Source organism: Oncorhynchus tshawytscha, linkage group LG06, assembly GCF_018296145.1.
Source record: "Oncorhynchus tshawytscha isolate Ot180627B linkage group LG06, Otsh_v2.0, whole genome shotgun sequence".
NCBI lineage: Eukaryota > Metazoa > Chordata > Actinopteri > Salmoniformes > Salmonidae > Oncorhynchus > Oncorhynchus tshawytscha.
In genome coordinates this window covers 16757857-16818804 of record NC_056434.1, presented here as the reverse complement: position 1 = coordinate 16818804, position 60948 = coordinate 16757857, and the positions used below count along the sequence as shown (strand labels likewise).

Here is a 60948-nt window from a genome sequence, read left to right as displayed (position 1 = left end):
CACTGTCAATGACACTGACTCTACTCCAGCCACTTTAATAATGGGAATTGATGGGAAATGATGTAAATATATCACTAGCCACTTTAAACAATGCTACCTTATATAATGTTACTTACCCTACATTATTCATCTCATATGCATACGTAGATACTGTACGACTGCATCCTTATGTAATACATGTATCACTAGCCACTTTAACTATGCCACTTGGTTTACATACTCATCTCATATGTATACTGTACTCGATATCATCTACTGTATCTTGCCTATGCTGCTCTGTACCATCACTCATTCATATATCCTTATGTACATATTCTTTATCCCCTTACACTGTGTATAAGACAGTAGTTTTTTTTTTGAATTGTTAGTTAGATTACTTGTTCGTTATTACTGCATTGTCGGAACTAGAAGCACAAGCATTTCGCTACACTCGCATTAACATCTGCTAACCATGTGTATGTGACAAATAAAATTTGATTTGATTTGATTTGACATAGACACTCGCCCGCACACTCATGTAGACACACTTACAAAGACACTTACCCACACACTCTCACTCACGTAGACACACTTACCCACACACTCACACTTACATAGACACTCGCCCACACACTCACGTAGACACATTCACCCACACACTCACACTTACGTAGACACTCTCACCACCACGCAGGCACCCACTCACCACTTATGCTGCTGCTATGCTGTTTACTATTGTTATTATTATTAATGCTGTTACCAGTCACTTTCTCCTAATGGCTGCCTCCATATTTACATCTACCTCAATACTCCAGTATCCCTGCACACTGACCCTGTATATGGCTTCCTCTCATTTTTCTCGTGGTTTTTATATATTTGATTATTACCTATCCTATCCTTTTTTGTATTGAATACTGCACTGTTGGGTAGGGTGTGCAAGTTGTGCATTTCACTACTGTACATGTGACAAAATAAACTTGAACTTGATAGACACTGTGTATGTGGACAGGTTGCTATCAAGCCTGAAAAAAGTGAATTAACAGAATTTTATTACATTTTGTTCACCACACATCTATGTCCATCTGAACACATCCAGACATCCACAATCAAAACCCAGTAAACAATTATTTCAAAATCATTTCTGATCTTGTTGTGGTTCAAGTTTGCAATTTGTTAATACTATGAGTCCCTTTAGTGGCAATGAATATACCAGTAGTTCAAATATATTACGCGTTGTCATAACGTTAATGATTGTGATGCTTTTTGCTTTAACTTCTGTGAACATTGTGGTTAGATTCCATTATGATTCAATGTACCATGTTTATGGTTCACAATAGTAACCCAAATCTGACCAGAATCTGTCCCACAATAGATAGTGTGTGTATATACACACTATCATCTTGATCTGATGTGTGGTTAAATACACAGGTCTACAAGATTAAATATGCTATTTGGATGTTCTTTTAAAACACCTATTCGTTCTGAGACACATGCCATTCTCCGAATTCAGAATTCACGCCTTAAAGAAAAGACAAATATTTTTTTTGAAGGTGAACACCGTCATCAGAAACATTTTATTTTCCATTTCCTAAGTAGGTTGAGATGAAACACTAACAACCATAAACATGAATGAGTCAGCAATATTGTCACCCTGGTAATGTACATGGTTTTAGGCCAGTGTTCTGTGTCTCACCACTTCCTGTCTAGCCTACTGAGTAAAAGTTCTAACAAGGGAAGTTCACACTTCAGTTTCACTTGTTGTCTTACTACCCCTGTATGATTTTTACTTACTCACTTCAGAAGGTTTACTTTTACTCACTATAGAAGGCCTTTAAATATAACATTATAATGATAAAAGTAATTATTATTCAGTACTATTCCAAGGCATTTCTACATTGTAGAAGACAACACAAATCAACACAGTCCTTATTGCTAACAAGGTACATCTATAACATAAAATAATATACAAAAAATACTTTTTCAATCCGCTCACATCAATGCAAACTATTTATATCTACAGTAATAATCTGTCAATGAATTAGCCCGGTCATTTGAACAGGCAAAGTGCTAAACGGCCCAGCCAGGCCACCGTCACAGGCCCTAGCAGTATTAGTAACACTTTACTTAAAGTCTGTAGATATAATTCTTTATAAGTTGTTTTGAACATTTATGAACCTTTTATAATGTGTTATTATAAGGATTATTATAAACCTGGTCGTTCGAGCCCTGAATGCTGATTGTCTGAAAACCACAGGTATGACACAAAATTACTTGTTTACTGTTCTAATTATCTTAGTAACCAGTTTATAATAGCAATAAGGCACCTCAGGGGTTTGTGGTATATGGCCAATGTACCATGGCTAAGGGTGCTGTGTTATGCCTAAGAACAGCTCTTAGCCATGGTATTGGCCATATACCACATCCCCTCGGGCCTTATTGCGTAATTATATAATGTCATGTTTCTCAACTGACTCAAAATGGCTGTTATTTACTCAGGATCAATAGGAAACTACAATACACCATGTTAAGGGGGTCTTGCATGTTTAAGTTATGACAAGTCTTATAATGCACCATAATGCATTTTAATTACAGTCTTTAAGTAAGTGCTACCGCAGTGATGTCTACAGTGGCGTCCCGACATCCTCGGTGGAGTCTGCCTTCATATCAAAGACCAGACCGTTCCTATACATCAGCATGGTGACTTCACAGTCAATCTCTCCTTGGCTTGGATCGGCGGTTTCTAAACTTAACACCTGGCCCTTAAAATCAGTCAGTGGGTCACTGACTCCATCTGGTGTGCTGGAGTCTCCAAGGCTCTTCTCGTTCTCGTCTTCACACACCTCCAGGAGAGTGGCTTCCTCAGGGTTGGGATCTTGGCTGCTCTTGTCATGTAGCTGCAGCTCATGCACCTGTTCCTTAATCTCATACATGTCCTGTTGAGACCAAGTCATTCCAATTCAAGACCAAATCCGGATTTGAGATGCCCCAAGTTCACCAGAACTCTGGCTACACAGGTTCGAAGGGACTCGAACAGTCAGGCAAATGTCTCAATGATAACAGTATCAGTACATGCCTTGGACAAAGGTTCAAGTTAGTTACGCTTTACAAGTATAACGCACCAGTTAGGCATTATTTAAACGTAAGAAAGTTTACCTCATTCACATTCGTTTCTATACCAGCTGTTAAATACATTTTGGGGTGCAATATTGTTTGTTGAATGCATGGAAAGTTTGTGGCGACTGAGTGCAGAAGGCAGTTTCTCCTCAGATTGTGCTTTGTTTGCTCAGCAGGTGCTTTCCTCCCACCAATTCACATAGACATAAGCACCTCTATGGCTGTAGTCACTAACCCTACCTTTTATGGTTACAGTCTGACAGGGCTCGAGTCATTGCACCACTTTTTGCATCAATCGTGGCTATAGCATTACTCTATCATTTTAGATTTTATGTAAAAGAACAGAGCATGTCATGTGATAAGTGTCTACTTTAAATTCTGTTTTGTATCAATAATGTGATGCATATATTCTGACACTAGCACAGTCCAACCTTTTTTATATTTATGGAAAATGTGGAGTTCTGCACAGAAAAGTAAGAACACAATCCTAAATACGTAAATTGTTAATTGGATCTTACCTGAGTACTCGCTCGATAGTTCTTGGACTCTGCGACCATAGGATGTGGTATTGGTGGGAAGATCTTGCTTTTATGTCTGAGAATTAGAATAAAGGTAAAGATGCTGTTTAGTATGATGTGTGAAATCTTGTTGATGTTTTTATAAAATGAACAATATTCTTCCCGGGTAGACCAGGTTTTCTTGCTAGTCCTGAAGATGTGTTGTAAAAATATATATATCAGCTCACCTCTTGATGATAAATAAGCATATTGTTATTAATATTGCAATTAAAACAATTTTGCCAGCTATCTTCCAGCCTTATTGGAGAAGATAAAGAAGATAATTTTATTATTTTATGTTGGTGAGTTGTTAGTGTTAAGCATCTTGAATCTGTATGAACACATAATTCAGGCAGCATCCACATGTCAATCATTTGAATGGTAAAAATCGCGACTGAAATAAAATATAATCATAACATGAATGTATGTACTCTCTATTTCAAAATAGTTTGAATGTTTTGATTGTTCTCTGGTCTAGTATAGTCTGTGCCATTAAATATCATTCCTATCTTCTTGATTCATACCAGTAATGGACTTGTGTTGAGGCTTTGTCAAGATATGGATAGATATATTTCGTCCTGAGCCTGCAGCTGTTGCTCCAGCAAGATAGATATTGTATTCGGACTCAGGTGTCAGGTTTTGAATAAGGTACTCTGTTTTTGATGCTGAAATGTTGTGACACTCTGATAAGAGACAGAAATGTGATATTAATATTTATAAGTCAAAAGTTTGGACACACCTACACATTCAAGGGTTTTTATTTTTTTACTATTTTCTACATTGTAGAATAATAGTGAAGACATCAACTATGAAATAACACATATGGAATCATGTAGTAACCAAAAGTGTTATACAAATCAAAATATATTTTATATTTGAGATTATTCAAAGGAGCCACCCTTTCCTTTGATGACAGCTTTGCACACTCTTGGCATTCTTTCAACCAGCTTCATGAGGTAGCCCGCGCAAATGCATTTCAATTAACAGGTGTGCCTTGTTAAAAGTTAATTTGTGGAATTTCTTTCCTTCTTTATGCGTTTGAGACAATCAGTTGTGTTGTGACAAGGTAGTGTTGATATACAGAAGATAGCCCTATTTAGTAAAAGACCAAATCCATATTATGGCAAGAACAGGTCAAATAAGAAAAGAGAAATGACAGTCCATCATTATCTTAAGACATGGAGGTGAGTCAATTAGGAAAAGTTTGAACGTTTCTTCAAGTGCAGTCGCAAAAACCAACATCCGCTATGATGAAACTGTCTCTCATGAGGACCGTCACAGGAAAGGAAGACCCAGAGTTACCTCTGCTGCAGAGGACAAGTTCATTAGAGTTAACTGCACCTCAGATTGCAGCCTAAATAAATGTTTCACAGAGTTCAAGTAGCAGACACATCTCAACACCAACTGTTCAGAGGAGACTGTGTGAATCAGGCCTTCATGGTTGAATTGTTGCAAATAAACCACTTTTAAAGGACACCAATAAGAAGAAGAAGAGACTTTCTTGGGCCAAGGAACACGAGCCATAGACATTAGACCGGTGGAAATCTGTCCTTTGGTCTGATGAGTCCAAATTTGAGATTTTTGCTTCCAACCGCCGTGTCTTTGTGAGACGCAGAGTAGGTGAACGGACCTCCGCATGTGTGGTTCCCACCGTGAAGCATGGAGGAGGAGGTGTGATGGTGTGGGGGTGCTTTGCTGGTGACACTGTCAGTGATGTATTTATAATTCAAGGCACACTTAACCAGCATGGCTCCCACAGCAGTCTGCATCGATACGCCATCCCATCTGATTTACACTTAGTGGGACTATCATTTATTTTTCAACAGGACAATGACCCAACACACCTACAAGCTGTGTAAGAGCTGTTTGACAAAGAAGGAGAGTGATGGAGTTCTGCATCAGATGACCTGACCTCCACAATCACCAAACCTCAACCCAATTGAGATGGTTTGGGATGAGTTGGACCGCAGAGTGAAGGAAAAGCAGTCAACAAGTGCTCAGCATATGTGGGAACTCCTTCAAGAGCGTTGGAAAAGCATTCCAAGTGAAGCTGGTTGAGAGAATGCCAAGGGTGGCTAATTTGAACAGGGTGGCTAACACAGGGTGGCTAATTTGAATAATCTAAAATACAACATATATTTTTAATTGTTTAACTTTTGTTTACTACATGATTCCATGTGTGTTATTTCATAGTTTTGATGTCTTTCACTATTATTCTACAATGTAGAAAATAGTAAAAAATAAAGAGAACCTTGAATGAGTAGATATGTCCAAACTTTTGACTGGTGCTGTAAATACTATTTTAATTCATTCATTACACAATTACACATGTTCACCACAGAGCATTAACTCATCTAGTTAGGAGGATAACTTTACTTTTTATTTCAATGTGGGCCCCATTATTTTGGCTTCTTGTGTAGCTGACTTCGTAGTGTGTAAGGAAGCCTTGCTGGTCTTGCACAGGAATAGGTTTCCAATGCAGCACTGCAGAGTTGGTTACTACATTAACAGTGAAATTCTCAGGTGCCTTACTAGCTGCTGAAAAAAGATATTCCTGTTAAATACTGTATACAGTATTTTGTAGTAAAGAACTACATCATCTAGCATTGCTGTGACAGTCAGATTTTTTTTAGATGAACTTTGCTTACCACCCTCTTTTTTGTACATGAGATGCATTTCTGTTGTTTGTGGCTTTCCATCAGTTTGTTTGTGAACGAGGTAAAAGTAACGTACATAGTCGTCCATCTCTAAAAATCAAAACCAGACATTATCTTCAGTTCAAGAGAGAGACCAAGATATACAGTATATCACAGTAAGACGAACACAGACATTTCTTATTCTTAAGAAATATATACTTTTCGTGAAGTTCCCCTTACTTTGTCTGATAGATTTGAGTGTTTCCTCCACTGTTCCATTCATCATTTTTGATATATTCACTTTGGCTGGTTGTGTTTCTCCGTCTGTTAGCTTGTACCATTCCAGACAGGAATTTTTAAGGCGAGGGGTATAATTGCGTGGGATGAGTTTGTCATCAGGCCAAGCTAATTGGAAATGAAATAACAAAATGTTGATTTAAGGAATGAACATCATTGTGTAGAAATAAATGAAGCAAAAGCACAAACGAACACACACACAAACGAACACACATACTTACACTTCCTGGGATATGTAAGATGTTTTGCTGGGACAAGGATATGTGTCTGCGATGACTTTCCCACCTTATTAAAGGCAAAAATGTAACCACTGACAGCAGAGTAAGTCACATAAACACTAAACACAGTGGTAGTGATATTGGTGTGGTTCTTTCGCTTTAGTTGGCAAGGCCAAATATGGAGAGAGAGGTTGTAATTCACCTGTCCCACAGAGACTGGATAAGGTGGTGTCTGGAAGACACGGGTACAAATTAAGTTATGCAGCTGTTTAAAACACAATTTGAGCCTAATCGTAATCAGCAGGTTCTAGAATGTTGTTTAATTTTCAACGCTGTGTAACATTCTGTGACTTACACCCCAAGTCAGATTGAGGAGTCGGGTACCATTGTTAAAATCCTCCACTGTCCACTTAACCTCTGTGGGATTTTGGATTTCTGCAACAAAATTACAGTTACAACCAGAAATGGTAAGCCAGGAAAATGTCTCTATCTTGGGGCAGTCAATCAATTCAGAATTCAGACAATGTAGAAGATTAAAATGAAATTCATGAATTGAAGAACCGGACATTATTTCCAATCATCATCTACTATAGTAGGCCTATCTACAGTATATATGTAAGAACAGAATTGACTGATTTCAAATAGTATTGCACTTAAACCTGATGAGTTGGACTGTAGGCGGCTGCAGCGAGTGTTACAGTGAAATATCCATTGCTCACCAGTGGGAACGTCCAAGATTGGAGTCCAGTCGCTCCACAGGGGACGTTTGACATGCTTGGACTTTTGTCTGACCTGCAGTTGGTACATGTATTGGTTCTGGAGATTCTCCAGAGTGACCATGGCTGTACAGACAAACACAGGTTTACAGTCTCACTCTAGTGATAGTTTTGCACTGTTTCGATCACTCAGGCTGAATTTTATTCAGACCCAAACGAACATTACAATGTGTTGTCGCTCTACTGCATTTCGGATATGCCAGAAAGGGCTGCTTATTTCTCAAAAGAGCTTAGTGAAACTGAAAGTAGCCCACCTTGTTTGACCTCTGTTTCAGTTGTGTTCTAGACCAACAGAGAAAATGTAAAATTAATTAAGGCAAAAATACTAATCATCAGAAAATAAGAAAACAATGAATGGAAGCATTGTTGCAAGGAAAAGAAGAGATCTTACCCATATCCCGGAGGTTTTCTCTAATCTTCTGAACTTGACCTCTAATACAACATCTTCCGGCATGTGATTTTTCACTTCTGTGACAAAAGTGTCCTTTAAGAATTGTTTGCATTTTTTTACGGCTACATTTTTATTTGACTCATAGCCTCTTTTCTCTGGTGTTACTTGAAATGTAACACATCTCATCTGATATCTTATAAACTCTTGAATCTTGGAAAATGTTCACTTTGAGCATGGCTTTTATTACCTTCCTTGTTTACCCAGCTGAGGGTAAGATTACTTGAGGATCTTGACATAGACATATTTTGGGGCGCTTCATACTTAACTGCAGGGAAATAACAAAACGTTATACCTTAACAAGGATTACAATATGACTCTTGGGATTAAAATCATACCATGGTTATTCATGTGAAGTCCTTTGTGGATTCTTAATAATAATAGTACTTTTTAATTGGAAGATGCCTTTCAGGACACTCAATGACATCTTACATTAAAAGTAGGCCTACATAGAATCTAGTGCAGTACATCAAATCATAAAATCAAGTGCATCAATCAATAGTGCAATTAAAAGGACCAGATGAAACAGGACAGATCATGTAGGGCTACTGGAAAGACATGGCGGGTAGGAAAGTCAATCAGGCACCCAAGGCTATCTGGCCACCCTACCTGACACCCTTGACCCACTCCAATTTGCTTACCGCCCAAATAGGTCCACAGACGATGCAATCTCAACCACACTGCACACTGCCCTAACCCATCTGGACAAGAGGAATACCTATGTGAGAATGCTGTTCATCGACTACAGCTCGGCATTCAACACCATAGTACCCTCCAAGCTCGTCATCAAGCTCGAGACCCTGGGTCTCGACCCCGCCCTGTGCAACTGGGTACTGGACTTCCTGACGGGCCGCCCCCAGGTGGTGAGGGTAGGCAACAACATCTCCTCCCCGCTGATCCTCAACACTGGGGCCCCACAAGGGTGCGTTCTGAGCCCTCTCCTGTACTCCCTGTTCACCCACGACTGCGTGGCCATGCACGCCTCCAACTCAATCATCAAGTTTGCGGACGACACAACAGTGGTAGGCTTGATCACCAACAACGACGAGACGGCCTACAGGGAGGAGGTGAGGGCCCTCGGAGTGTGGTGTCAGGAAAATAACCTCACACTCAACGTCAACAAAACTAAGGAGATGATTGTGGACTTCAGGAAACAGCAGAGGGAACACCCCCATCCACATCGATGGAACAGTAGTGGAGAGGGTAGCAAGTTTTAAGTTCCTCGGCATACACATCACAGACAAACTGAATTGGTCCACTCACACAGACAGCATCGTGAGGAAGGCGCAGCAGCGCCTCTTCAACCTCAGGAGGCTGAAGAAATTCGGCTTGTCACCAAAAGCACTCACAAACTTCTACAGATGCACAATCGAGAGCATCCTGGCAGGCTGTATCACCGCCTGGTATGGCAACTGCACCGCCCTCAACCGTAAGGCTCTCCAGAGGGTAGTGAGGTCTGCACAACGCATCACCGGGGGCAAACTACCTGCCCTCCAGGACACCTACACCACCCGATGCTACAGGAAGGCCATAAAGATCATCAAGGACATCAACCACCCGAGCCACTGCCTGTTCACCCCGCTGCCATCCAGAAGGCGAGGTCAGTACAGGTGCATCAAAGCTGGGACCGAGAGACTGAAAAACAGCTTCTATCTCAAGGCCATCAGACTGTTAAACAGCCACCACTAACATTGAGTGGCTACTGCCAACACACTGTCAATGACACTGACTCTACTCCAGCCACTTTAATCATGGGAATTGATGGGAAATGATGTAAATATATCACTAGCCACTTTAAACAATGCTACCTTATATAATGTTACTTACCCTACATTGTTCATCTCATATGCATACGTTGATACTGTACTCTATATCATCGACTGCATCCTTATGTAATACATGTATCACTAGCCACTTTAACTATGCCACTTGGTTTACATACTTATCTCATATGTATATACTGTACTCGATATCATCTACTGTATCTTGCCTATGCTGCTCTGTACCATCACTCATTCATATATCCTTATGTACATATTCTTTATCCCCTTACACTGTGTATGACAGTAGTTTTTTTTGGAATTGTTAGTTAGATTACTTGCTCGTTATTACTGCATTGTCGGAACTAGAAGCACAAGCATTTCGCTACACTCGCATTAACATCTGCTAACCATGTGTATGTGACAAATAAAATTTGATTTGATTTGATTTGATTTGAAGATGTGTTTTGAGTTTAATGTTTTGACTGTCTGCATTTTGTATTACTTATCCTGTATTTTACATAGAAAAACAGAATCTTGTGAATAAAAAAAGTTTTTTTTACCACTTTCATTCAGTCGAACAGAGATATTGAGTGACTGGCAGCTCCAGTTGCCCATATAAGCAAGCACCCATAGATCCACGGGCACTTTTTCGAGCACTTTATCGTCATTCACAAAGATATAGCTCTGCTGATTTTTGCCCAATGATTTTTTTTTTTCCGTAGAATTGGAGCGTCTGAAAACATTAAGGATGACAGCAACATTTGGTACACACACACTAAACAGATATCAAATCAATCAAATGTATTAATAAAGCCTTTTTTTACATCAGCCAATTTCACAAAGTGCTATACAGAAACCCAGCCTAAAACCCCAAACAGCAAACAATGCAGATGTAGAAGCACGGTAGGTAGGAAAAACTCCCTAGAATGGCAGGAACCTAGGAAGAAACCAGGCTCTGAGGAGTGGCCAGTCCTCTTCTGGCTGTGCTGGGTGGAGATTATAACAGTACATGGCCAAGATGTTCAAACATTCATAGATGACCAGCAGGGTCAAATAAGAATGTATGCATTTCAGAAACAGAAAAGGATTAATAGTTTATTGATTGGGGATATACTACAGTTTATTGTGCCTTGTGCTTGAGGATTAACTGTCTTCACACTGTCAGCCTTGCTTTATCTACCAGTCCACATAACGTGTACACACACTCACATTTCACAACACTTGTTGTCATAGCATAAGTAACTAAGTCAGAGGTCTCTAACATACAGTGCATTCGGAAAGTATTCAGACCCCTATACTTTTTCCACGTTGTTACGCTACAGCCTTATTCTAAAATGGATTAAATTGTTATATTTCATCAATCTTTGCACAACACCCCATAATGACAAAGCAAAAACAGGTTTTTAGAAATTTATAAATAAAAAACAAAAATATCACTACTTTGTTGGAGCACCTTTGGCAGCGATTACAGCATCAAATCTTCTTGGGTATGATGCTACAAGCTTGGCACAACTGTATTTAGGGAGTTTCTCCCATTCTTCACTGCAGATACTCTCAAGCTTTGTCAGGTTGGATGGAGAGTGTCGCTTCACAGCTATGTTCAGGTATCTCCAGAGATGTTCAAGTCCTGGCTCTGGCTGGGCCACTCAAGGACATTCAGAGACTTGTCCCAAAGCCACTCCTACGTTGTCTTAGCTGTATGCTTAGGGTTGTTGTCCTGTTGGAAGGTGAACCTTCACCCCAGTCTGAGGTCATGAGCAGGTTTTCATCAAGGATCTCTCCGTTAATCTTTTCCTCAATCCTAACTAGTCTCCCAGACCCTGCCGCTGAAAAAAATCCCCACAGCATGATGCTGCCACCAACATGCTTCACCATGGGGATGGTGCTATGTTTCCTCCAGACTTGACACTTTGCATTCAGGTCAAAGAGTTCATTCTTGGTTTCATCAGACCAGAGAATCTTGTTTCTCATGGTCTGAGAGTCCATTAGGTGCCTTTTGGCAAACTCCAAGTAAGCAGTCATGTGCCTTTTACTGAGAAGTGGCTTCAGCCTGGCCACTCTACCATAAAGGCCTGATTAGTAGAGTGCTGCAGAGTTGTTCTTCTGGAAGGTTCCCATCTCCACAGAGGAACTCTGGAGCTCTGTCCGATTGACCATTGGGTTCTTGGTCAACTCCCTGACTAAGACTCTTCTCCCCAAATGTTCAGTTTTGCCGGGCGGCCAGCTCTAGGAAGAGTCTTGGTGGTTCCAAACTTCTTCCATTTAAGAATGATGGAGGCCACAAAATCCTGTATGGAGAATTCCTTCGACCTCATGGCTTGGCTTTTGCTCTGATATGCACTATCAACTGTGGGACCTTTATATAGACAGGTGTGTGCCTTCCCAAATCATGTCTAATCAATTGAATTTACCATAGGTGGACTCCAAGTTGTAGAAACATCTCAAGGATGATCAATGAAAACTGGATGCACCTGAGCTCAATTTCGAGTCTCATAGCAAAGGGTCTGAATACTTATGTAAATAAGGTTTCTGTTTTAAATTTTTTATAAATTTGCTAACATTTTTTAAATATTTTTTTAAAATTCACTTTGTCATCATAGGGTATTGTGTGTAGATTGGTGAGGACAAACATGATTTAATACATTTTCGAATAAGGCTGTAACGTAACAAAATGTGGAAAAAGTCAAGGGGTCTGAATATTTCTGAATGCACTGTAATAGCAAACTGGATCCTGCCAGGTTCATGGAGGCATACTAATAACACGCTGAGTTTGAGGTCTCTGTCTGTGTGACTTATGGAAAGTGCACAAACATGCATAGCTAACTTACTTGTAAAAAAGCTCATAGGTGGCATTTTGCATAGACCCAGACTTCGTCCATTCACATGTATAGGTGGTAGCTTTTTCAGTTTTCTTGTAGCATTGAGGACTAGAAAGATATTTACTAGTTGTCCCTTTATTAAGAAATGTAAAAAGAGTGTTTAAATGAAGAGAGAAATTATGAGTTGCTGTCCTTTTCAGTAGTATGTCTTCAACTTATTTGCTCTCACCAAAGAGGGTCGAGTTAAACTGAATATCCCCTCCATAATTATTGGGACAGTCAAGCATGTTTTGTTATTTTGGGGTCTGTATTTCAGCACTTTGTATTTGAAATTATACAATGACTGAGGTTAAAGTGCAGATTGTCAGCTTTAATTTGAGGGTATCTGGATTGATATTGTGTGAACCGTTTAGAAATTACAGAACTTTTTGGACATAGACCCCCAATAGAAATTAATGGTAAAAATAATCTGAAACACAACCAAAACAAACAGCAAATGCATCCAACAGGTTTGTAGAGTCAGACTATGTACAAAAAGTTCTGTAATTTCTTAACGGTTCACACGATATGGATGAAAATACCCTCAAATTAAAGCTGGCTGACTGCACTTTAACCTCAGTCATTGTTTGATTTCAAATCCAAACTTTTGAAGTAAAGACCCAAAAGAAGAAAAAATGCTCCACTGTCCCAATAATTATGGAGGGCACTGTATGTTATGAGTGGAATATGCTATTAATCACTATATTAGATGTTACTTTGCATAAGCATCCCCAAAGGAGTATTTCAAAAATGAGATAGAAATATAATTGTAACTATCAGTGTGAAATAAATTCTACACATATTTCATCTGTAGTTCTGTACAGATCATTTACAGTAGCAGCGCTGTCACAAGCTTACCAAAAGCTTCCGCATTGTCACACGTTGATCACAGTAAATGCATTTTAGCGTTCTCTTATGGTTTTGGCAGTATGACAAGGGTATCACTACAGAGATAAGCTGAAAATAACTGATGCTGAGCCAAGAGCCATTGAAAGCCGCTGAGTAGAGAGAAATGATAGTACCTTGAGCTATTACCATAGCAAGAACCAGAAACCCTGGCAGAAACCAGTGTTCCTTTGCCTCCATCACCTCAACAATCCCCTGAGGGAGTTAGCGTGTAAAGTGTCCAAAAAGGTGGTTATCCAGGGTTGATCCGTCTGCGTATAGCCAAGGAGACGTGGGTTTGCTGGACTGTTAACACTGTTCCATGCAGATGTCCTCAAACCTGTTTCAGTTACTCTTCTTGTAAATGAAACTGTGGGGAGAGAAATGTCAGCATACTCTTGTTTTTTGTCAGGTAGAAAGGCAGAGCAAGCAGCCTCTCAACCATAAACCACCGTGTTGGGGGAGGGGACTGTTCTGACTGTTGGGGGACTAAGGTGCCACATTGGCGTATAGTTACAGAGAGGATGTTGGCCACTGCGATCTCCTGGGGTGACCGAAAATAACATACACTTTCATATCAAAAGCATCACACATCACAGAGGTTAAGAAGCATTTCTTTACAATGGTTTGCTCAACCAATCTGAATGAAGCCACTTTGGGAGGTCCTTCTGGGAATCAGCTGAAGGTGAGGTCAATTTTGAGGCTAAAGATTGAAACTTTCCATAATCCAACCCTCTCTTACATCCTCAAATTGGATTCCCATTTTCAGTTTCCCTGAAATGAATGCATTTCTTTACCATTGCCTTATTCATGTCATACCTAAAAAAATGTACCTATTAAATGTGTGTTATATTTCCTTATGCAAATTGCCTTTCAAGAGGAACTCCACTCCAGGTCTATCGTAAGCTATGGTGCTCCTCACCAGAAGTATTACTTATTTTGTGCATTTTATCTGCTGTACAATGCTTTAGCCAACACAATAAAAAATGACAATTCACACAAATGTAAGATGTTACAGAAATTCATTCCCATCCTTCTACTTATTCGGAGCTAGCGGGATTGATTCTTGAATGGATGTAAAGCCAGTGTAATGTGATTGTTGGATGTTGCTGTGTCTTTGATACACTATGGTTCTCTAAACTTTGAGAACCATGGCTTGTAAATGTGTTAGAGTACATTGTTTGTATGTTATTTCAAGTTGTCTATATTGACGTCAATTACATTTCGGGGTCAAACAAAGCTAACTAGATAGCCAATGAGCTAGGCTTTACGGGAGTATCCGGAAACCCTGTATCTGTCGCATAATGTAGCTGCTAACCTTGTGTGACAGCATGCCTTTTCCTTTTGGACAAATATTACAAGAACATGGAGAGTTATGAAGTTATGAAAACTGGTTGTTTTGCAAATGTTGAACTTATAATATGACTACTAATACTGGAAAAGCTAAATCAAAGTCCAAGTATACAGATTTGACGATATTCTTGCAGAAAAATTTGATACGGATGCAAATGTCTCCTTGCCCAAATGTACCTGGGTGACTTCACACTAAATGTCATGTAGTTTGCTTATACTTCAAGTTATCCATCTGAAATGTTGCACTTACACTGCTGCCATCTTGTGGACACCATCGGAATTAGAACCAGTGATGGCTAGAACTGGGACCTTTCTGTTGCATTTCGAAGATGGTCGTAGAAAAAAGTGTTTTTTTTCAGTGTATTTTCTTCTACCAGATCTATTGTGTTATATTCTCCTACATTCAACACACATTTCCACAAACTTCACTGTTTTCTTTCAAATGGTACCATATCCTTGCTTCAGGACCTGAGCTACAGGCAGTTACAGTGCCTTGCGAAAGTATTCGGCCCCCTTGAACTTTGCGACCTTTTGCCACATTTCAGGCTTCAAACATAAAGATATAAAACTGTATTTTTTTGTAAAGAATCAACAACAAGTGGGACACAATCATGAAGTGGAACGACATTTATTGGATATTTCAAACCTTTTTAACAAATCAAAAACTGAAAAATTGGGTGTGCAAAATTATTCAGCCCCTTTACTTTCAGTGCAGCAAACTCTCTCCAGAAGTTCAGTGAGGATCTCTGAATGATCCAATGTTGACCTAAATGACTAATGATGATAAATACAATCCACCTGTGTGTAATCAAGTCTCCGTATAAATGCACCTGCACTGTGATAGTCTCAGAGGTCCGTTAAAAGCGCAGAGAGCATCATGAAGAACAAGGAACACACCAGGCAGGTCCGAGATACTGTTGTGAAGAAGTTTAAAGCCGGATTTGGATACAAAAAGATTTCCCAAGCTTTAAACATCCCAAGGAGCACTGTGCAAGCGATAATATTGAAATGGAAGGAGTATCAGACCACTGCAAATCTACCAAGTCCTGGCCGTCCCTCTAAACTTTCAGCTCATACAAGGAGAAGACTGATCAGAGATGCAGCCAAGAGGCCCATGATCACTCTGGATGAACTGCAGAGATCTACAGCTGAGGTGGGAGACTCTGTCCATAGGACAACAATCAGTCGTATATTGCACAAATCTGGCCTTTATGGAAGAGTGGCAAGAAGAAAGCCATTTCTTAAAGATATCCATAAAAAGTGTTGTTTAAAGTTTGCCACAAGCCACCTGGGAGACACACCAAACATGTGGAAGAAGGTGCTCTGGTCAGATGAAACCAAAATTGAACTTTTTGGCAACAATGCAAAACGTTATATTTGGCGTAAAAGCAACACAGCTCATCACCCTGAACACACCATTCCCACTGTCAAACATGGTGGTGGCAGCATCATGGTTTGGGCCTGCTTTTCTTCAGCAGGGACAGGGAAGATGGTTAAAATTGATGGGAAGATGGATGGAGCCAAATACAGGACCATTCTGGAAGAAAACCTGATGGAGTCTGCAAAAGACCTGAGACTGGGACGGAGATTTGTCTTCCAACAAGACAATGATCCAAAACATAAAGCAAAATCTACAATGGAATGGTTCAAAAATAAACATATCCAGGTGTTAGAATGGCCAAGTCAAAGTCCAGACCTGAATCCAATCGAGAATCTGTGGAAAGAACTGAAAACTACTGTTCACAAATGCTCTCCATCCAACCTCACTGAGCTCGAGCTGTTTTGCAAGGAGGAATGGGGAAAAATGTCAGTCTCTCGATGTGCAAAACTGATAGAGACATACCCCAAGTGACTTACAGCTGTAATCGCAGCAAAAGGTGGCGCTACAAAGTATTAACTTAAGGGGGCTGAATAATTTTGCACGCCCAATATCCAATAAATGTCGTTCCACTTCATGATTGTGTCCCACATGTTGTTGATTCTTCACAAAAAAATACAGTTTTATATCTTTATGTTTGAAGCCTGAAATGTGGCAAAAGGTCGCAAAGTTCAAGGGGGCCGAATACTTTCGCAAGGCACTGTAGATGTGGGTATGTCATTTTAGGCAAAATTTGAAAAAAATTGCGTGATCCCAAATTAAGCAGTATACAGCAAGTGCTCTGTGATGTAGACTTAGTTCTCCTCACTGAGGAGAGGCAAACCTGCCTACGAAGAGGGTGGAGTTGGTCTTGTTGTATCTGATGTTATCCTAAAAAGGTGTACTACTTCACGAGAACTTCCGCACCTCAGCGAGGCCATACTACTGTACATGCAGCAGCTTCAGTTCCCTGCAAGCTCTCGCATGATACTCTGATTGGTGGATTTTGCATTGACTTATGCGGTTGAAGAATCACAGAAGCCTGGAGGGACTGCTATAGAATTTAGCTGAAGTTTAAATGAAGTGTGTCAATATAATTGTAGCAGTTACAGCAATTAAACCTGTTCTATTCTAAGTGGTCTCTTCCATCTTTGTGTCAAAGCTGGAAAGAGAGCTGACGCCAGAGAAAATCAAATCAGTGGACGGACAGGAGAAATATGGGGACTGAATTGGTCAGCATTGCCGTTTTAAGCTCTGTAAAACTTAATACGGATCACAAAAGCACACTCTTTCTGGATATTTTTGAAATTGTAATAAATGTGTTTTAAATGTACATATCAACCACAATATTCTATTTTTACATTTTCAGTATATCACAATCGCAAGTATTTTGAGGTCAATTTATTCGAAATAAATATCTATCCTCAAATTGAAAGCGATTGATCAGCTTTGAATCTATTTTTTTTTTTGGAGAGAGTGTGAGTGGGAATGGGAGGTGCATCTCATGTTGATAGCAAGCCCCAAGCCCGATGGAGAGGTGTGAGTGGATTATGACAGAGCTGTTTGTTCAGGAAAATAACAATATTGAGCACTTTAGATGTTTCTAATTGTTTTTGTATCATGTATTCTGCTTAAAATCGTCCTAAAAATCAGCATGGTACTGACAGAGATGGTTGCCGCACTTCAAATTATTAATAAACTATGCAGTATTTAGTTTATGAATTATTTCTTACATTGTTACCGCAGGAAATCTTAAGTCTTATTACATACAGCCCCGGAAGAACTATTGGATATAAGAGTAAAAAAAAAATATATATTTTACCTTTTATTTAACCAGGTAGGCAAGTTGAGAACAAGTTCTCATTTACAATTGCGACCTGGCCAAGATAAAGCAAAGCAGTTGAACAGATACAACGACACAGAGTTACACATGGAGTAAAACAAACATACAGTCAATAATACAGTATAAACAAGTCTATATACAATGTGAGCAAATGAGGTGAGAAGGGAGGTAAAGGCAAAAAAGGCCATGGTGGCAAAGTAAATACAATATAGCAAGTAAAACACTGGAATGGTAGTTTTGCAATGGAAGAATGTGCAAAGTAGAAATAAAAACAATGGGGTGCAAAGGAGCAAAATAAATAAATTAATTAAAATTAAATACAGTTGGGAAAGAGGTAGTTGTTTGGGCTAAATTATAGGTGGGCTATGTACAGGTGCAGTAATCTGTGAGCTGCTCTGACAGTTTGTGCTTAAAGCTAGTGAGGGAGATAAGTGTTTCCAGTTTCAGAGATTTTTGTAGTTCGTTCCAGTCATTGCCAGCAGAAAACTGGAAGGAGAGGCGGCCAAAGAAAGAATTGGTTTTGGGGGTGACTAGAGAGATATACCTGCTGGAGCGTGTGCTACAGGTGGGAGATGCTATGGTGACCAGCGAGCTGAGATAAGGGGGGACTTTACCTAGCAGGGTCTTGTAGATGACATGGAGCCAGTGGGTTTGGCGACGAGTATGAAGCGAGGGCCAGCCAACGAGAGCGTACAGGTCGCAATGGTGGGTAGTATATGGGGCTTTGGTGACAAAACGGATTGCACTGTGATAGACTGCATCCAATTTGTTGAGTAGGGTATTGGAGGCTATTTTGTAAATGACATCGCCAAAGTCGAGGATTGGTAGGATGGTCAGTTTTACAAGGGTATGTTTGGCAGCATGAGTGAAGGATGCTTTGTTGCGAAATAGGAAGCCAATTCTAGATTTAACTTTGGATTGGAGATGTTTGATATGGGTCTGGAAGGAGAGTTTACAGTCTAACCAGACACCTAAGTATTTGTAGTTGTCCACGTATTCTAAGTCAGAGCCGTCCAGAGTAGTGATGTTGGACAGGCGGGTAGGTGCAGGTAGCGATCGGTTGAAGAGCATGCATTTAGTTTTACTTGTATTTAAGAGCAATTGGAGGCCACGGAAGGAGAGTTGTATGGCATTGAAGCTTGCCTGGAGGGTTGTTAACACAGTGTCCAAAGAAGGGCCGGAAGTATACAGAATGGTGTCGTCTGCGTAGAGGTGGATCAGAGACTCACCAGCAGCAATGTCAACATACCAACATTATGACCAAGAATACGACTTTCCCGAAGTGGACTCTCTGTGTGGACCACCACCTCGTACAATGGAGCTAATTCCAGTAGGCGATCTAAAACAACGACGTCGCAGGAGGGGAAGACTAAGCCGGCCACCTGGCCAGGCTCCGTAGATATGCACATCGCACACCACTCCTGAGTATACTACTTGCCAATGTCCAGTCTCTTGACAACAAGGTATACAAAATTCGAGCAAGGGTTGCCTTCCAGAGAGACATCAGAGATTGTAACATTCTGTTTCACGGAAACATGGCTCTCTCGGGATATGTTATCAGAATCGTTCAGCCACCGGGCTTCTCCATGCATCACGCTGATAGAGATAAACACCTCTCTGGGAAAAGGAAGGGCGGTGGTGTATTCTTCATGATTAACGACTCATGGTGTAATCTTAACAACATAAAGGAACTCAAGTCCTTCTGCTCACCCGATCTAGAATTCCTTACAATCAAGTGCTGGCCATTTTACCTACCAAAAGAATTCTCGTCAGTTATAGTCACAGCTGTGTACGTTCCCCTTCAAGCAGACACCAAGACGGTATGGTGATTTTTCAGTAGCATATTGTTAAATATTAATGTAATAAAACAGAATCAATAAAAGCTTTAAAGGAACCTGTAACCACACCTGTATAGCATAAGAAAAGTCAATAAACAAAATGAATAGACACACATTCTAATCCAGATGCATGCCTGGATAAGAAGTGTCAGAATCAATATAATGAATGTACTTGTGACTGCAGCCTGTCACAACCTGACCATAGTTTGCTTTGTATGTTTCTATGTTTCGTTTGGTCAGGGTGTGATCTGAGTGGGCATTCTATGTTGTGTGTCTAGGTTGTCTGTTTCTGTGTTTGGCCTGATATGGTTCTCAATCAGAGGCAGGTGTTAGTCATTGTCTCTGATATATTTAGGTAGCCTGTTTGGTGTTGGGGTTTGTGGGTGATTGTTTCCTGTGTTAGTGTTTGTGCCACACGGGACTGTTTTCGGGTTTTCACTTTGTTGTTTTGGTTATGTGTTCATGTTCAGTTTTCTAATTAAAAAACCATGGACAACTACCGCGCTGCATTTTGGTCCTCCTCTCCTTCGACACAAGAAAACCTTAACACAGCCTGGAAGGGGCCCCTATTCCTTTTTTAATCAAACCTTAACAGTTGCGCCACCAATATAATCGGTTCAGTGATTTGTAGAGTGTTAAATGATTTGTAGAGGTGGGAAAAAGTCAGCCTCAAAGAAAGAACTGAAGGTGGGAAACAATAGTGGCGTGAAGCCAAAAAGAGTTTACATAGAGAGGAGTGACTGTATGTGATGTAAGGATGGAACTGTATAAAAGAAGTGTGCAGAGGCTGGGAAAAACAGTTGATCCATGGACCAGCTCGGCTTGTTACTTTGTAATAAAGTCTATTTGATTTCCCAAATTCCGGTATCTGTGAAATATTATTGGATCAATATTTCTACGACAACGGCTATCAAGGAACTTCACTGGACTATATGAAAACTGGAAACCGTACATCCTGAGGATGCATTTATTGTAGCTGGGGATTTTAACAAAGCAAATTTGAGAACAAGTCTACCTAAATTCTTCCAGCATATTGATTTGCTTTACGCCCTTGCACAATACCCTCGACCACTGCTACTCTAACCTCCGCTATGCTTACAAAGCTCTTCCCTGCCCTCCCATCAGCAAATCTGACCAAGAAGCCATCTTGCTCCTTTCGTCTTCTAGGCAGAAACTCAAACAGGATGTACCAGTGACGAGAACCATTCAACGCTGGTCCGAACAATCGGAAGCCACGCTTCCAGATTGTTTTGATCACACAAACTGGAGTATGTTCTGGTCAGCCTCAGAGAACAACATCGACCTATACGCTGACTCGGTGAGTGCATTTATAAAGGAGTGCATTGGAGATGTTGTACCCACTGAGACTATTAAAACCTTCCCGAACCAGAAACCGTGGATGGATGGCGGCATTCGCACAAAACTGAAAGCGCGATCCACCCCATTTAACTATGGAAAGAGGTCTGGGAATATGTCTGAATATAAACAGTGTAGCTATTCCCTCCGCAAGGCAATCAAAGAAGCCAGTACAGGGACAAGGTGGAGTCGCAATTCAACGGCTCAGACACGAGACGTTTGTGGCAGGGTCTACAGGAAATCCCGGACTACAAAAATAAATCCAGCCACGTCACGGACACCGACGTCACGCTTCCAGACAAACTAAACACCTTCTTTGCCCCGCTTTGAAGATAACACAGTGCCACAGTGCCACAGTTGCGGCCCACAGACAAGGACTGGGCCACCCCCCTCCTTCTTCGTGGCTGACATGAGTAAAACATTTAAACGTGTTAACCCCCGCAAGGCTGCTGGCCCAGACGGCATCCCTAACCGCGTCCTCAAAGCATGCGTAGATCAGCTGGCTGGTGTGTTTACGGACAATATTCAATCAATCCCTATCCCAGTCTGTTGTCCCCACATGCGTCAAGATGGCTACCATTGATCCTATGCCCAAGAAGGAAAAGATAACTAAACTAAATGACTACCACCCCGTAGCACTCACTTCTGTCATCATGAAGTGCTTTGAGAGACTAGTCAAGGATCATATCACCTCCATCTTACCAGCCACCCTAGACCCACTTCAGTTTGCATACCACCCTAACAGGTCCACATACGACGCAATCACCATCACACTGCACACTACCCTATCCCATCTGGACAAAAGGAATACCTATGTAAGAATGCTGTTCTTTGACTACAGCTCAGCATTCAACACCATAGTGCCCTCCAAGCTCATCATCAAGCTGGAGGCCCTGGGTCTCAACCCCGCCCTGTGCAATTGGGTCCTGGACTTGCTGACGGGCCGCGCCCAGGTGGTGAAGGTAGGAAACAATATCTCCACTTCGCCAACCCTCAACACTGAGGCCCCACAAGGGTGCGTGCTCAGCCCCTCCCTACTCCCTGTTTACCCACAACTGCGTGGCCATGCACGACTCCAACTCAATCATCAAGTTTGCAGACGACACAACAGTAGTGGGCTTGATTACCAACAATGACGAGACAGCCTTCAGGGAGGAGGTGAGGGCACTCTGAGTGTGTTGTCAGGAAAAAGAACATCTCACTCAACATCAGCAAAACAAAGGAGATGATCGTGGACTTCAGAAAACAGCAGAGGGAGCACCCACCTATCCACATTGAAGGGACAGCAGTGGAGAATGTGGAAAGTTTTAATTTCCTCTGCGTACACACCACAGACCAACTGAAATGGTCCACTCACACAGACCGTGTGGTGAAGAAAGCGCAACAGCTCCTCTTCAACCTCAGAAGGCTGAAGAAATGTGTCTTGTCACCCAAAACCCTGAAACATTTGTACAAATGCACAATCGAGAGCATCCAGTCGGGCTGTATCACAGCCTGGTACGGCAACTGCACCGCCCTCAACCGCAAGGCTCTCCAGAGGGTGGTGCTGTCTGCACAACGCATCACCGGGGGCAAACTACCTGCCCTCCATGACACCTACAGCACCCGAAATCACAGGAAGGCCAAAAAGATCATCAAGAACATCAAACACCCGAGCCAACGTCTGTTCACCCAGCTACCATCCAGAAGGCGAGGTCAGTACAGGTGCATCAAAGCTGGGACCGAGAGACTGAAAAACAGCTTCTATCTCAAGGCCATCAGACTGCTAAACAGCAATCCCTAACTCAGAGGCTGAGGCCTACATTGAGACCCAATCAAATCCACTTTAATACATTGATCACTAGTCACTTTATACAATGCACTCTAAATAATGCCACTTTAATAATGTTTACACATCGTACATTACTCATCACATGTATATACTGTATTTTATACCATCTATTGCACCTTGCCTATGCCTCTCAGCCATCGCTCATCCATATACTTACATGTACATATTCTCATTCACCCCTTTTAGATTTGTGTGTATTAGGTAGCTGTTGGTGAATATTTAGATTACTTGTTAGATATTACTGCACTGTCAGAACTAGAAGCACAAGCATTTCGCTACACTCGCATTAACATCTGATAACCATGTGTTTGTGACATAACATGTGATTTGATGACTTTGTATTGCTTTATATGAAATGAATGTAAAAAAAACATTGCAAAATGTATTGCAGAATTTCAGAAATTCTCCCCCAAAATCAAGCATTTTTGTCTGGAGAAAACAAAATCTGGAGGGACTGCTATAGATGTTGTAAGGCTCTATACCTTCAGTGTAAAGTCTGTAACTTGGTTGTACTTGGAGGTTCAGTAGTGGTTCAGTTATGAGCCGGACTCTAGATGGAAGTTTATGGCAGTATATATAGGCTCACTGGAAAGTGCTGTACATTTAGGAGGGATCAGTGGCCTTGTCAGACAGTAGGACAAACATGCTCGTCTCCCAAGTAGGGGAGCGCTAAAACCTTTAGCTGATACTCAGGGTTATAGCTGTAGGGAAATATATTTAACACCTCACACATCATCTCAACTGGTCTTCTCTCATGCTGAATCCACAGGAGAGATGAAATTAGTTGGGTTACCAGTTATGATACAGTAAATTTGAAATGCTAATATGCATGATTTCAGATGTGTATTCTCTTTTCAAATGCTGCTCAAAGGGAAAACACTCACTCACATGATTGATTGTAAATAGCTGTTGTGACGTGCAAGCATTTTCGATTTCATGTAACAAAGTTGGTTTAAAGTTGAGAGCATTCACAAGAACCAGTCTGGTCATGTTGTGGACAGCTTCACAAGCTCTTTCTTTTCATCTGTGGAAAAACAAAACATATGTGGAACCACTCCACAATGGGGAAAAAAAGATGAACACTTCTTAATTTCACCTCTAAATACTGATGATAAAGTACTTTAAAATATTCCTTTAATTGTTTCTACACTGCAAAAACACCAGTGTAAAATCAACTCCAACAGAGTTGCATATGGTAACACTACCTCAAATAACATGGTCCCACTCCAGAGTGCAAAATTCCCGAGTTGATTCAACTTGAACTCGTGTCGATCCTGTTTAACTCTTTGCTTTCCTTTAACATCCAATGTTAGTTTCTGTTAACACTTACTCTAACAGTGTAGGAGTATATTACACTGGTGCCTTACTTGCATATTGCCCAATGTGGCTTCACAGTGAATGTTAGAGTATAAACATTCATAACAGTTACTGAAAAGCATTTAGAAATACATTACACAGGTTTCCCTGTGTGGTCTTACCTTCTGCTGCTCCACCCAGGCGATATCTGTTTCCGGCATTGCTCTGCAGCTCCCAAGAAGTCCACCGCCATCAGGTCTGCATAGTAGAACTTCAGAGTAGAAGCTTAGAACTCCCACAGTAGAGTTTACAGCCAAGTTAATCTAACTCACTCTCCATAACATCACAGAAGTAGATGTATTCGATTATAACAAGCTCAGGGCTGTCATCAGGCAATTTGGTAACTATCATGATTCCCTTCAAATTAGTTGAACTTTTTCAGTCCATCTGAAATGACAGACAGTTCAGAAATACTCACAGGGAGTAAGTTGAAAGTCTTCATGTTCATTCTGGCGTTGGATAGGCCCAGGGGGGACAGAAGCAGATGTTCATTCTGGCGTTGGATAGGCCCAGAGGGGAGAGAAGCAGATGTTCCTACTAGAGGTTGATAGGCCCAGAGGAGAGAGAAGCAGATGTTCCTACTGGAGGTTGATAGGCCCAGAGGGGAGAGAAGCAGATGTTCCTACTGGAGTAAGAAAGTCCAAAGCAAACACTATGTTTGAGCTACTGACAGTGGCTATGGCTGACTGGTGTTTTTAACAGGGTGGGTATATGAAATGACAATTAATGATGCTAAAGCATTACAAAAAAATACTAAAATCTTTGTCCATCCACCAAGGCCAAGAAAGTATGGAATCAGTCCTCCCGACACCTACTTAGCTCCCAAAATCCCTAAACATTTTACTGTAATTCTGTTGCTTCATGACAAAACAAAACATACCCGCTGTTGAGGGAGAGAGCGAGAGTCCTTTTTCTAGTGAAATGTACATACATAGTACAAACATTATTTGTCAGAAACCAACACACACCTAATACCATAAAACACAATTTACCAGACAACACCACAGAGAAGAACAGAGGCAAGTGCCAAGGACAGTACTGATATGATTACCCTAAAGTAGATACTGACAGACAGACACACAGACAGACATGAAGTACACACAAATGAGTCAGTATTACTCAACAAAGAGGAGTCAAAGTCAGGATGGTTCCAGGAAATATCCCAGATAGCCAAACCCCCCTGGAACTGCTTGGGTGAAAAATATATATAATTTCTGTCATTGGTTTTGACAAGGATTTCATTCTGGTGGTATAATCTGTTTATACTAGACTATGTAAACATTATAGCTAAAGAATGACAAACTGCAATTTGTTGAAGGGTGCTAAAGCTGATATTGCATCATAGACCATCTGAGAAAATCTAGACTCCTCTCAATTGGATTCAAATAGTCTGGCAGTTTGACTGGGCAAAAAAGTCTAAATAATTCACAAAATCCAGTTTAACATGTTTAATCTTGGTCAGTCCTTTTATCAGGTTCTCTCTGTGTGAACAGGTTACATTGTTCTAAAGCAAAAATCTGAACTAGTTCAATTGAGATTAGTTATCAGATTAATTTAGATAAGGAAAATATCGGCTGAATGAGTTTCCTATAAGGCAATGTGTGTGTAAATCATTTTATTTCGGGAAATACAATGCTTCTTCATATCGATAAAAACACTCCATTTGAGCATATAGACCGAAAGAGACAATTGTGAATTCAGTCAAAACTGGGAACTGGAAAGGCTAGTTGCAACACTGCCAGTCACACCAATCTCGTTCTTGGTACCCCTTAGGACCAAAACATTACCTCATCCAATGGCATATATCAATTGTCAATTCAAGTTACTCCCATCTCAAATACACCTCCTCCTGGACAAGCTCACCGAGACAGTGAGCCTCTTAGGTCATATACTAGATCAAGATAAGGGCAACCTCAGAGGGGACATACAATAGTTACAGATACATTCCCATAAGAAGACAAGCCTCCATTCTGTCCTCCTCCCCTTCTGATATTCTTCAGAGCATCACATGGTTTAACAGATACATTGACATATGAAGACAAGCCTGACCTCTCCCCTCTCTGGGGCCCAAGTAACTTTCTCCACATAAGTATACTTATGAAAATTGATAAAACATCCTTATTTATCAATGTTACCTAACTAATTCTGATTCTGCCACGACATTCCCTCATCAGTCTACATACAATAGCACATAATGACAAAGCATTTGCAAATGTATTAAAAATTGTAATTTACATAAGTATTCAGACTCTTCACTCAGTACTTTGTTGAAGCACCTTTGGCAGTGATTACAGCCTTGAGTCTTCTTGGGTATGACGCTACAAGTTTGGCACACCTGTATTTGGGGAGTTTCTCCCATTCTTCTCTGCAGATCCTCTCAAGCTCTGTCAGGTTGTATGGGAAGTGTCGCTGCACCGCTATTTTCAGGTCTCTCCAGAGATGTTCGATCAGGTTCAAATCCGGGCTCTGGCTGGGCCACTCAAGGACATTCAGAGATTTGTCCCGAAGCCACTCCAGCGGCTGTGTGCTTGGCTGTGTGCTTAGGGTCATTGTCTTGGCTGTGTGCTTAGGGTCGTTGTCCTGTTGGAAGGTGAACTTTCACACTAGTCTGAGGTCCTGAGCACTCTGGAACAGGTTTTCATCAAGGTTCTCTCTGTACTATGCTTTGTTAATCTTTCACTTGATCCTGACTAGTCTCCCAGGCCCTGCTGCTGAAAAACATCCCCACAGCATGATGCTGCCACCACCATGCTTCACCATAGGGATGGTTCCAGGTTTCCTCCGGCCAAATACTTCAATCTTGGTTTCATCAGACCAGAGAATCATGGTTTTAGGCACCTTTTGGAAAATTCCAAGTGTGCTGTCGTGCCTTTTACTGAGAAGTGGCTTCCGTCTGGCCACTCTACCATAAAGACCTGATTTGGTGGAGTGCTTGCAGAGATGGTTGTCCTTCTGGAAGGACTTATGTAAATAAGGTATCTGTTTTTATTTTTAATAAATTAGCAAAAATGTCTAAAACCTTTTTTTACTTTATCATTTTGGGGTATTATGTGTAGATTGATGAGGAAAAAAAGTTGTTTAATCAATTTTAGAATAAGGCTGTAATGTAACAAAATGTGGAAAATGTAGAGCACTGTATAGCCCTTGCTCTAGCCCAAGCACCAAGCGTCTCGGCAAGAGAGAAAAGCATCAAAATCTAATCAAATTGTCACATGTGCCAAATACAACAGGTATATACAACCTTACCATGAAATGCTTACTTTCAAGCCCTTAACCAACAATGCCGTTCAAGAAATCGAGTTAAAATATTTACAAAATAAACAAAAGTAAAACATTTAATAAAAAGTAACACAAAAGAACAATAACGAGGCTATATACAGAGAGTACCGGTACAGAGTGAATGTCCGGTGGTACAGGTTAGTCAAGGTTATTTGTACATGTAGGTAGGGCTAAAGTAACTATGCAGAGATAATAAACAGTGAGTAGAAGCAGTGTAAAACAATGGAGGGGGGGGTCAATGTAAAGAGAGGCTGTTAAGGAGCCCTTTTGGACCTAGACTTGGCGCGCTAATATATATATAGTGGGTGGGGTTATATCCTTCCTGTTTGGCCCTGTCCGGGGGTGTCCTCGGATGGGGCCACAGTGTCTCCTGACCCCTCCTGTCTCAGCCTCCAGTATTTATGCTGCAGTAGTTTATGTGTCGGGGGGCTAGGGTCAGTTTGTTATATCTGGAGTACCTCTCCTGTCCTATTCGGTGTCCTGTGTGAATCTAGGTGTGCGTTCTCTAATTCTCTCTTTCTCTCTTTCTCTCTCTCTCTCTGAGGACCTGAGCCCTAGGACCATGCCCCAGGACTACCTGACATGATGACTCCTTGCTGTCCCCAGTCCACCTGGCCGTGCTGCTGCTCCAGTTTCAACTGTTCTGCCTTATTATTATTTGACCATGCTGGTCATTTATGAACATCTTGGCCATGCTCTGTTATAATCTCCACCCGGCACAGCCAGAAGAGGACTGGCCACCCCACATAGCCTGGTTCCTCTCTAGGTTTCTTCCTAGGTTTTGGCCTTTCTAGGGAGTTTTTCCTAGCCACCGTGCTTCTACACCTGCATTGCTTGCTGTTTGGGGTTTTAGGCTGGGTTTCTGTACAGCACTTTGAGATATCAGCTGATGTACGAAGGGCTATATAAATACATTTGATTTGATTTGATTTTTTATTTGATTTGATTTCGATTTATATATATATATATATATCGCAGGAGTTTGGTGGCACCTTAATTGGGGAGGACAGGCTTGTGGTAATGGCTGGAGTAGAATGATATTAAATACATTATAAAAACATGGTTTCCATGTGTATGATGCCATAACATTTGCTCCGTTCCAGACATTATGATCCGTCCTCCCCATAGCAGCCTCAACTGGTACACAGGATCTCTGGTTCTGCCTTCTAATGTAAATGTTTCACACTGAATATCCCATCAGAAAATGTGTGACAATGCTTTAATACATCATGCTTTTGAGAGAGAGTTGTGGTTTGATTATGGGCATATGGGAGAGATGCCCAGGGGGAGGGGAAGTTAAAAGGATTATATTCAAAAATGCGTCTTTCTAAGCTCTACATATCAGATGCATAAGGTCAAATCTGGAGTGTGTGCAGAATCCTAGCAACCACCAGTAACCATGTACAAGCATAAAGCCTAATTAACACAAACACACACACACGCACAGACAAATACTCATGCAAGCATGCACACACGCATACTCACACATGCAAACATGCACAGCACATACAAACATGAAGAGCACACGCGCATACACACACACAAAAAGAGACTGATGTACATGGTAGGCTATGGCTCTGACGGAAGCATAGGAGTCTGAGAGAAATTCCTGGAGCAGCTATGTTTTATTTTTATTTTTTATTTAACTAGACAAGTAAAACAATAAGTTTGAAAGAAATGTAAATGGGTTTAAAGGGTTAGGTCACCCAAATTACAAAATAATATTGTTTCCTTAACCTGTATGGACAAGGTATGACAACAATCTGTGTGTTTGTTACCTGGCCAATTCATGTCACTCGCTAGGATTCCATCCAATTTGGCGACAGATTTTCATGTGATTATTTAAAAATCTGCATAAAGAAAAAGAAAATCTCATTTTCCCACCGGTAATGTTTTTTCACCAAACTGATTTGTTGCGGATAAAAATCAGTTTGCGATGGTGTAGTGCAAACAAAACTTTCACTTAGATTTGTATTCAGTGCATGAAAATGTAAAGTGCAATGTGTTTTCCATCGCATTTTCAACTGTACCACAAAAACTGATGCGTTAAATAGTAAATGTGCCTACTCTGGTCTTGGTACATCAGCTCTAGCCAACAGCTGGCAGATACAGTGCAGGTAGGCTGGGAGGGTAGGTTAGTCAACATGATGAGATTATTATGGATAAGAGTGAGAATCATTTTTATTTGTAAAACGGCAGTCAAGCATTGATCATCATGTCACCTAAAGAAGATGGCGCTGGAGGGAATGGCTGCCGTCTAATCGGCTCTTTTTTTTGGGGGGGGGGGCGTTGTTCGTAACTTGTTTTGTACATAAGAGACGGCAGCAGCTACATTATGACCGAAAAGAGCTTCTGGACATCAGAACCTCGATTACTCACCTCAGATTAGACTAAGAGTTTTTCTTCAATGAGTCGGACGGGAGGGAGATACTACAGACACCCGACCAGGCCCAGATCCCCGGCATTCGCTGGAGAAGGAAAAGGAAATTTAGCGGAAAAAGATCAGGGTGCCTTGTGAGAATCAGGCGACGAGTGGCTAATCTGCCTTTGCCTTCCGTCCTGCTAGCTAACGTTCAATCGCTGCAAAATAAATGGGATGAACTGAAAGCTCGTATATCCTACCAACGGGACATTAAAAACGATAATATCTTATGTTTCACTGAGTCATGGCTGAACAAAGACATTGAGAACGTACAGCTGGTGGGTTATACACTCTATAGGCAGGATAGAACAGCAGCCTCTTGTAAGACACGGGGTGGGGGCCTATGCACATTTGTAAACAATAACAGGTGCACGATATCTAAGAAAGTCTCAAGGTGTTGCTCGCTTGAGGTAGAGTATCTCATGATAAGCTGTAGTCCACAATATCTACCTAGAGAGTTTCTGTATTTTTCATAGCTACATACCACCACAGACCGATGCTAGCACTAAAACTACACTCAATGAGCTGTATACCGCCATAAGCAAACAGGAAAATGCTCATCCAGAGGCAGCGCTCCTAGTGGCAAGGGACTTTAATGCAGGGAAACTTAAATCAGTTTTACCTAATTTCTATCAGCATGTTAAATGTGCACCCAGAGGGAAAAACATTCTAGACCACCTTTATTCCACACACAGAGGCGCATACAATGCTCTCCCTCGCCCTCAATTTGGCAAATCTGACCATAATTCCATCCTCCTGATTCCTGAAAGACCAGTGGCTCGATCAATAAAATATGTTGGAATATGTTCCGGGATTCTTCCGATGGCATTAAGGAGTACACTACATCAGTCACTGGCTTTATAAATAAGTGCATCGAGGATGCCGTCCCCACAGTGACTGTATGTACATACCCTAACCAGAAGCCATGGATTACAGGCAACATTCGCACTGAGCTAAAGGGTAGGGCTGCCGCTTTCAAAAAGCGGGACTCTATCCCAGAATGCCCTCCGAACCATCAAATAGGCAAAGTGTTCATATAGGACTAAGATCGAATCGTACTACACTGGCTCCGACGCTCGTCAGATGTGGCAGGGCTTGCAAACTATTACAGACTACGTACAAAGGGAAGCACAGCCGAGAGCTGCCCAGTGACACGAGCCTACCAGGCAAACTAGATAACTTCTATGCTCGCTTCAAGGCAAGTAACACTGAAACATGCATGAGAGCATCAGCTTTTCCGGACGACTGTAAGATTATGCTCTCCGCAGCCAAAGTGAGTAAGACCTGTAAACAGGTCAACATTCACAAGGTCACAGGGCCAGACATATTACCAGTATGTGTACTCCGAGCATGCGCTGACCAACTGGCAAGGGTCTTCACTGACATTTTCAACCTCTCCCTGTCTGTGTCTGTAATACCAACATATTTCAAGAAGACCACCATAGTCCCTGTGCCCAAGAACACTAAGGTAACCTGCCTAAATGACTTCCGACCCATAGAACTCACGTCTGTAGCCATGAAATGCTTTGAAAGGCTGGTCATGGCTCACATCAACACCATCATCCCAGAAACCCTAGATCCTCTCTAACCCACTCAGAGACCTGACTGTGTAGTGCAAGGACAACAACCTCTCCCTCAACGTGATCAAGACAAAGGAGATGATTGTAGACAACAGGACAAGGAGGACCGAGCACGCCCCCATTCTCATCGACGGGGCTGTAGTGGAGCAGGTTGAGAGCTTAAAGTTCCTTGGCGTCCACATCACCAACAAACTAACATGGTCCAAGCACACCGAGACAGTCGTGAAGAGGGCACGACAAAACATATTCCCCCTAAGGAGACTGATGTTTTACATCTGCACCATTTACAGCATCTTGACGGGTTGCATCATTGCCTGGTATGGCAACTGCTCGGCCTCCGACCGCAAGGCACTACAAAGGGTAGTGCGTATGGCCCAGTACATCACCGAGGCCAAGCTTCCTGCCATCCAGGACCTCTCTACCAGGCGGCCCTAAAAAGGCCCTAAAAATTGTCAAAGACTGCAGCCACCCTGTTCTCTCTGCTACTGCACAGCAAGCAGTACCGGAGCGTCAAATATAGGTCCAAGAGGCTTCTAAACAGCTTCTACCCCCAAGCCATAAGACCCCTGAACAGCTAATCAAATGGCTACTCAGACTATTGGCATTGCCACCCCCCACCCCATAGTCACTTTAATAACTCTACCTACATGTAGTTACCTCAACACCGGTGCCCCCACACATTGACTCTGTACCGTACCCCCTGTATATAGCCCCGCTATTGTTATTTACTGCTGCTCTTTAAATATTTGTTATTCTTATCACTTACTTTAAAGTATTTTCTTAACTGCATTGTTGGTTAAGGGCTTGTAAGTAAGCATTTCACTGTAATGCATTTCACTTCGGCACATGTGACAAATACAATTTTATTTGATTATAAGAACATCAATATTTATAGGAAAGGAAAATCAACATCACCGTGCACTTTAACCACCCTGTGAAGTAAATGATTAATTATTTTATCTATAGCACAATAAATTGTATGGTTTCCCCAAGTCGTAGAGGGAGGACCACAAACAATATCATTGTGTAATTCCAAGTTCTCTTCCATATGATGGTTTTTAATACCAATATTGGTCATAAAGGCGTTTTTCCTACCATGTCTCACAAAATTGTTCTGAAACTTTCTGTTTCCATCACAGCTGTCATGATTTTTTTTTATATGTATGAAAAACTGGATGGGCAATTAGCACTAGATGGGCTATTAGCATTTCCAGATTGTTAAAAAATATCTGGAAATGTATTGTATAACTCAATTATGAATTGAAGTGTGAAAGTGCATTCGGAAAGTATTCAGACCCCTTCCCTTTTTCCACATTTTGTTACGTTACACCCTTATTCGAAAATGGATTAAATAGCACATTTTCATTAATCTACACAATACCCCATAATGACAAAGAAAAAACAGGTTAAGACATTTTTGAGAGAAGAATGGGAGAAATTCTCCAAATACAGGTGTGCTAAGCTTGTAGCGTCATACCCAAGAAGACTCAAGGCTGTAATCGTTGCCAAAGGTGCTTCAACAAAGTACTGAGTAAAGAGTCTGATTACTTAAGTCAATTTCATATCAACTGTGGAAGCAATTATTAGGAAATGGAAGACATACAAGACCACTGATAATCTCCCTCGATCTGGGGCTCCACGCAAGATCTCACCCCGTGGGGTCAAAATGATCACAAGAACGGTGAGCAAAAATCCCAAAACCACACGGGGGTCCTAGTGAATGACCTGCAGAGAGCTGGGACCAAAGTAACAAAGCCTACCATCAGTAACCCACTACGCCGCCAGGGACTCAAATCCTGCAGTGCCAGACGTGTCCCCCTGCTTAAGCCAGTACATGTCCAGGCCAGTCTGAAGTTTGCTAGAGAGCATTTGGATGATCCAGAAGAAGATTGGGAGAATGTCATATGGTCAGATGAAACCAAAATATAACTTTTTGGTAAAAACTCAACTCGTCGTGTTTGGAGGACAAAGAATGCTGAGTTGCATCCAAAGAACACCATACCTACTGTGAAGCATGGGGGTGGAAACATCATGCTTTGGGGCTGTTTTTCTGCAAAGGGACCAGAACGACTGATCCGTGTAAAGGAAAGAATGAATGGGGCCATGTATCGTGATATTTTGAGAGCTTCAAGTTGAAAACCTCCTTCCATCAGCAAGGGCATTGAAGATGAAACGTGGCTGGGTCTTTCAGCATGACAATGATCCCAAACACACCGCCCGGGCAACGAAGGAGTGGCTTCGTGAGAAGCATTTCAAGGTCCTGGAGTGGCCTAGCCAGTCTCCAGATCTCAACCTTATAGAAAATCTTTGGAGGGAGTTGAAATTCCATGTTGCCCAGCAACAGCCCCAAAACATCACTGCTCTAGAGGAGATTTGCATGGAGGAATGGGCCAAAATACCAGCAACAGTGTGTGAAAACCTTGTGAAGACTTACAGAAAACGTTTGACCTCTGTTATTGCCAACAAAGGGTATATAACAAAGAATTGAGATTTAAAAAAAATATTGACCAAATACTTATTTTCCACCATAATTTGCAAATAAATTAATAAAAAATCCTACAATGTGATTTTCTGGATTTTTTCCCCTCATTTTGTCTGTCATAGTTGAAGTGTACCTATGATGGAAATTACAGGCCTCTCTCATCTTTTTAAGTGGGAGAACTTGCATAATTGGTGGCTGACTAAATACTTTTTACCCCACTGTATATATATATATATATATATATATATATATATATATATATATATATATTGTGAAACAAGCATGTAATGTAAATAGGCTACAGTAGCCTATACTTCAGAGTGGAAGGTAGTCTCCACACACTAACACAGGCAAATATTGTAAGATATCAGGCAGACACTGGAAGTAGTTTCAGATTGAGGGCTTTGCATAGGCGGTTTGTTGTATTTTTTTGCAGGACTGGAAAACAATGCCCAGAACATAAAATAACGTTATTAACCAGTTCTCATACTTTTTAAATAATGGCTCTGTTCCTGGAACAGTATAGATCACTTTCGTTCCTTGTTCCGTTTCTGTTTCTAGAAACGTTTATTTTCTGGTTTTTGGTTCTGCTCCCTGAACCGGTTCCAACCCCTGCCTCCACCTAATAATTATCATCAAGAAGTCGACAAGATTTCCAATGTAACACTACTTGCAGCCATCAACATGCTCACAGCCAGGTTTGATAAGTAAGTCAAAGCACTTGAGGACATTAACTCTCAAATTAAACAGAACATGTGGATGCAATCACGAATGCATCTAAGACTGTTCAATTCAATGCTGCTGAGATAAAAGAAAGCAAAACGAAAATTGCTTACCTGGAAAAGGACTCATTACTCCTGAAAGACAACGAGGTAAAAACCAAGGCCATAGAATTAGAGCATATAAATGTGGATGGAACCTCTGAATCAACAGGATGGAGGAAAATAATGAGGAGAACGCCAGAGACGAGGTAATCCGTCTCCTTGCTGAGATCGCACCCCACCTGTCAGGGAAGCTGGAGAACGTCGTCGGCTCCCATGCCCTGGATCCGTAGGAAGGAAGACAAGAAGCAGCAAAAGATGATCATCCAGTTCTCCATGCGTCGGTACCAAGACGGCTTCTGGAGAATCCCAAAGCTGTCTTCTGTTTGTAAAGAAGATGGTTAAATCAAATTGTATTTGTCACAATTGCCGAATATAACTGGTTTAGACTTTCATGAAATGCTAGATTTTGAGCCCTTCCCAACAATGCAGAGTTTAAAAATAAAATAGTAACAAGATGGATAAAATACACAAATGGATCGACACTGAACAAAAATATAAACGCAACATGTAAAGTGTTGGTCCCATGTTTCTTGAGCTGAAATAAAAGATTGTAGAAATGTTCCATATGCACAAAAAGCTTATTTCTCTAAGTTGTTGTGCACAAATGTGTTTACATTCCTGTTAGTGAGCATTTCTCTTTTGCCAAGATAATCCATCCACATCACAAGTGTGGTATATCAAGTAACTGATTAGACAGAATTATCATTACACAGATCCTAGAAATGTGGACACTAAAAGGCCACTCTAAAATGTGCAGTTTTGTCATAACACATACAGCAGTTGCCAGATAATTGAATGTTCATTTCTCTACCATAAACTGCCTCCAATGTAGTTTTAGAGAATTTGGCAGTACGGCCAATTGGCCTCACCACCGCAGACAACGTGTCTGGCGTTGCGTGGGTGAGCAGATTGCTGATGTTCACTTTGTGAACCGAGTGCCTTATGGTGGCGGTGTGGTTATGGTATGGGAAGGCATAAACTACAGACAACAAACACAATTGCATTTTATTGATGACAATTTGAATGCACAGAGATTGCGTGACGAGTTCCTGAGGCCCATTGTCGTGCCATTCATCTGCAGCCATCCCCTCATGTTTCAGCATGATAATGTACGGCCCCATGTCACAAGGACCTGTACACAATTCCTGGTAGCTGAAAATGTCCCAGTTCTGCATACTCACCAGATGTGTTTGGGATACTCTGGATCGACGGCGTTTTCCAGTTCACGCCAATATCCAGCAACTTTTCACAACCATTGAAGAGGAGTGGACAACATTCCACAGGCCACAATAAACAGCCTGATCAACTCTATGCGAAGATGTGTCACACTGCATGAGGCAAATGGTGGTCACACCAGATACTAACTGGTTTTCTGAGCCACACCACCTACTTAAAAAAAAAGAAGTTATCTGCGACCAGATGCATATCTGCATTCCCAGTCATGTGAAATACATTGATTAATACCAAAAAAGTGTTAAACAAATTAAAATATATTTTTAGATTCTTCAAAGTAGCCACCCTTTGCCTTGGTATTTGGTATTTTATTAGGATCCCCATAAGCTTTTGCAAAAGCAGCAGCTACTCTTCCTGGGGTCCACACAAAACATGAAACATGACGTAATACAGAACATTAATAGACATGAACAGTTTATGTACGGAACTACATACATATTTTTTTTAAGTCACACGTAGCATATCAATGCATACACACAAGATATCTAGGTCAAATAGAGGAGAGGTGTTGCTTTATCTGTTTTTTAAAAACCAGGTTTGTTGTTTATTTGAGCAATATGAGATGGAACGGAGTTGCATGCAATAATGGCTCTATAAAATACTGTACGCTTTCTTCAAATCAAATCAAATCAAATTTATTTATATAGCCCTTCGTACATCAGCTGATAGCTCAAAGTGCTGTACAGAAACCCAGCCTAAAACCCCAAACAGCAAGCAATGCAGGTGTAGAAGCACGGTGGCTAGGAAAAACTCCCTAGAAAGGCCAAAACCTAGGAAGAAACCTAGAGAGGAACCAGGCTATGTGGGGTGGCCAGTCCTCTTCTGGCTGTGCCGGGTGGAGATTATAACAGAACATGGCCAAGATGTTTAAATGTTCATAAATGACCAGCATGGTCGAATAATAATAAGGCAGAACAGTTGAAACTGGAGCAGCAGCACGGTCAGGTGGACTGGGGACAGCAAGGAGTCATCATGTCAGGTAGTCCAGGGGCATGGTCCTAGGGCTCAGGTCCTCTGAGAGAGAGAAAGAAAGAGAGAATTAGAGAGAGCATATGTGGGGTCTTTCTTGAATTTATTCTGGATTTGGGGACTGTGAAAAGACTCCTGGTGGCATGTCTGGTGGAGTAAGTGTGTGTCAGAGCTGTGTGTAGGTTAACTATGAATACAATTTGGGATTTTCAACACGTTTCTTATAAAAAGAAGAGGTGATGCAGTCAGTCTATTAGACAAAGATTAGACAAAACTTGATGACAGCTTTGCACACGCTTGGCATTCTCTCAACCACCTTCACCTGGAAGGGTTTTCCAACAGTCTTGAAGGAGTTCCCACATATGCTGAGCACTTGTTGGCTGCTTTTCCTTCACTCTGCGGTCCAACTCATCCCAAACCATCTTAATTGGGTTGAGGTCGGGGGATTGTGTTGGCCAGGTCATCTGATGCAGCACTCCATCACTCTCCTTCTTGGTCAAATAGCCCTTACACAGCCTGAAGGTGTGTTGGGTCATTATCCTGTTGAAAAACAAATGATAGTCCCACTAAGCGCAAATCCGATGGGATGGTGTATCGCTGCTGAATGCATTGGTAGCCATGCTGGTTAAGTGTGCCTTGAATTCTAAATAAATCACCAGAAAAGCACCATCACACCTCCTCCTCCTCCATGCTTCACGGTGGGATCCACACATGCAAAGATCATCCGTTCACCTACTCTGCATCTCACAAAGACATGGCGATTGGAACCAAAAATCTCACATCAGACCAAAGGACAGATTTTCACCGGTCTAATGTCCATTGCTCGTGTTTCTTGGCCAAAGCAAGTCTCCTCTTCTTATTGGTGTCCTTCAGTAGTGGTTTCTTTGCAGCAATTCAACCATGAAAGCCTGATTCACGCAGTCTCCACTGAACAGTTGATGTTGATATGTGTCTGTTACTTGAACTCTGTGAAGCATTTATTTGGGCTGCAATCTGAGGTGCAGTTAACTGTAATGAACTTATCCTCTGCAGCAGAGTTAACTCTGGGACTTCCTTTCCTGTGGCGGTCCTCATGAGAGCCAGTTTCATAATAGCGCTTGATGGTTTTTGCGATGGCACTGGAAGAAACTTTAAAAGTTCTTGAAATTTTCCGCATTAACTGACATTCATGTCTTAAAGTAATGATGGACTATTGTTTCTCTTTGCTTATTTGACCTGTTTTTGCCATAATATGGACTTGTTTTTTTTTAACCAAATAGGGCTATCTTCTGTATAGCACCTCTACATTGTCACAACACAACTGATTGGCTCAAATGCATTAAGAAGGAAAGAGATTCCACAAATTAACTTTTAACAAGGCACACGTTTTAATCAAAATGCATTACAGGTGACTACCTCATGAAGCTGGTTGAGAGAATGCCAAGAGTGTGCAAAGCTGTCATCAAGGCAAATGGTGGCTACTTTGAAGAATCTCAAATATAAAATATATTTTGATTTGTTTAACACTTTTTTGATTCCATATGTGTTATTTCCTAGTTGATGTCTTCACTATTCTTCTACAATGTAGAACATAGTAAAAATAAAGAAAAACCCTAGAATTAGTAGGTGTGTCCAAACTTTTGACTGGTACACACACATACACACAGGGAGTACCAGTACTAGTATCAATGTGCAGCACAGGACGTTGGTGGCACCTTAATTGGGGAGGGTGGGCTTGTGGTAATGGCTGGAGCGGAATTTATGGAATGGTAGCAAATACATAAAACTAATGGTTTCCATGTGTTTGATGCCATTCCAGGAGCTTCATTCCAGCCATTATTATGAGCCGTCCTCCCCTGAGCAGTTTCCACTGATGTGTAGAGGTACGAGGTATTTAAGGTAAATACACTACTTTCAAAAGTTTGGGGTCACTTACAAATATCCTTGTTTTTTAAAGATTTTTTTGGTTTTTTTGTCCATTTAAAATAACATCAAATTGATCAGAAATACAGTGTGGACATTGTTAATGTTGTAAATGACTATTGTAGCTGGAAATGGATGATTTTTTTGGATTATCTACATAGGCGTACAGAGGCCCATTATCAGCAACTAATCCAAGTTTATAATTTTAAAAGGCTAATTGATCATTAGAAAACCCTTTTGCAATTATGTTAGCACAGCTGAAAACTGAGTATCAGCATTTGTGGGTTCGATTACAGGCTCAAAATGTCAAAGAATCCGGCGTCGGTCTAGCAATGCAGTCTTAAAACGCATGGGGGCGTTGCGATTCCCCTGTGTTGTGGACATCGCCATTGAAATGCATGACATACGGCTAATGGATATTGTGAACGAGGCTTTAGGGGGTAAATTAACCCCCCCATCAAGTGGGAGTGACCACTGTTCCAACAGCACTGTCGCTTCTCAATTCTGCATTGGTGCGCTTTGGACTACACACTTGACACGCGCCCTTTCAGAAACGGATTGTCTATGCTGAGTTTGCTTTCCTTGACATGTTGTGTTGACAGTGTTGGGACTAGTTAGCGAAGATGTGCTGAAGCCACCGGTAAACGATAGCTTGTTGACAGTTATTTTTAGTTCCCGCTCGCGCACGATGAAAGAGAAGCGGACCGCGAAATCACCAGTGGTGCACGGTGACAACTGAAGTGCAAGCAGCAGTCAACAGAGGTCCCTTTTGGAAGGAATCGTAGAACGATGAAGTCGAGGAGAGACAAACTGAACATCCCCTCTCTTACTTTGGAGTAAGTTGTATGTTTTTATAATTGTTTTTAATTTATGCATAAATGATCTACATAACTGAATAATTCAATGTTGTCGGGGAACCAGGGGAAATCACTTGAATAGTTACTTAAGTTACTTTACAAAGACGTCTTATGTGCTTTATACGAAAAGACAACAGGCTACAGTTGTGTTTGGACACACCTACTATGTATTTCTCAACTCTACCAGTTGCAACCAGTTTGTGGAACGCGCAGTATGGAACGCGCAGTATGGAACACGCAGTATGGAACCTACAGACCCAATAGTGTGTATCGAAACCCACTGCAGCTTGTAGACTACAGGAGTTTTGAACTTGCACTTGATTGTGCGATTATTGTGGTGTGTAACTCGCAACATTAATTCATTGTTCTGTCTGTGATCTATATAAGCAATAAGGCCCGAGGAGGTGTGGGATATGGCCAATATACCACGCCTAAAGGCTGTTCTTAAGCATGATGCAACTCTGAGTGCCTGGACACAGCCCTCCCGAGTGGCGCAGTTGTCTAAGGCACTTACATCTTAGTGCTAGAGGCATCACTACAGACACCCTGGTTCGAATCCAGGCTGTATCACAACCGGCCGTGATTGGGAGTCCCATAGGGCGGCGGACAATTGGCCCAGCGTCGTCTGGGTTTGGCCGGTGTAGGCCGTCATTGTAAATAAGAATTTGTTCTTCATTGACTTGCCTGGTTAAATAAAAATATAATAAAAAATATATAAAAAAACATACTGTTGACATTTACAGTCGTGGCCAAAAGTTTTGAGAATGACACACATATTCATTTTCACAAAGTCTGCTGCCACTGTTTGTGTTATGGCAATTTTCATATACTCCAGAATGTTATGAAGAGTGATCAGATGAATTGCAATTAATTGCAAAGTCCCTCTTTGCCATGTAAATGAACTGAATCCCCCAAAAACATTCCCACTGCATTTCAGCCCTGCCACAAATTGACCAGCTAACATCATGTTAGTGATTCTCTTGTTAACACAGGTGTGTGTTGACGAGGACAAGGCTGGAGATCACTCTGTAATGCTGATTGAGTTCGAATATCAAACTGGACGCTTCAAAGGGAGGATGGTGCTTGGAATCAATGTTCTTCCTGTGTCAATCATGGTTACCTGCAAGGAAACACGTGCCGTCATCATTGCTTTGCACAAAAAGGGCTTAGTTGGCAAGGATATTGCTACCAGTAAGATTGCATCTAAATCAACCATTTATCAGATCATCAAGAACTTCAAGGAAAGCGGTTCAATTGTTGTGAAGAAGGCTTCAGGGTGCCCAAGAAAGTCCAGCAAGCGTCAGGACCGTCTCCTAAAGTTGATTCAGCTTCGGGATCGGGGCACCACCAGTACAGAGCTTGCTCAGGAATGGCTGCAGGCAGGTGTGAGTGCATCTGCACACACAGTGAGGCAAAGACTTTTGGAGGGTGGCCTTGTGTCAAGAAGGGCAACAAAGAAGCCACTTCTCTCCAGGAAAAACATCAGGGACAGACTGATATTCTGTAAAAAGTACAGGGATTGGACTGCTGAGGACTGGGGTAAAGTCATTTTCTCTGATGAATCCCCTTTCCGATTGTTTGGGGCATCCGGAAAAACGCTTGTCCCGAGAAGACAAGGTGAGTGCTACCATCAGTCTTGTGTCATGCCAACAGTAAAGCATCCTGAGTGTAACGATCTGGGTGTAGACAACAACTACCCACAAAACCCATGTGGGCAAGAGCTACCTAAGTATGATTCTCAATCAGAGACCACTACAGACAGCTGTCCCTGATTGAGAACCATACCAGGCCAAAAACAAAGAATTACAAAAACATAGAAAAAAGAACATAGAATGCCCACACCCTGGCCTAACCAAAATAGAGAAAAAATAGCCTCTCTATGGCCAGGGCGTGACGCTGAGACCATTCATGTGTAGGGTTGCTTCTCAGCCAAGGGAGTGGGCTCACTCACAATTTTGCTTAAGAACACAGCCATGAATAAAGAAAGATACTAACCCATCCTCCAAGAGCAACTTCTCCCAACCATCCAGGAACAGCTTGGTGATGAACAATGCCTTTTCCAGCGTGATGGAGCACCTTGCCATAAGGAAAAAGTGATAACTAAGTGGCTCTGGGAACAAAACATTGATATTTTGGGTCCATGGCCAGGAAACTCCCCAGACCTTAATTCCATTGAGAACTTGTGGTCAATCCTCAAGAGGCGGGTGCACAAACAAAAACCCACAAATTCTGACAAACTCCAAGCATTGATTATACAAGAATGGGCTGCCATCAGTCAGGATGTCACCCAGAAGTTAATTGACAGCATGCCAGGGTGGATTGCAGAGGTCTTGAGAAAGAAGGGTCAGCACTGCAAATAGTCTTTGAATCAACTTCATGTAGTTGTCAATAAAAGCCTTTGACACTTTTGAAATTCTTGTAATTATACTTCAGTCTTCCATAGAAACATCTGACAAAAATATCTAAAGACACTGAAACAGCAAACTTTGTGGAAATTAATATTTGTGTCACTCTCAAAACTTTTGGCCACGACTGTAGGTGTCACGCCCTAGCCATAGAGGCTTTTATTCTCTATTTTGGTTAGGCCAGGGTGTGACTAGGGTGGCCATTCTAGTATCTTTATTTCTGTGTTTTCTATTTCCTTGTTTTTGGCCGAGTGTGGTTCCCAATCAGAGGCAGCTGTCTATCGTTGTTTCTGATTGGGAATCATACTTATGCAGCCTTTTTCCCACCTGTGTTTTGGGGGTAGTTATTTTTTTTTTCACTTTGTTATTTTTGTTCGAGTGTTTTGATCAATAAAAATCATGAACACTTACAACGCTGCGCTTTGGTCCACTATTCCTTACGACGACAAGCGTGACAGAACTACCCACCACCAAAGGACCAAACAGCGTGGCCAGGAGGAGCAGGGATCTTGGGCCCGGGAGAAGAGTGAGTGGAGGACCTCATGGACATGGGAAGAGGTTATGGCAGGGGACAAGACCCTGCCATGGAAACAGGCGGGAACAGCAAGGGAGGAACCGTGGCGATACCAGGAGTCACGGCAACGAGGCAAGCACGGGGGGGCACAAGGGGAGAGTGGCAGAGTCAGGGTTTAGACCTGAGCCAACTCCTCGTGCTTACCATGGGGACCGAGTGACCGGTCAAGCACCATGCTATCCGGTTCTACGCACCATGCCTTCAGTGCGCATCCACAGCCCGGTGCGCTCTGTGCAAGCTCCCCGCAGTGGCCGTGCTAGAGTGGGCATTCAGCCAGGTTGGATTGTGCCGGCTCAGCGTTCCTGGCCTCCGGTGCGTCTCTTCGGCCCAGGTTATCGCCAGCTCTACGCACGGTGACCCCGGTTCGCCAGGAAAGCCCAGTTTGGCCTGTTCCAGCTACCCGCACTTACCGGGCTAAGGGGGGTATCCAGCCAGGACGAGTTATGCCAGCTCGGCGCTCCAGACCTCCGGTGCGCCTCCACGGTCCAGTGTGTCCTGCGCTGGCTCTACGCACTATGCCTCCAGTGCGCCATCATAGCCCAGTGTGTCCTGTGCCAGCTCTCCACACTCACCGAGCTAAAGTGGCTATCCAGCCAGGACAAATTGTGGCTGCTCCACGTACCAGGCTTCCAGTAGGTCTCCTCAGTCCGGTGAGACCTGTTCCGGCTCCACGTACAAAGCCTCCAGTGATGATCCATGGCACGAAGCCTCCGGCGATGATCCACGGCACGAAGCCTCCGGCGATGATCCACGGCACGAAGCCTCCGGCGATGATCCACGGCACGAAGCCTCCGGCGATGATCCACGGCACGAAGCCTCCGGCGATGATCCACGGCACGAAGCCTCCGGCGGTGATCCACGGCACGAAGCCTCCGGCGACTGTCCCCTGTCCGGAGCCTCCGGCGATGATCGGCGGCCCGGTTCCTCCAGTGAAGGTCCATGCACCAGGGCCACCACCAAAGCGGAGGTATCTGCGGGTGGAGGGGGGTCTACATCCCGCACCGGAGCCACCGCCGTGTAGGGATACCCACCCGGACCCTCCCCTTTAGAGTCAGGTTTTGCGGCTGGAGTCCGCACCTGTGTGGGGGGGGGGGTACACCCTTATGGTGTAATAATCAGACATAAAATAACTACAGTGCTAGGTTTTGTGGGTTTTGAAACACTCTTATGTAGGTGTCATAGCCCAACCATAAATAGCACAATGTATGTCACAACAGGTTTAAATGTGTCATGACAGTGTTATGACCATATTATGACATGGTTATGACAGTGGTATAACATGTTATGACACTAGTTTTCAAGTAGTGTTACCGAAATGGAACCAATTATCAGATCATAAACTGACAATTTAATAGGCTAGATTGAGGGATACTTGTTTCAATGCAAAAATAGGCAAGCTACATTAGATCAGATCTTTTTCAAAGATACCTTAGCACACAGATTATTTGCCCTCTTCTGAATTATTGTTAAAATGGTTTCAGATGTCACATAGCTTTGATTCAGGCCAGTGTCAAACACATGATGTGGTATTTATTATGACCAAAATCCCAATTCGCATTGCTCACTCCCTACTCATTTTGAAAATATGCACCAACTTTTCAACCGCTTTATAGTAATTCCTACCTCCCTCAAAGCATTAGCATTGCTGTAGTTCTTTTCTTTCCACCCACTCTCCTTCCTGAGCCAATGTAACCAGGGGCTGCTGCCTGCCTTTTGCCCACGAGACATTGATCTATAAAGTGTACATTCGGAGCTTCTTCTCCAAAACTTATCTGACTCTCACATGGATCACAAGCTCAGCACATGGTATTGACCCACAGTTTTGTGGGTGCAGCACAATGAGCATTATAACCGCACCGCAGAGCCCCTTTTCTAAACGAGCACAGTGTTCACAGAACGCTTCACACATCAAGTTATTTCCACAAAATTAAACGAAAACATGGGAGCTCTCAAGTTTGAATGTGTGATGCAGCAAATTCAGCACCCCAAACATCTACAGTTGAAGTCGGAAGTTTACATACACCTTAGCCAAATACATTTCAACTCAGTTTTTCACAATTCCTGACATTTAATCCTAGTAACAATTTCCTGTTTTTGGTCAGTTAGGATCCCCACTTTATTTTAAGAATGTGAAATGGCAGAATAATAGTAGAGGGAATAATTTCTTTCAGCTTTTATTTCTTTCATCACATTCCCAGTGGGTCAGAAGTTTACATACACTCAAGTAGTATTTGGTAGAATTGCCTTTAAATTGTATAACTTGGGTCAAACATTTCGGTTAGCCTTCCCCAAGCATCCCACAATAAGTTGGGTGAATTTTGGCCCATTCCTCCTGACAGAGCTGGTGTAACTGAGTCAGGTTTGTAGGCCTCCTTGCTCGCACACGCTTTTTCAGTTCTGCCCACAAATGTTCTATAGGATTGAGGTCAGGGCTTTGTGATGACCACTCCAATACCTTGACTTTGTTGTCCTTAAGCCATTTTTCCACAACTTTGGTAGTATGCTTGGGGTCATTGTTCATTTGGAAGACCCATTTGCGACCAAGCTTTAACTTCCTGACTGATGACTTGAGATTTTGCTTCAATATATCCACATAATTTTCCACCCTCATGATGCCATCTATTTTGGGAAGTGCACCAGTCCCTCCTGCAGCAAGCACCCCCGCAACATGATGCTGCCACCCCTGTGCTTCACGGATGGGATGGTGTTCTTCGGCTTGCAAGCCTCCCCCTTTTTCCTCCAAGCATAACGATGGTCATTATGGCCAAATAGTTCTATTTTTGTTTAATCAGACCAGAGGACATTCCTCCAAAAAGTACGATCTTTGTCCCCATGTGCAGTTGCAAACCGTAGTCTGGCTTTTTTATGACGGTTTTGGAGCAGTGGCTTCTTCCTTGCTGAGCGGCCTTTCAGGTTATTTCAAAATAGGACTCTTTTCACTGCGGATATAAACACAGGAGGGCGACTCTGGAGGGAGGAGACGGAGAGACAACCTGGTGCGTGGGGCTGCTACAGGGCCCACCAGGCTGGGGAGACCTACAGGAGGCCTGGTGCGTGGAGGAGGCACCGGATGAACCGGGCTGTGGGGGAGTACAGGAGCTCTGGTGCGCAGCCTTGGCACCACTGCCCACATTCGCCCAGCACGGGCGGAGTGCAGACATAGGGCGAACTGAACCCTCCCAACGCCCGGAGACACTCCGGTCTCTCGCCTGACTCCGACAATCTCCCCGTGTGCCCCCACCAAAACATTTTTGGGGCGCCTCTCGTGCCTGCTGCGCTGCCTTGCCTCATATCGCCGCCTCTCCACTTTAGCTGCCTCCAGCTCTTCCTTGGGGCGGCGATATTCCCCAGCCTGTCTCCAGGGTCCCTGTCTGTCTAAAATCTCCTCCCATGTCCAGGAAACGCTGCTTGGGCTCTTTGTGGTGGGATCTTCTGTAACGGCTGTCGTCGGAAAGATGAGACCAAGGCGCAGCGTTCCTTGAGTTCCACATAATATTTATTGTTGAAGTGAAACTTTTAGACGAAACAAAACAATAAAGAAAACAATGACCGAACAGCTTCGTAGTGCAAACTACCTGGTCACAAACGAAGAACAAGAACCCACACAGAAAGAGGGAAAAAAAGCTACCGAAGTACGATTCCCAATCAGAGACAACGATAGACAGCTGTCCCTGATTGAGAACCATACCTGGCCAAACACAAAGAAATAGAAAACGTAGAAACATGAACATAGAATGCCCACCCAAATCACACCCTCACCAAACCAAAAATAGAGACATAAAAAGCTCTCTACGGTCAGGGGGTGACAGTTTTGCACTGGTTTCTGAAGAGCCCTCTGCTGCAACAGCACTGAAACCATATCAACAGTGTGCACTCGCGTTAGCAAAGCAGAGATCTGTACATGAAAATTAACATACAGTAGCCAGCCTTCTAGCTGGGTCAGCAACTTCTGAAAGCCGGCCTGCTACAGCATTATAGCTGAACAGGCATATTTTGACGATGGCGGATGTGTTGCGTAGTATACAGTCAGGTCCATTATTATTGGCACCTTTTAAAAGGATTAGCAAACAAGACTATATTGTATGCTCCAAAAAAATGTGAAATTGTATTATTTTATACCAATATATTCGCTCCGAGAAATGTCTTTTGTTTAACAAGTAATAACAAAAATATATAAAAAAGATTGGGGTCAAACTGATTGTTACTGTTGGCCCTGTTGCTGTTTTCAATACTTTTAACACCCTACCCTTGTGAGGATCACGACACTGAGCCTTTTTTCTCAAATGTTTTATGAGATTTGAGAACATGTTAGGAGGGATCTTAGACCATTCCTCCAGTGGCCATCGAAGTCTCTGGACTCGAACCCCAATGAATTGAAGAGGGCAGTCCATATGAGCAGACAAAGGATATTATGGATCTGAAAAGGTTATGTGTGGAGGAATGGTCTAAGATGCCTCCTAACATGTTCTCCAATCTCATAAAACACTTCAGAAAAAGGCTCAGTGTCGTTATCCTCGCAAGGGTAGGGTACGGGAGTACTGAAAACTGGGGTAAAAATAATTGACCCCTATCTTTTGGAGGTTTTTTATTATAAAATCTCTTTCTCTGAGCAATTGTATTAGCATAAATAATGTTGGCATGCAATATAGCTCAGTATTTGTATTTATTTTATACAGTCTTTTTTGCTAATCTTAATTATTATTATGGACCTGACTGTATGAGTCTTCCTATAGAATACAGAGGACAGACCGCATGAGCTAATAGTATGCTAAAAACACAAGACTGTATACTGCAGTGGCGTTTGGTGGGAGGAGCTGTATGAGGATGGGCTCATTGTAATGTCTGTAATGGAAGAATGTAATGGTATCAAACACATCAAACAATTGCATTCAAGCCATTACAATGAGCCCATCCTCCTATAGCGCCTCCTCCCAGTCTCGTCTGGTGTACTGGTATGTGTAAATCTCTGATTATCAATGGTGTCTCCATTGGGACATTAGAGGCTAGACCTATCAGACCACCAGTGTTACAGCGGGTAGACTTGGACAAGAACGTTATCAATGTGGAAACCAGGCCAAAGTAATCAGTAAGTGATCTGAAAGTTATTTTCATTTAACTTCTGCTTTGACTGAAAACAGCATGTGACAAAAATCATGCTGTGACCTGCCCTGGACATTGATCTGGTGTCCTGTGTGGTTCAGTTGGTGGAGCATGGCACCAGGGTTGTGGCTTCGATTCCCATAGGGGACCAGTACAACAATGTACGCACTCACTACTGTAAGAGCGTCTGCTAGTATCTGACTAGTATCTATCCGATGACGGACTATCATATATACTATACAATCAGGTACTGTCTGGAAAAAGTATTCTAAAACAGCGGCTGCGGAGTTTGGTAATGCCCCACCATTTGCAAACAGTTGTTGAGTGTCTATCACGGAACTATTAGTGTCAGCCAATGAAAGTGAGATGTTGGGGTGTAGTCAGCTGATACCCAGACACTGGTTGGCAACAGCAACAGTGCTGAGTCAACACACTGATCCATGTGACTGTGTCTTGTCTTACAGTTTGTCACCCACTTGCCAAAGCCCAACTCTACTGAGCCCATGCAGCCCCTGCAGCCCTTTACAAACCCTTCATCCCTGGAGGTAAGAAAGATTGCCCACATACAGCACACAGCCACACAAGTGGCTTGAGAACAGCTCCTATGAAGAACATGGGTGGCAGGTAGCCTAGCAGTTAAGAAGAGTGTTCGGCTAGTAACTGAAAGTTTGCTGGTTCGAATCCTGAGCCGAATAGGTGAAAATATGTTGATGTGCCCTTGAGCAAGGCACTTAACACTAATTTCTCCTGTAAGTCGCTCTGGGAAAGAGTGTCTGCTAAATGACTAGCTAAAATATAATTATGAAGATAGTGTTTTAAAGCAGACTTACCTTTACAGAAAGTATTTTTGCTTATTTCATTTGACTGATAAAAGCAAAATGTTTCAATCACATTTTATCCAAACTCTCATTTTATCCAAATGTTTTGGATAAAATGTTGCAACATGCTAAATGCAGCTGCAATGAAATGTCTTAACTATTGTAAGTCATGCTCTGTGTTTATGGTGGAAAAACAAAACATCTATTAGTTGTCTTTCCAGCCTATGTGGGTTGCCTGGCAACCCCCAATGGTGCGCTGCAGAGGAAATAAAACTGAATTGACAAACCGAAGCAGCATCCAGTATGCTATGTAGTGAGCACCAGGTTATTGTTAATATATGGCGATAAATCATATCTGTATCTTGTTAATTTGGCAAAACTACCAAGAATGTTGTTCAGTTCTGTTAATAGAGGAACTGTTGATATATTTTAAGATTACAGATTAACTTAATTTTTGTTTAAATTACATTAGTTATTTGATCACCATCTAAGATTCTACTATTTTATAGTGTAGTCCATCAATTTGTTTCTCTATACCATCCTGAATCTCTACACCACTCATTCCTTACCCTTATCTCAATTAAAGTTTTATCAAGGCCTTGATCCATCATTATGTTTGGAGGGAAAAGGGGGAGGCTTGCAAGCCGAAGAACACCATCCCAACCATGAAGCACAGGGGTGACATGTTGTCAGGGTGTCATGTGTCATGTTGTGGGGGTGCTTTGCTGCAGGAGGGACTGGTGCATTTCACAAAATAGATGTCATCTTGAGAAAGGAAAATTATGTGGATATATTGAAGCAAAATCTCAAGTCATCAGTTGAAGCTTGGTCGCAAATGGGACTTCCAAATGGACAATGACCCCAAGCATACCTCCAAAGTTGTGGGAAAATGGCTTAAGGACAACAAAGTCAAGGTATTGGAGTGGCCCTCACAAAGCCCTGACCTCATCCTATAGATAGTTTGTGGGCAGAACTGAAAAAGCGTGTGCGAGCAAGGAGGCCTACAAACCTGACTCAGTTACACCAGCTCTGTCAGGAGGAATGGGACAACATTCCCCCAACTTATTGTGGGAAGCTTGTGGAAGCCAACCCTAAACATTTGACCCAAGTTAAACAATTTAAAGGCAATGCTAGGATTAAATGTCAGGAAGGTGTATGTAAACTTCCGACTTCAACTCTAGCTTATAGATACCTCAACTGATGTATAAACAATCTACTTTGGTTTAAATACAAGCATCATGAAACACATTCATTTGACTTTGTGAAAATCTGTTTTTTTGGATCTAACTTGCTTACCACCATGTGGTTTCTTCCTTCACAGGCTCCATGAAATGATGGGCTCTTCCTAAGTATTTGGTCACATTAATTTTGTGTATTGTTTCCTAGGAACAAGCGGTGGCTCAACTAACTCTTTGGCTCAATATACACCACTCTCCCTTACCTGTAATCTTCTAAAAAATCGAATCTCTGGTCCTGCTTCATAATCTCGGATTGCATAGTTGCTCCTGTGCAGAATAGATCCCAGGCTCCCTAGCACTATATAGTCGCTTGTCGTCTCTATGAAAATAACCATATCGGCTAGATGCCCACAAATATCTCGGCACCCGGAACAAGGATAACATTTCAACCTCGAAACAGTAGCCTGAAGCTCTTCTTTAGAGCTAGGGTCAAGAAAGGCGAAAAGCATCCTCTTACACTTGCATGCAATATACATTGAGTGTAAAAAACATTAAGAACACCTTCCTAATATTGAGTTGCACCCCCCCCTTGCCCTCAGAACATCCTCAATTCATCAGAGTATAGACTCTAGAAGGTGTTGAAAGCATTCCACAGGGATGCTGGTCCATGCTGACTCCAATGCTTCCCACAGTTGTGTCAAATTGGCTGGATGTCTTTTGGGTGGTGGACCATTCTTGATACACACGGGAAACTGTTGAGCATGAAAAATACAGCAGTAACGCAGTTCTTGACACAAACTGGTGTGCCTGGTATTTTCTACCATACCCCGTTCAAAGGCACTTAAACCTTTTGTCTTCCCATTTGTCCTCTAAATGGCACACATACACAATCCATGTCGCAATTGTCTCAAGGCTGAACAATCCTTCTTTAACCTGTCTTCTCCCCTTCATCTACACTGATTTTTAAGTGGATTTAACATGTGACATCAATAAAGGATCATAGCTTTCACATGGATTCACCAGGTCAGTCTATGTCATGGAAAGAGCAGGTGTTCATAATGTAGAGCAGGTGCAGGTGTTCATATTGTATGTTTGTTATTTTGCAGTCTACTTCTGAATTTAACTGCATTTATTAATTTAACTGCATCACTTTAGATAATTTGCCCCTTGGAGTGCTTAGCAAATGTTACCTGTAGGTCTGTAGAACAAATGTATGTATCATGCCACACAGTTGAGTCCCTCTCAGATGTAAAAGTGTGTTCATTTATCACTTGATTTGAGAGGCTGGCCTTTTGTATTAGCGCAGAGACTTCAGCACTTACCTCATCACAAGATACACTTCACTAGGCTTCAACAATAGGATAATGAATTAAGTATCTCCCATAATTAATCTGCCTCTTAGATGTATTGTCATACATAAATCATTAATTTGTGAATATTTACGTTTTTTCATTGTATCTCTTACAGTACACAAACTGTGAGGGTATAAAAAAATACAATTATGGCATGATTTGTATGATTGTGAACTTACAAAGAGATGTGGCACAGGCATTTATTTTTACAATAAGAATTCACAAAGACACATCTGCAGAACAAAAAAACTCCCATAGAATGTAGTTACAATGTAATACACATGGTCGACATACCTGGCATTAGGCTTACCAACAATTCAAAACACATGAATTGTTTTAAGGATCTCTAGGAGGACCCTGTCACCATTGTGGCTGGTTAAGACGTGTGAAACAAACCCTCTTGACACCAGAGCCACACCCAGATCTTAGTTGTGTCAGTCAATAGCACTCTGATAGTTTAGGAAAAAAACAACTAACAGTCACTCTTTACTCCCACCCTCTCCCTACTAGCACTGCCTTTGCTGATAGGTACTTAATTGAGGACAGATGTATTTGTCCCACCTAGTTTAAGATGAATGCACTAACTGTAATTCGCTCTGGATTAGAGGAACTGCTAAATGACTAAAATGGAATGTAAAAAGTACTGACAATTTATATTAACGTGAAATGTATAATGAAAACTCATTACACTAAATAGGTTTATCCTATGTTGATGATCTCCCAGTTCCTTGCAAAACATAAAGATATGAGATCCTTATGTTTTAATGCTCAACACAAGAATGGAAGCAGCAATTGGTTTTAAATGTAATGAATTAAAGAAGCCTATTGTAGAGCAACAGTCTCACATTGGTTTTAGCCTAATATAGGCCTTATAGGCCTATGCCTACCTCCATAGATGCTTTTATTCAACTGTTATTGAATTGAATTATTCATCCATTTGATGCAATACATTTGTATTTATTTGCATGTACTTATTTAATTATTTTATTTCATCTTGAGTATGTGGTATTTAATTAGGCTGTTTATGAATTTTATATATTCATGTATTTATATATTTGATTTGGATTACTTTGGTCCTCCACAATATAAGGGGCCTTTACTTTATTTATAAGGAGGTCGTGAGAAAATGGGCATGAAGAGGGGACCAGGAAGATGGCGGAAGTGGATGGTGAGTTCGACTCAAGCAGTGGGTTGAGCAAATTTGTAGTATTGAAAACTGGAACAAAAGGGAAATTGTGTAAAATTGGAGTGGAGGATACGTGTGTGAATGATAATGAATTGCTTCTTGTTGGGATGTGTTTGAGTAAGGATGCATATGTGGGAAGCCTATTTGATGTGTCAAATGGTGACGTTTGTGCTTGGAAAAGTGGAGTCTGTCAGAGTGACCAGGAGTGGTTTTATTTTGATTAATTGTATTTCTGAAAAGCAGAGGAAGATTGCAGTGGGCCTCAAAAGAATCCAGACAACAGAAGTTTTGAACTTTGGACTAGAGCACCCGTTAAAGGAGTCATCTCAGGGGTGACGACGGATGTTCAGGTTGAATACCTGAGGAGAATTCCTGGAGTGGGTGGTGCCCGATGTCTGACACACTGGGTGAATGGAGAAAAATAAGAGCCTGTCGGTCCTGTTGTTTTTTGATGAAGAGCAAATACCTATGCATGTGAAGCTTGGTTATGTAATATACGCCGTAAGAGCTTTCGTCCCCAAATTACTGCAGTGTAAGAATTGTAAAGGATTTGGCCATGTTTCAAGTGTGTGCAGACAAACAGTATACTAAAGAACAGTGTGCAGAAGGATGACAGTGTTGCAATTGTGGTAGGGATCATGATCCTGAGTTCCTGGAGTGCCCTGTAAGGGTGAAGGAGATTGAGGTGGCAAATGTTTGAGTGGTCAATCGAATCTCCTAAGCAGAGGCGATTTAAAATAATTGAGAAAACAAGTGATATTAGTGAGGATATGGTAGTGGATACACCACAGCTTGTAGTAAATGTTTGTTGCCAGGCAAAATATACCCTGTGTCTTAAAAAGATGGATTTTGTTGCGTTCATTGCCATAGTTATAACTGTACAACACAAGTCTCAAAGAAGTCTAAGGAACCTGACATTATTATGGCTGTGGCAGAACATTTTTGGGACTGAAGACTTGCAAATGGTACTGGTGTCGGAAGACCTGCCCTCCCAGGTTCCCCTTGAGCCTGTGTAGGAGTCAGATATGTCTTTTTTTTTTTTTTACAGAAAAGCTGTTTGATATAGTCTGATTATTTTTTTGGTATATTGTTCAGTTGTTTGGGGAATGCTGTTTACATCCCGCATAGTAGGTTGTAGTCTATCACAGTGCCATCCGTTTTGTTACCAAAGCATCTTATACCGCCCACTACTACGACCTGTATGCTCTAGTCGGCTGGCCTTCCCTACATATTCGTCGCCAGACCCACTGGCTCCAAGTCTAAGCATACGTCTATGCTAGGTAAAGCTCCGCCTTATCTCATCTCACTGGTCACGATAACAACACCCACCCGTAGCACGCGCTCAAGCAGTTATATCTCACTGGTCATCCCCAAAGCCAACACCTCCTTTGGCTGCCTTTCCTTCTAGTTCTCTGCTGCCAGTGACTGGAACGAATTGCAAAAATCGCCTGAAGCTGGAGTTACATTTCCCTCACTAACTTTAAACATCAGCTATCTGAGCAGCTAACCGATAGCTGCAGCTGTACATAGTCCATCTGTAAATAGCCCACCCAATCTCCCTAACTCATCCCCATGTTGTTTTTATTTACTTTGCTGCTCTTTTGCACTCCAGTATCACTACTTACACACCATCATCTGCTCCTCTATCACTCCAGTGTTAATCTGCTGAATTGTAATTACTTTGCTACTATGGCCTATTTATTGCCTTACCTCCTCATGCCATTTGCATACACTGTATATAGACTTTATATTAAGTTATTGACTGTACACTTGTTTATTCCATGTGTAACTCTGTGTTGTTGTTTCTGTCGCACTGCTTTTCTTTATTTTGGCCAGGTCGCAGTTGTAAATGACAACTTGTTCTCAACTAGCTTACCTGGTTAAATAAAGGGAAAATAAAATAATAAATAAAGGTGGCGGGATGCACATTACATTGTGTGATTGCCAATATACCAGAGAAGAAGAAGAAGAAATTGGCATGAACCACTTTTGGTAGCATAAGGGCCAATGGGGGCTTTCAAGAGGTTATCCCCCCCCCCCTTCGCATGAACGACTATGGTATATCCCAACTACATCGATTACCTACCTCATCGTCGCAACAATTCGTTTTCAGCGTCGTAGAAGTCTACTGTGTGGGAATGGTAGGCCACATCAGCCAACGATGTAGTACTGGCAGAAGAGAGCGTTAGTAGCCCATGTTCACTAACTAGGGACAATTAACCAACAGATGTAGGTGCTTTAATATGAGACAAAATACAGCGACGGTGGAACCGAAAGCTGGCTTCATCAATCATGAAGCAGTTCGTTGAATGAGGTTGTAAGTCTATCTAACTGGCTAACTATTCCAACACAAGACTTCCACAGCGATGGAGGGTCTACCCGGGTCCTGTATCTACCGTTTAGAATTCTTTGTTCTTTTGGATCGGAATGTGCGTTATTTTCGTTCTAAACAACATCCACTATGTCGGATCCAAGTTGCTGGACCGCAGTGCCAATCCAAAACAAGTTGCATTTTGTATCAGGAGCGATGCTAAAACGATCAAAAAGGTAGGTTGATATTAGCTATTTAGCCAAGCTCAACGGAAACAAATTGTTGACATTTTAATGTGTTTGTATTGTTATTTTTTAGGCTTTTTTCTTGTTCCTGGCGTTCTTAGACAAGTCTCTGAAAGAACACGTCTATGGTGCAGAAGTCCATCCCAGATGGACACATTGACCGCAACTTTGTTGCATTGTGTCCATTGCACACTTTCGGAAACAATGTAATACAACTTTTCTCGTTACATTGTAACTGATGAAAATAGCTGATGTTGACGCGTCATTGGCTCATTAATTTGCTTTCGATATTGTTGTCATACGCTGTCTTATCCAAATAGTTTTTGTTTCAGAGGGTGCAGCTAGGTAAACGTGGTCAGTGCTTAGTGAATGTGCTGATTGTGAATGTTTGTTTTCTACAGTACAGTTATGGAAAGGTTTTTAAGTCTGTAATAAGGTTTGTTTATAACGAGAAGGGAACAAAATTGGTATTTAAAAAAAACTGTCTACAGTCTGAGATTCAAAACAATGATACTATGCAGAATGAGCATATTCTTGTTTCACGTGGCATTTTGTGTTCAATACTGTGCAAACCATCCTAGATCTAGTATCTACTCCTTATTGGTCACCATGTGACCATATTATGTCCTTTATATTGACCCCTATTGGGCCCCTTCTGCTCAAATCCAGGAGATGATTCACTTGACTCCTCCTAGTCTTTCCCAAGAAAGCTAAGGTAACTGAGCTAAACGACTACCGCCCCGTAGCACTCACATCCGTCATCATGAAGTGCTTTGAGAGACTAGTCAAGGACCATATCACCTCCACCCTACCTGACACCCTTGACCCACTCCAATTTGCTTACCGCCCAAATAGGTCCACAGACGATGCAATCTCAACCACACTGCACACTGCCCTAACCCATCTGGACAAGAGGAATACCTATGTGAGAATGCTGTTCATCGACTACAGCTCGGCATTCAACACCATAGTACCCTCCAAGCTCGTCATCAAGCTCGAGACCCTGGGTCTCGACCCCGCCCTGTGCAACTGGGTACTGGACTTCCTGACGGGCCGCCCCCAGGTGGTGAGGGTAGGCAACAACATCTCCTCCCCGCTGATCCTCAACACTGGGGCCCCACAAGGGTGCGTTCTGAGCCCTCTCCTGTACTCCCTGTTCACCCACGACTGCGTGGCCACGCACGCCTCCAACTCAATCATCAAGTTTGCGGACGACACAACAGTGGTAGGCTTGATTACCAACAACGACGAGACGGCCTACAGGGAGGAGGTGAGGGCCCTCGGAGTGTGGTGTCAGGAAAATAACCTCACACTCAACGTCAACAAAACTAAGGAGATGATTGTGGACTTCAGGAAACAGCAGAGGGAACACCCCCATCCACATCGATGGAACAGTAGTGGAGAGGGTAGCAAGTTTTAAGTTCCTCGGCATACACATCACAGACAAACTGAATTGGTCCACTCACACAGACAGCATCGTGAGGAAGGCGCAGCAGCGCCTCTTCAACCTCAGGAGGCTGAAGAAATTTGGCTTGTCACCAAAAGCACTCACAAACTTCTACAGATGCACAATCGAGAGCATCCTGGCGGGCTGTATCACCGCCTGGTATGGCAACTGCACCGCCCTCAACCGTAAGGCTCTCCAGAGGGTAGTGAGGTCTGCACAACGCATCACCGGGGGCAAACTACCTGCCCTCCAGGACACCTACACCACCCGATGCTACAGGAAGGCCATAAAGATCATCAAGGACATCAACCACCCGAGCCACTGCCTGTTCACCCCGCTGCCATCCAGAAGGCGAGGTCAGTACAGGTGCATCAAAGCTGGGACCGAGAGACTGAAAAACAGCTTCTATCTCAAGGCCATCAGACTGTTAAACAGCCACCACTAACATTGAGTGGCTACTGCCAACACACTGTCAATGACACTGACTCTACTCCAGCCACTTCAATCATGGGAATTGATGGGAAATGATGTAAATATATCACTAGCCACTTTAAACAATGCTACCTTATATAATGTTACTTACCCTACATTGTTCATCTCATATGCATACGTTGATACTGTACTCTATATCATCGACTGCATCCTTATGTAATACATGTATCACTAGCCACTTTAACTATGCCACTTGGTTTACATACTTATCTCATATGTATATACTGTACTCGATATCATCTACTGTATCTTGCCTATGCTGCTCTGTACCATCACTCATTCACATATCCTTATGTACATATTCTTTATCCCCTTACACTGTGTATGACAGTAGTTTTTTTGGAATTGTTAGTTAGATTACTTGCTCGTTATTACTGCATTGTCGGAACTAGAAGCACAAGCATTTCGCTACACTCTCATTAACATCTGCTAACCATGTGTATGTGACAAATAAAATTTGATTTGATTTGATTCTTTATAATAAACTGTCTGTCTGTCTCGCCTGTTGATAGACAAGGCCAATACTCAAAGTGAAATGCATGTTTCCCACCTCATATTTTGTTGCTTCACAGTTTACAAAAGCCATTTGCAATTGTGTTGCTTTTGGTTATATTGAAGTTTTGAAGATCATCATAGGACCTAGGCAACTGTCCCTACACCTATTAAATACTCAAGCACCCCTTTTTGTTTTTTTACAATGACCTGTCCTGTTGCTTATGGCAAGTATTGGTTGCTGCCTTTCACATGCTTTAAAAGCAGTGTATCTTTGCCACTTTCAGAATAGAAACAAACCTGTTTTTGATGATCTTTTTTCCACTCTATTCATAGACTGGTATATTTGTAGTGCTTAAATACCTTTTTATGGTGTCACTTTTTTGTCATGTTTGACAAATGTGTTATCTGTCCTGTTGTGTTCCAGCCCTGTAATTAATTCCCACAAGTTTCAGTCTCTAGTCATCATAGGTTTCCGGGCACAGCAGGTCAACAACAACACGATGCCAACACTGTTTGATGGGGCATAGCATGGCAGTGACTGTGAGAATGGTAGACTGACTACAGTAGATGGATGAAGGCCTTGAGTAGGTCACATCAATTATTTAGGTGTTGTGATATTGGTTGAGGGTAAATGCTCTTTGGCCTCTGGTTTGTTTCAGTCGAAGGAATAGGTGTGTGCCTCTAGTCCTATTGCAATCTGTAATAGTAGTCTGTAAGGCTCTCTGCAGGTACTGAAGACTGGACAGAATGTGCGTGGACGCTTCTGTCCTCCTTTTTTCCATAAAATATTTTTCTCTCAGTGCTGCTCTTCCCTTCTGTGTAGGTTGTCCAGCCTGCTAGTAGTTCATGACTTCTGGATTTGGGCTACAAATGCTCAGTTTTTGCAGCCTGGTTTGGCAATGTTAGCCTGAAGGTTGCATAACAGAGGTGATCTAATCATATGTCAAAGTTTATTTTCTCAAAGTGTCTTGAACTATTCCCATTGTTATTTACAAAGCGGAACTAAAAAACACGTGTTTTTTAAGCACTGCAAGATGGTTGACTTAAGTGTTTTGTTGTAGTTGGTGACTGACATCTCTGTTTCACAGTTGCCGGAGCAGCAACAGGAAGAGTCTTGGCGTGGGGACACCATCTCCCACTCTGTCACGCCCTCTCTCCCCACTCTCCGTCCACACCGGTAAGAAGCATATAAACCATCACAGGAACAGAAGTTTGACTCCAACGTATTATTTTGGGGGCCTGCACTACACTAGGTAGACCTATGCCCTCCCATTGACATGTTTGAATGTTTCAGAGTTCGCTGTACTACTACGACATAGCAGAAAAACCAACTCCTTTATTGCAAATATATAAATATTTTAGATTTGTCACACTAACCGTTTGGGCCTAAAAGTTTTTGTAGATTTATGCTGTGCTGATTGTAGAAAGGAAGAGAAATACATCTTATTGGGCAGGAAAAAAAAAAAGTTAAAAAGTTGTCTAAAGTTGTCTCTTCAGTAAAGTGGTTGGTTTTGTGTTCCCCTCAGCATTTGAATCAATGGGAGTGTATATCACTCCTAGTTGTCAAGCAGGTGCACCCTATGAATAGATTTCTGTACTAGGGCCTACATGTCAGATGTGCAGACACTCTTTCAAGTTCAATTATGTTGAGGCTTATCTTATTAGGTGGCAGAATTAAACATTCATTTCGTTTACAGTTACAATCCAGTCACCATCAAAGACGAACCAAATTCTACTTTACAACTGCACATAGACTCCTCTCGATTAATGGCCTTTGATGATAACCGCTGCTTTGTTTGGCACCCTACACCAGACCTATGTGAGATTTTATTTAGTCTAGCTACTGACACGTGCCTCCCTCCATAGAGGTTGCTTCATCGTTATTCAAAATATTTGAAAAAAGGGGTTTTCTACAAAGCTTGAATGACTTATTCTTGTTATCCAAGCTTAATGTAATGTAATGATGGTAATCATCCCTTGTTTTTTTTCAGCTGCAAGCAGTCCCCTAGACAGCCCCCGGAATGTATCCACCTGTGCCTCCCTCAACTTCCCATTCGCTCGCAGGTATTTTGGTACCCTGCTACACTTAAGCTCTGGATGTTTATTTGTGTGGGTGTTTATGAATTCTAAGGGCCATTTTCCTCTACTTTCAGATCATACTTACTCTAGAGTAGTAGACCAGTCTTTCTCCACCACTCTTGCACCTGGTCCTCATTCCTTGAAAACCATTTACGTTAATCAAACACAGAAAAGCGTTTCATTATTGATGGAGCGACCAGTGTCGTTGCACTCACAAGAGGTCGAGAAACAGTCGGCTCCTCTAATTCCTCCCCTTCAGCGTTTGCTTGCTCGCGTCCCTCTTGCCATTTTAATGTGGGTTTAGAAAGGATGTCACACTCAATGCTCTTCTCTGTCCTGGCACCCAAATGGTGGAACAAGATTCCCCCTAAAGTTAGGGAAGTATACTGCACAACACTAACACCCTTGCCTTTTTTGCACTAACACTCACGCTTGTCTTTTCTGACTAGCACTAACTTTGTTGATAGATGCTTTATTGAGGAACATTTGACTTACTATGATTGTGATATGTTTTATTTTGTCCTAGAAACCTTAAGACGAATGCATTAACTATACTGTAAGTCACTCTGGATAGTAGCGTTTTAACCATTTTCAACCAATCTGCTAACCTCACAGCAAGAGGTTTTCCGGTCCAGTGTGGGTCTATACAGCAGTACACATTGATGGAGCTGTGTGTGTGCAGTAGCGGTGCGTGGGTAAAATCACTGGGGAAGCCAATCCAGGAAAAAAAAAGCCATATCACAAGATACAGTACCAGTCAAAGGTTTGGACACACCTACTCATTCAAGGGCTTTTCTATATTTTTACTATTTTCTACATTGTAGAATAATAGTGAAGACATCACAACTATGACATAACACATGGAATCATGTAGTAACCAAAAAAGTGTTAAACAAATCAAAATATATTTTAGATTTTAGATTCTTCAATGTAGCCATCCTTTCCCTTGATGACAGCTTTGCACACTCTTGGCATTCTCTCAACCAGCTTCATGAGGAATGCTTTTCCAACAGTCTTGAAGGAGTTCCCACACATGCTGAGCACTTATTAGCTGCTTCTCCTTCACTTTGCGGTTCAACTCATCCCGAACCATCTCATTTGGGTTGTGATCGGGTGATTGTGTAGGCCAGGTCATCTGATGGAACACTCCATCACTCTCCTTGGTCAAATAGCCATTAAACAGCCTGGGGGTGTGTTTTGGGTCATTGTCGTGTTCAAAAACAAATATAGTCCCACTAAGCGCAAACCAGATG

At 42.0% G+C, this 60948-nt stretch overlaps 2 protein-coding genes across 5 annotated transcripts in view; one reads left to right on the top strand and one right to left on the bottom strand.

Moving 5' to 3' along the window:
• Positions 1-1169: 1169 nt before the first annotated feature.
• LOC112252134 (interleukin-6 receptor subunit beta) lies at positions 1170-13974 on the bottom strand. Of its 4 annotated transcripts, XM_042323027.1 has the most exons (17): positions 13669-13968; positions 12617-12740; positions 10349-10521; positions 8216-8293; positions 7969-8045; positions 7832-7859; positions 7521-7643; positions 7157-7236; positions 7004-7033; positions 6805-6868; positions 6527-6691; positions 6299-6397; positions 6027-6188; positions 4175-4333; positions 3839-3908; positions 3612-3687; positions 1170-2912 (listed from the first exon to the last, which is right to left on the bottom strand). In XM_042323027.1, the coding sequence occupies exons 1-17, from the start codon at positions 13730-13732 to the stop codon at positions 2601-2603; spliced, it is 1884 nt and encodes a 627-aa protein (XP_042178961.1). In that variant the 5' UTR covers positions 13733-13968; the 3' UTR covers positions 1170-2600. The 4 variants fall into 4 exon arrangements, with proteins under 4 accessions (XP_042178961.1, XP_042178960.1, XP_024278875.1 ...); XM_042323026.1 differs by having other exon boundaries at positions 6027-6185; positions 6805-7033; positions 13669-13970; XM_024423107.2 differs by having other exon boundaries at positions 6805-7033; positions 13669-13967.
• Positions 13975-39571: 25597 nt separating this feature from the next.
• The window catches only part of LOC112253268 (microtubule-associated serine/threonine-protein kinase 3), a 53069-nt gene continuing 31692 nt past the window's right edge, over positions 39572-60948 (top strand). The window contains 4 exon segments of the mRNA XM_042323025.1: positions 39572-39992; positions 48557-48637; positions 58705-58793; positions 59608-59680. Of these exon segments, the coding sequence (XP_042178959.1) occupies positions 39946-39992; positions 48557-48637; positions 58705-58793; positions 59608-59680 (290 nt within the window). The 5' untranslated portion in view covers positions 39572-39945.

Coding starts and splice junctions, on each gene's coding strand:
- LOC112252134 (XM_024423107.2), bottom strand. CDS start 13,732: ATGGAGGCAAAGGAACACTGGTTTCTGCCAGGGTTTCTGGTTCTTGCT. Junction 8,046..8,215: donor CAGCTGGGTAAACAAGGAAG/GTAATAAAAGCC, acceptor CTTTTGTCACAG/AAGTGAAAAATCACATGCCG. Junction 6,692..6,804: donor TCTTACATATCCCAGGAAGT/GTAAGTATGTGT, acceptor ATTTCCAATTAG/CTTGGCCTGATGACAAACTC.